This window comes from Phoenix dactylifera, chromosome 18, assembly GCF_051530095.1.
Source record: "Phoenix dactylifera cultivar Ajwa chromosome 18, Ajwa_hap1_PhDact_Kaust_v1.1, whole genome shotgun sequence".
Taxonomy (NCBI): Eukaryota; Viridiplantae; Streptophyta; class Magnoliopsida; order Arecales; family Arecaceae; genus Phoenix; species Phoenix dactylifera.
The window spans coordinates 12,310,528-12,373,778 of record NC_143207.1 but is presented as its reverse complement, the minus strand read 5'-3'; the positions used below and the strand labels follow the sequence as shown (position 1 = coordinate 12,373,778).

The following is a 63,251-nucleotide window of genomic DNA, read 5'->3' as shown; positions in this document are numbered from 1 at the left end:
CAATATCTCCCAGAGCACTCTCTTACTTGCGATTATCACCTCTCCTCCTCCTCCAATCTCCTCTGACTTGACCGTCGGAGGGCCATCACCACCCTGGTGGTGGTGCAAGGCTTGTTTGCAGGTTTCTTGGCGGAAGGTGGAGCGCAACCAACACCAACCAAGACAACTCAGACGGAACCCCGTTCACACCGCAGTGCCAATCGTTCTCGGTTTGGACCACCAGCAACAGTTGGCGCTAGAAGGAGGGCCCGAATCTTAGAACGATCGTAATGGCACGGCGAGGTGGTCGTGGAGCTTCCAATGCTTCCGGTCGCGGAGCCTCTCGCGCCTCCGGCCGAGAGGCTGCTGCGTCCCCAACGCACTCTCAGCAGCATTCCACCGCCCCTTCTCCCATTCAGACGGTCGAAGCTGCTCAGTTCGACCAGCTAGCCCAGCAGGTTCGCACCCTCGCGGAGGCAGTGCAGAATCTGCAGGGTGTGATCTCTCGGGTGCCGCAACGGGCTCAGGAGCCGCTGCCCCCCGAGCACTCGCCTCTTCCTCACAACCCGCGCTCCTTCCTCTCCCATGGAGAGGAGCGCCGGCGCGAGGAGGATTCTCGAGTGCGGTCCATTCTGCCAGGACCTTCTCATCGGAGCTGTGCGGGGTACGAGAGGCGGACCCGGGCGCGTTCTCAGACACCCCAGTCCTCGAGGGGCCCGCACTCCAGTCGGTCCCCCTCGCGCCGCTCCTTGTCCCCCACCCACCGGTCGCGCTCCCTGGACCGGCGGGTGGACGATCTCCACAGACAACTCCAGGTCCTGAAGGGCCACTCCAAAGATCCCTTCGCTGACTTGGAGATCTCCTCCCAGCCGGCGCTTGCCTCGAGGATCCTGCGGACCCCGAACCCGCCGGGGTTCAAAATGCCGGCGATCGAACCCTACGACGGGGCGGCGGACCCGCGGGACCACGTGGAGAGTTTCAGGACTCTTATGCTCCTCCATGGAGCATCGGATCCGCTCCTCTGCAAGGCCTTCCCGGCGACCCTCCGTGGCCCGGCAAGGGCATGGTTCGCCGGCCTGGAGTCTAACTCCATCCAGTCCTTCGACCAGTTCACCCGCTTCTTCATCAGCCATTTCGCCGTCAGTAGCAGGCGGCGACTGGTCTCCGACTCCCTCTTTGATGTCCGGCAAAACGAGGGAGAAAGCCTGCGGGATTATCTCACCCGCTTCAACAAGGCTACACTGGAGGTCCGGAACCTGAGCCAGGAAGTGGCTCTCTCAGCCCTGAAGCGTGGCTTCCGGAAGGGCAGACTCACCTTCTCCCTGGACAAACGCCTGCCGCGGAGCTTCCCGGAGCTGTTATCTCGGGCAAACCAGTATGCAGACGCCGAGGAGGCAGCCTCCCACCGGAACAAGGAGGCCGCCGAGGCCCCTCTAAAGCCCGGGAAGAAAAGGCGAAAAGAGGCACCCCAGAGGAGGAGCCCGACGCCTCAACGCCGGCGCAGAAGCCCGTCACCAGCAAGGAACCACGGCGCCACACGCCCTCGTTCTCCGCACCGACGCTTCAACCGGTACACCCCACTCCTGGCCCCCCGGGCCCAGATCCTCATGGAGGTCAAGGGGCGGGAGGACCTCCCGGTCCCGAGGCAGATGAAGAAGATCCCTGGGAGGAGGCCTTCTCGGGCGTACTGTGAGTACCACCGAGACCACGGCCACGATACCGAAGACTGCTTCCAGCTTCGGGACGAGATCGAGGCTCTCATTCGCCGAGGGCGTCTCGGTCGATATGTAAACGACCGACGTCCCCCGGCAGACCCGCGTCCGGCCGACCCGGCCCCTCAGGAGCCTCGGGAGCAGAATCGACCCGTTGCGGGAGTGATCCACACCATCACTGGGGGCTGCTCTCGGCCCGTGAGGAACGCAGGGGGCTCGGCGGAAGCATCAGGAGTGGCCGTCGCGAAGAGGCAGCGGGTCGGAAATGTAATCGCTTTTTGTGATGAAGATGTAAAGGGGGTTCAGACTCCCCACGATGACGCCATGGTGATCTCTCTCACTATGGCGAACTATGATGTAAGGCGTGTTCTTGTGGATAGTGGAAGCTCAGCTGATATTTTGTATTACGAGGCCTTCCAAAAGATGAGCTTGTCCCGACAATTGTTGCACAAAACATCCACCCCCCTCATAGGATTCACTGGAGACGCTATCTCGGCCGAAGGTGTCATTGAGCTGCCTGTGACTGCGGGCGTTGCACCCGCAGAAGCCACGGTGCGACTCGGGTTCTTGGTCGTCCGTGTCCCCTCGGCCTACAACGCTATCCTCGGACGACCCGGACTGAACGCCCTTCGCGCGGTGGTTTCTACCTACCATTTGCTCATGCGGTTCCCCACGGCGGCCGGGATTGGAGAGGTCCGAGGTGACCAACCAACCGCACGGCAGTGTTTCCTAGCAACTCTCAAAGGGAAGAAGCCCATGGAGGCCCTAAGCGTCGAGTCCCTTGACGCCAGAGACGAAGTGGCCTTGCGGCACGGGGAGCCGGCCGAGGGCGTAATCGAAGTTCCCCTCGAAGAAGGCCGCCCGGACCGCACGGTCCGGGTCGGTGCCAACCTCGACTTGGAAGCTCGGCTCCGGTTAGTGGAATTCCTCCGAGCCAATGCTGATGTGTTTGCCTGGTCGGCGGCCGATGTACCTGGGATCGACCCGGAGGTCATTTCTCACGCCCTCAACGTCGACCCGACCCACCGACCAGTAAAGCAAAAGAAGAGACACTGTGCCCCGGATCGGATCCGGGTGGTCGACCAGGAGGTAGACAAACTCTTGGAGGCAGGTTTCATAAGGGAAGTGAGCTACCCCGAGTGGCTGGCAAACGTCGTACTTGTCCGGAAGACGAGCGGGAAGTGGAGGATGTGCGTCGACTACACCGACCTGAACAAGGCGTGCCCCAAGGATAGCTTTCCGCTTCCGCGAATAGACCAATTGGTCGACGCGACTTCCGGATATCAGCTGCTGTCTTTCATGGACGCCTTCTCCGGCTACAACCAAATAATGATGGCTCCACAGGACGAGGAGAAAACGGCCTTCATAACAGACAGGGGGCTGTACTGTTACAAGGTAATGCCCTTCGGTCTGAAGAACGCTGGCGCTACTTACCAGCGCCTCGTCAATAAAATCTTCAAGGAGCAGATCGGCCGGAACATGGAGGTGTACGTGGACGATATGCTGGTAAAGAGCCGCCATGCGGATCAGCACATTGCGGATCTGGAGGAGACCTTCGCCACCTTGCGGAAGTTTCGTATGAAGCTAAACCCAGCGAAGTGCGCCTTTGGTGCTTCGGCCGGGAGGTTCCTCGGCTTCATTGTCAACCAGCGGGGGATCGAGGCCAACCCGGACAAAATCAAGGCCATCCAAGATATGTCCCCTCCGACCAAAGTGAAGGAGGTTCAGGAGCTCGCTGGAAGGGTCGCCGCGCTCGGACGATTTGTGGCAAAATCGGCCGAACGCTGCCAACCGTTCTTCAAGGTGTTGAAGCGCCCGAAAGACTTCCTCTGGACGGCTGAATGTCAAGTGGCGTTCGACCAGCTCAAGGAGTACATGGCGTCTCCTCCCCTGCTGTCCAAGCCGCAAGAGGGGGAGATGCTCTACCTTTACCTGGCGGTCTCCCCAACCGCAGTCAGCGCAGTACTGGTTCGGGAAGAGGCAAAACTTCAGAAGCCCGTGTACTACACCAGCCGAGTCCTCCGGGATGCCGAGACGCGGTACACGAAGGCTGAAAAGATCGCCTTCGCGCTGCTGACTGCGACCAGGAGGCTTCGCCCCTATTTTCAGGCTCATTCTGTCACCCTTTTGACCGATCAACCACTGCGGCAGATCCTCAGCAATCCTGAGAATGCGGGACGGCTGGTGAAGTGGGCAGTAGAACTGGGTGAGTTCGACATCCGCTACCAGCCCCGGCCCGCCATCAAGGCCCAGGTGCTCGCGGACTTTCTCGCTGAGTGCACTGTGCAGGAGGCGGAACCTAGGCCGCCGGAAACACCCAGCCTCGATCTCCCGATCTGGACGCTCCACATTGACGGGTCGTCGAACCCTGAAGGTGGAGGGGCTGGGCTGGTCCTTACCAATCCCGATGGAGTGATAGCCGAGTATGCCTTGAGGTTCGGATTTCCAGTGACCAACAATGAGGCGGAGTACGAGGCCCTAGTCACGGGACTCAAACTCGCCAAGGAGCTCGGCATCCGGCGTCTGAAGGTCTTCACCGACTCCCAGCTGGTGGTCGGGCAGGTTCGAGGGGAGTTCGAGGCACAGAGCCCGACCATGCAGAGCTACGTCCGGAAGGTGCAAGCACTCATTCCCGACCTCGGCAGTATTGACATTCAGCAGGTCCCAAGGAGCGAAAATGCTAGGGCCGACAGGTTGTCCCGCTTGGTGGGCGCTGAGGCACACAACTTGTCAAGGGCAATATACCTGGAGACCCTAGATGCCCCGAGCATCGGCGAGGCTGAAGCGGTAATGGCAATTGATCCGGAACCATCTTGGATGGACCCGCTTGTAGCTTACCTCGCCGAAGGGATCCTCCCCGAAGATGAAGATCAAGCTCGGCGACTTGTTATGAAGTCCGCCCACTACGTACTCTACGAAGGGAGGCTGTATCGGACCTCGTTCACCGCCCCCCTCTTAAGGTGCCTCCGCCCTTCGGAAGCGGCTTACGCCCTCAGCGAAGTCCACGAAGGCATCTGCGGATCGCACCTGGGGGCTAGGTCCCTGGCACATAAGATCATGAGGCAAGGCTACTATTGGCCGACCTTATTGGAAGACTCAAAGGATCACGTACGGAAATGCGACGCCTGCCAGCGCCACGCCAACATCCAGAGAGTCCCCTCTGTTCCCTTGGCGCCAATCACCGCCCCCTGGCCCTTTGCACAGTGGGGAATGGATATCCTCGGACCATTCCCCATCGCTTCGGCCCAGCGGAAATTTTTGATTGTCGCCATCGACTACTTCACCAAGTGGGTGGAGGCAGAGCCACTGGCCACCATCACGGAGGCGCAAGTCCGGAAGTTCGTAAAGAAGAACATCATTGTCCGATTTGGGGTACCTCGGGTCCTCATCTCGGATAACGGTCGACAGTTTGATAACAAGCATTTCCGAGACTTCTGCGAGGAGTTCGGGATCGAACATCGGTTCACGTCCGTGTCGCATCCCCAAACCAACGGCGAGGCCGAGGTCACAAATCGGACAATCCTCCAAGGTATCAAAGCGCGGATCGGACGGACGGGGCAAGCTTGGGTCGAGGAACTCGAGAATGTCCTTTGGGCGTATCGGACCACGCATCGGACTCCTACCGGGGAGACGCCTTTCAGCCTAACCTATGGCACGGAAGCCGTTGTCCCCGTAGAGCTCGGACTTCCCTCACCTCGGGTAGCCGCACACCGACCCGAGGCCAACTCGGAGCAACTCCGAGGGAACCTGGATCTCTTGGAAGAAGCAAGGGAAATGGCGCAGGTTCGGATGGCAATGTATCAGCGGAGGGTGGCCCGATATTACAACTCCAAAGTTCGACCGAAGCTTTTCAGAATTGGAGATCTGGTGCTGAGGCGAGCTAAGGCATCTCAACCTACGGAAGGTGGGAAGCTAGCGCCGAATTGGGAAGGCCCGTATAAAGTTCGTTGGGTAAACCGACCTGGCTCCTACCAGTTGGAAGCCCTAGATGGCCGAGAAATTCCAAGGGGCTGGAATTCCGCTAACCTGCGGATGTATTACCAGTAGAACAACAAGGCCAGAAAGACAATTTGAAAAGGTGCAACACTTTTCATTTCAATAATTTCTGGTTACAATGGCGTGCTCGTGTGATTACAAGGAATTTCCAGAGGGGAATTAGGGAGTAAAGAAAGCAAAGAAGAGGTGGAGAATCCGTGGAGCTGAGGACCGAGGATCCCAAACCCTCAACCCAAAGCAGCTGCAATCCCACCGGAAGTGGGTGCTTCTAACCGGAGGCGCCATCCAGCACCTCACCAAAAAGACGAGGAGCCGCCGCAGAAGAAGCTCCCGCTGCCCCCAGGGGAACGCCGCCTCCAAAGGATATTCCCATCCTCCCCAGTGGTAGGAAAGAGAAGGAATTCGAGGGGGAGGAGCATATGGAGGCGCGGTCCCGGACTGAGCGTCTGGTGCAGAGCTCAATCGGGAGGCTGAACTTCAAGGAGGGGAGATGTGATCCCGGATGAAACGCCTAGAGCGGAGTTCCGCCGGGAAGACCCTCCTTGTTGATCCCAGATGAAACGGCTAGTTGGCTGAAGTCGCAAGGGGAGCGCCTCCCCTTTCCTTCAACAGGAGTCTCTCAGTCATATGCCAAGGAGGAGGTCCGCGATCCATGGCAACCTGAACAGCTCCGGCTTGGCAAACTCCATCGTACCTGCACCTGTATTTATAGCCAAACTGCGGCCCCCTGGTCGTTCCGATGCGGGTGGCTCCAATAAATGCAGGCGCATTGAAACCGGAGCCGTTCCGGCTCCCGAGGCGTATCTCCCCGCGATTTCCTAAGCGTCATTCTCCTTAAACCGCATTCTTTGTGCAGGACAATCCGGGTGTCATGTACCCCTAGGTCCACATATCTCCGCTCGCGCCCAGGCCGTATCCTCCTCGAAGAACCCGCGTATCGCGGCCGCTCAACTAACACTCCTCGCAAGCAGCAGCTGGCGATCCGATTTCCCAGGTAACGCATTAATTAGCGTTTAATGCCCTTCTCGTGTTCCCCCAGGCAACGCTTAGAGAAAAGGAGAAACATGATCGCGGCTGGCCACGGAGAAACCCCGTCGGGCAGCGAGCGACAAGCGCACGACCAGCGAGCGGAATTTCCCGAGGCTCGGCCCTCGGATGCCTGGCTAGCCCGATGATCATCCCGGGAGCAGACTAGCCGGAAGCCCCGACCGGTCGCCTCGGCTTGCGCCAGCCTTGGCCGACCAACGAGCGGAATTTCCTGAGGCTTGACGGCCCTCGGATGCCTGGCTAGCCCGATGATCATCCCGGGAGCAGACTAGCCGGAAGCCCCGACCGGTCGCCTCGGCTTGCGCCAGCCTTGGCCGACCAACGAGCGGAATGTCCCGAGGCTCGGCCCTCGGATGCCAGGCTAACCCGATGATCATCCCGGGAGCAGACTAGCCTGAAGCCCCGACCGGTCGCCTCGGCTCGCGCCAGCCTTGGCCGACCAACGAGCGGAATTTCCTGAGGCTTGACGGCCCTCGGATGCCTGGCTAGCCCGATGATCATCCCGGGAGCAGACTAGCCGGAAGCCCCGACCGGTCGCCTCGGCTTGCGCCAGCCTTGGCCGACCAACGAGCGGAATTTCCTGAGGCTTGACGGCCCTCGGATGCCTGGCTAGCCCGATGATCATCCCGGGAGCAGACTAGCCGGAAGCCCCGACCGGTCGCCTCGGCTTGCGCCAGCCTTGGCCGACCAACGAGTGGAAGGTCCCGAGGCTCGGCCCTCGGATGCCAGGCTAACCCGATGACCATCCCGGGAGCAGACTAGCCTGAAGCCCCGACCAGTTGCCTCGGCATGCGCCAGCCTTGGTCGACCAACGAGTGGAATTTTCTGAGGCCTAACCCTCGGATGCCTGGCTTAGCGCCGGAAGAGTTTCCTGGGGCCTAACCCTCGGATGCCTGGCTTAGCGCCGGAAGAATTTCCTGAGGCCTAACCCTCGGATGCCTGGCTTAGCGCCGGAAGAATTTCCTGAGGCCTAACCCTCGGATGCCTGGCTTAGCGCCGGAAGAATTTCCTGGGGCCTAACCCCCGGATGCCTGGCTTAGCGCCGGAAGAATTTCCTGGGGCCTAACCCTCGGATGCCTGGCTTAGCGCCGGAAGAATTTCCTGAGGCCTAACCCTCGGATGCCTGGCTTAGCGCCGGAAGAATTTCCCGAGGCCTAACCCTCGGATGCCTGGCTTAGCGCCGGAAGAGTTTCCTGAGGCCTAACCCTCGGATGCCTGGCCTAGCGCCGGAAGAATTTCGGGAGCCAGGAGTCAGCAAGACGCTACCGAGAGTTAAAAGAAAAAGAAGGACGAAGGCGAGATGAAGAAACATTCAACTTGCATTAATTTTCATTGTTTCAGGGCCGAGGCCCATACAATTTGGCAAAACGCCGGTATGCAAAAAAAAAAAAGAAGACAACGAAAGGTACAAGAGGTCAGCTTGGAGGAACTCCCGGGTCGGGAACGTCGGGCTCGTCCGCAGGAGGTAGGGAAGCAGCAGGAGAACCAGCAGGCAATGGCGCCGGAGAGGAGTCGAGAAGGGAAATCTCGCTCAGGTCAACTTCGGGGTACTTAGCCGACACCCTTGCCAGGCCCTCCTCGAAGCCTAAGACAAAGGCTTCGGCCCCCGCGTCCGACGCGTCACGAACAAACTCGTCGGACTGACGATAGGTCTGTACTGCCTCCGACATATCATGAGCGAACTCGGCGGACTGGCGATAAGCCTCTACCGCCTGACGCCCGATTTCCGCACTCCTCTCGGCCAGCGCCGCCTCTGCCCGCTCCATAATCTGGGCTTTCGCCTCCAAGACCTTCGCCACAATCCGGCCTTCCGCCTCGGTGGAGACCCTCAGCAGCTCAGCCCGAGCCTCCTTGTGCTTCGCTTCGGCAGCAATGCGAGCAGCCTCAGCCTCCGTCAGGCGCGAATGAAGCTCCTGATCGCTCGCACGGGACTTCTCCAAGGCCGACTCCAATTCGCCCAGCTTAGCTTCAAGAGACCGGGTTCGGTTGCGGGCGTTGTCGGCTGACCGCTGGGCCTTCTCCCACCTCTCCCGGTAGTCGGCAGCCTTCCGGGACTGCTTCTCGGCCCGCTCATCCGCCTTCTTGACCTCGCCCTCGAGACCCGAGGCAACCTTGAGCTGCTCCTGAGCCTCCAACAGTTGCTTCTCGAGGGCAGCAAAGCCGAGTGCCCGCTCTTCGGCCTCCCGGAGCCTCGCCTCGAAGTCCCCGGTCGTCCTGCCTGCCACAGCCTGGCCTCCCTTTTCCACTGCTTTCAGCCGGTCCTCGGCCTTCGCCAGAAGCCCCGCCTGTTCCTTGTAGCACTCCTCCAGACGGATCATGTACTGGGCGAGCTAAGAAATAGGAAAAATAAGGGAGTCAGGCGGAGAACAACAGAGCCAATAAATGGTGAAAAGCGGCCAGAAGAACACTCACCGACATGAGACAGACACAGCTGGCAGCCCCAACGTCAGAGACCTCCAACTCCCGGACCCGCCGACGGTCCTTCTCCAGCAGCACTGTTTCGATGAGATTTCGGGCGCCATCGGTAGTGAAGGCAGACCCCGATTTCTCCCCAGAGCCGGACGGTGGTTCTGCAGCCTTACCCCTATCCATCGCCTGGGGAAGAGTCCGGCCGATCGCGCTCGGGGCGGGGGTCACCCCAGGAATTGATAGGGTCCCGCTCGGTCGGGGCCTCGGCGCGTCCCTCCTCGAGCCATCAGGAGCTGACCGAGTCGAAGGCCGGGTCGGGGACCGATCACGTCCGACCCGTCCGTCTCGGGTAGGCTCGGATGATACCTCCGGAGTAGCGGCAATCTTACCACCGGAGGGCTGATACAGCGTCAGCTGCCGGTCCGTGCCCACGACGTCTCCCTGATCGGTGGGCCCGGACTCGTCGGTCGGCGTCGGAGGCACCTCCTTACGGGACTTCTTCGCCGGTGGGGCCCCGCTCGGAAGAGCTCGTTTCCTCCTCTGGGCTGCTTCCAGCAGGGACGCCCTACCAACAGCCTTTGTCTTCACCGACCGCATGACGTCGTCGATCTCTGCAAAAAGGACGGGATAGTCGGAGACGGAGAAACCAAAGGAAAGAACGGGACGAAAAAAGGGAAAAAGTCAAGAAAGAATCGGTGGCGGACTCACGGTCGGTGGGGACCGAGCTCAGACCGACATTCACCAAAGTATCCTCGGAAATAAGGCGGGCCACCGGGGGGAGCTGGCCCTCGGCAACCAACCCCTTCAAGGCGGCCAAGCCATCGGACTCCTCCCTTGACAGTCTCGATAGGCCGATCGGAGACTTCATCGGGGTCTCCCAGGTCGCCCTGATTTCCCAAGAGGGATCTGCATCAACAAAAAAGAAGCGCTCCTTCCATTTGTGAATGGAGGTAGGAGCCTCCTTGACAAGGCCGCATCCTCGCCGCGCTGCGAAGCACCACCACCCTTTGTCCTGGGGGTGGCCGCTCAGGCTGTAGAACTCCCAAAAAATATTCAGGGTGGCGGGGATCTCGTGCATACGGCAGAGAACCTGGAAGACCGTCAGGGCCCGCCACGAGTTCGGCACCAGTTGCGTCGGTGCCACTCTTAAACCCCGTAGCACCTGCATGACCAAGTCCGAAGGGGGAAAGCGGAACCCGGCCTGGAGAATGCCCTCATTGATGGCGATCTTCCCTGGAGGAGGATGGGACATCCTCTCCTCAGGCCCCGGGAGCGTGGCGTTGCAGGCCTCGGGAAGGTGGTACCGAGCCACGAGTCTGTCTAAATCTGTGGCGACCAGCTCCGACTTAATTTGGTCTGCTCTCACTTCGCCCATTCCTAATGGCCAATAAACCTACGGTTAGGACGGGGACAGGAAGGGGGGAAAGACCGGAGCGACTGGAGTACACTAGTATAAGAGGGGAAAGTATGGAGAGCCCTAAGTAGAAGAATGGGAAAAACTCACTGGAAAAGAGGTAAGAACGGCTCCGAGAGCGCCAAAGGAGAAACAAGTGAACAGTCCGACGGCAGCAACAGCTGCGCAAAGGGGAAACTTGAAAATATCTGTAAAGAAGAAGACGGACGGGGAAAGGCCCCCGATTAAATAGGCGGAAAGGCAAGTGACGCCTCGATGACGCCAGAGGACGCCTGGCTGCCGAAGGGTCGCTCGCGCCCCAAAGGCGAATCGACACCATTAAGGAAGGATGTCCGCCGAAATCCTCAAACTGCCAGGTCGGCAATAACCGCCATACGCCATAAAAAGGGCGGGGAGCTCGAAGCGCGCGCGCCTCTCCGAGGAACGGCGGCAATCCCGAAACATCACTCCCTTCACCTGTTCCCCTTCTGGTTCCAGGCTCGGAAGTGGGGGGCTACTGTTACGGGGGAAATAAGCCGCCATGCCCCACGTGACCGGCACGCGCGCCCAGGAAGACTACGGCTGCCCTTTGATCCAGCAATCCGACCCCGAGTCGGACATCCTCGGCTCCGCAGCCCGACCCCGAGTCGGCTGCCCTTTGATCCAGCGCTCCGACCCCGAGTCGGACATCCTCGGCTCCGCAGCCCGACCCCGAGTCGGCTGCCCTTTGATCCAGCGCTCCGACCCCGAGTCGGACGTCCTCGGCTCCGCAGCCCGACCCCGAGTCGGCTGCCCTTTGATCCAGCAATCCGACCCCGAGTCGGATATCCTCGGCTCCGCAGCCCGACCCCGAGTCGGCTGCCCCTTGATCCAGCGCTCCGACCCCGAGTCGGAGATCTCTTGATAACGACAGGCTATTCCCCAGAGGCACGCCGCGGCCTCCTGCTCCACTACTCCCTGCAACGGCTGTATCCGATGCTGCTCCACGATCTCCTGCATCAGCCGTACAAAGCGGAGCCCCACTATGCCCTGACGTGGCCGTACCCGGTGCTGCTCCACGACGCCCTGTAACGGCCATGTCAGTGGCCACACCATCGTGCCCCACGATAACGAACCCCCCTGAGAGACCCCCCAGCCAGGTATATATGCGGCTGGGGGGAGAAAGGGGGGGGAGGTGAGCAATATCTCCCAGAGCACTCTCTTACTTGCGATTATCACCTCTCCTCCTCCTCCAATCTCCTCTGACTTGACCGTCGGAGGGCCATCACCACCCTGGTGGTGGTGCAAGGCTTGTTTGCAGGTTTCTTGGCGGAAGGTGGAGCGCAACCAACACCAACCAAGACAACTCAGACGGAACCCCGTTCACACCGCAGTGCCAATCGTTCTCGGTTTGGACCACCAGCAACAATACATATTCTCAAGAGTTGAGAATTTGAGCCATGTATCATTGGTGATTAATTTCTAAATGCTCCTGATCAATGGATTATCACGAGGACGGTGATCGATCCGATCAGTGCACAGATCACTTTCCTTCTGGATGGACGAGACTTGAGTCCACAGTGTAGGGACATTGAAGTGATAGTGCAGGTGCTTGTTAGAGAACAAGGGTACTGAGCGTGACCAAGACAAGAAGTCACTTGGATGTCTATCCACTCGTCAGTGACTTGCTTGATGTTGCAGTAGTGTGACTGGTCCTTTGACCTGCGGTGCTTCGGCTACTCACAGTGAGGTTATTGTAGTTTGACTGCACACATACATGGTCTCTAGCCATATGGGTCCATGCAGTGTAGATTGGCTGCAGTAGGTTCACTGTAGGAGTAGGGTATGCACCTACAAGGAATCTATCGACCTTGATAGAAGAGGAGTGATCCTATGTGATTTGTTAGACTGAGTTTTAAGACCTTGGCCAGGGCAGTAATATAAAGTGGAGAAAGAGTTTTCCACTATCGAACTCGAGTCGAATAAATTTTGACATATGACAGACGATGGGGTTTGACGAGTTGTCCATGACCTCCGTCCTGTAGGGATCCACGATAGTAGGACTGTATCACATGGTAACTGCACCTAGAGGTTCATCTTTCTATTCTACTGGGTAGCCACTACATGCTGCTAGGTGTCACTGGTGGATGGTGGGACTCACAGGAATTATCTCGATGATCGATAAACCCTAATGAGTTGAGTTGGAATCGTTCCAACCCATTGAAAGGAGTTTTCAATGATATAGTGATAGAGATCACAATATATCTCACTACCAGTCAGAGTAAAACCTATGGGGTCACACACATTAGAAGTATTGACCGATCCGATGGTTGAAAAGTGATTATGAATCACAAGTAATCAATTCGATTGATATTCAGTTGAAGAAGGAACAAAGGGAATTAATTAATTGGACTTGAAACAAGAGTCCTACTTCGAGTAGGATTCCTAGAGTCCTAATTGGATTAGGACTGGGAATCCTAGTTGGAGTAGGACTGGAATTCCTACTTGGAATAGGATTCCTGCAATCCTAATGAGATTAGGAGTTTTGAATCAAAATTGAATTCCTACTTGGAGTAGGATTCCTAGAGTCCTAATCGGATTAGGACTTCGGATTCAAATAGAGTCCTAATTGAATTAGGACTAAAATTATATATGTCCTAATTTGGATTAGGGTTTCTTAAGTCACAATTAATTATTAATCTAATGAATCAATAAGACTCCTAATTGGATTAGGATTGAAGAGTTCAATTGAGTCAAAATTGATTTAAGTTCTAATTAGATTAGGACTTACCTAGATTGGATCCAAATTGGTTCACCCTTGGGCTAAGCCTAATTGGATTAGGGCTTGACCACATTAGGGCATTCCAATCCCTACCTAATATGGATTAGGGTTTACCATGAGGAAGGGGATAAGCCCCTCCCCTTCCTCGTGGAGAAGGGAGAAGAGACGGTGTTGGGGTATGTGGAGACCTTTGGTGATGAAGAGAATTGAAGAAAAATCAATTCTGCATAGTTTTCTGTCTGGCGGACTGTCGGAGTCGACTCGAGCTTCAGTCGAGTCGACTCGGGAACAGTCGAGTCGACTCGAGGTCTGTCGAGTCGACCCGAGAGGAGAAAGCCGCAAAAACCATGTTTCTGTCTGGACTGTCAGAGTCGACTCGAACTACAGTCGAGTCGACTCGGAGCATCGTCGAGTCGACTCGAGATACAGTGGAGTCGACTCGAGATCGTGCCAGTTAAACTGGAAGTTGTTCAGACGTGCCAGAGTCGACTCGGACTTCAGCTGAGTCGACTCGGGCTCGCGAAAAATCGTACGGACGATTTTCTTTTGGTGTTTTTTGGTGGCGTTTCGACGGCTATGATCATCTGAAGGTCTTGAGACTATATATAGGACTCATGAGAGCCCTAGGGTAAGGTTATTGGCCGTATATTTGAGAGAGACTCTTGTTTGTGAGGCTAGGGTTCTAGAGAAGAAGAGGATTGGGATCCTACTTCTTGTGCAAAGGGAATTCTGTATGAATCTCTTGTAGATCGATCGCTTGTGATCGTTCGGGTGTGTGCTATCTCTGTAATCAGTTCATCCTTATTGAGATTTGGAGCGGTGGAGGACGTAGGCTATTTGTAGCCGAACCTCGTTACATTTTTTGTGTTTGCTTTGCTATTTTCTTCCTTCTTCTTCCTTTGATCTTTGATAATCCGTTGCGGTGCTCAAGTGTTTTATCCTACTGATACCACGGGGTAATCTTTTGCCCTTCGTAGGCGGAGCGAAGAGGTGATCCTTGAGTCCGGAGTCGAGGGAGCGAGAGAGTGCTTATCCGTTTGTATCTCTCTTGCTTGTCCGACGTCGGTGGCGGCGCTGGTGTGAGTGGGTTCCGGTGCGGGGCGCCGACAACAATTGGTATCAGAGCTATTGGTTATTCTGCAATGGCGGATGAAGGAAAGTTGCGAATTGAGAAGTTCAATGGCACGAACTTCGGGTTTTGGAAGATGCAAATAGAAGATTACCTTTACCAGAAGGATCTCTATTTACCTCTTGGAGGTAGAGCAAAGAAACCAGAGAAGATGTCCGATGAAGACTGGGAGGTCCTCGATCGGAAGACGCTCGGCACCATCAGATTGTCACTTGCATCCCAAGTGGCATTCAACATCAAAAACGAGAAGACGACGATGGAGTTGATGGCAACATTGTCGCGGATGTACGAGAAACCCTCAGCATCAAACAAGGTATTTCTCATGAAGAGGTTGTTTAATCTTCGTATGAAAAATGGCGGCAGCATAGCAGAATACCTCAACGAGTTCAATGGACTCACGGCCCAGTTGGAGTCAGTGGAGATTAGTTTTGACGATGAGATTCGGGCATTGCTAATCCTCTCCGGATTGCCTGATAGCTGGGAGGGCCTGGTGATGGCGGTGAGCAACTCTTCGGCAACGGGGAAGTTGATTTTTGATGACGTTGTGGGAGTGCTTCTGAGTGAAGAAGCAAGAAGGAAATCTTCTGGAGCTACGGAGTCGTCTGGAAGTGCACTAAACACCTCTGATCGGGGAAGACAAAAGAAGGACGGTCGATTTCGAAGCGACTCGAAGTCGAGATCCAGCAGGTCTCGAGCACCTCAGAACAAGGGAGCGAAGTGCTGGAACTGCGGGAAAACGGGGCACTTTAGGAGGGATTGCAAATCTCCTAAAGGGAAGCAAGGCGACCACACCGAAGGAGTCAGCAAGGATCTGGCAAATCTTGCTGAAGACGGTGATATGGATGCCCTCGTTCTATCTTTGTCTACCTGTGACGAGTCTTGGGTGATAGACTCGGGCGCGTCTTTCCATGCTACATCCCAACGGAAGCTTCTTGAAGGATATGAGAAGGGAGACTTTGGCAAAGTCTACCTAGGGGATGGAGAGCCTTGCACCATACAAGGAAGGGGAAGCGCGGAAGTGAAGTTGGTTTCTGGATCTTCACTTGAGCTTGAGGATGTACGGCACGTACCTCAACTGCAGAGGAATCTGATTTCTGTTGGACAGTTGGCGAGCCAGGGGTACAAGGCTACTTTCACAGCTGATCAGTGGAAGATATCCAGAGGTTCGTTGACGGTGGCTAGTGGCAAGAAGGTTGGGACACTTTATGTCACCAACGGCACGGAGAACTCTATTGGAGTTGTTGCAGCAGATGTGGACACCAAGTTATGGCATTGTAGACTTGGGCACATGAGTTATCAGGGACTGGAGGTGATGCACCAGTTGGGAAAGCTGCAGGGTCTCAGGAGTGTTGAGATGGACTTCTGTGAGGATTGTGTTCTCGGAAAGCAGAAGCGTGTTTCATTCAACAAAGAAGGTAAACCTCGGAAGCAAGAAAAGCTAGATCTCGTGCACACGGACGTGTGGGGGCCTGCACCAGTTTCTTCCATTGGTGGATCTCAGTACTATGTTACTTTTATTGATGATGCTACCAGGAAGCTTTGGGTGTTCTTCTTGAAGCACAAGTCAGAGGTATTTGGGGTCTTCAGGAGATGGCAGGTGATGGTAGAACTCGAGACAGGAAAGAGGTTGAAATGCCTGAGATCGGATAACGGTGGTGAGTATTGTAGCTGGGAGTTTGAGGACTACTGTGCAGATGCTGGGATCGTCAGGCAAAGGACAGTTCCAGGAACACCACAACAAAATGGAGTTGCTGAAAGGATGAACAGAACAATTAATGAGCGTGCCAGGAGTATGAGGATACATGCTGGATTGCCACAGCAGTTTTGGGCAGAAGCAGTTAACACTGCTGCCTACTTGATCAACAGAGGGCCATCAAAGAAACTTGAATTTGGGATTCCTGAGGAAGCATGGACAGCGAAGAAGATTGATTTGGCGCACTTACGAGTATTCGGTTGTACCAGTTATGTCCATGTTGATTCCAGTCAAAGAAGCAAACTAGACGCCAAATCAAAGAAGTGTATTTTCGTTGGATACGGAGGTCAACAGTTTGGGTACCGGCTTTGGGATCCCGAACACAAGAAGATCATTCGTAGTAATGATGTGGTATTCAATGAGAAAATGCAGCAGAGCACTGAATCAGAAACAAAACCTGTTGAGCCGTGTTTTGTGGATCCTGAAGAGGAGTCTACAAATTCTGGTCAGAAGACTCAGTCAGAGCAAGAACCTGAAGCATTGGCACCCCCTCCACAACTAAGAAGGTCCACTCGTAGTACTCATGGGAAGCCTCCTCAAAGGTATGATGGGACTCTTAGTTATTTGCTGCTCACAGATAATGGCGAACCTGAATGCTTCACGGAGGCATTGGAGGTTGATACCAGGAAGGAGTGGGAGTTGGCCATGGATGATGAGATGAAGTCATTGGAGCAGAATCAAACGTGGGATTTGGTGGATCTGCCCAAGGGGAAGAAAGCACTGTCAAACAAATGGGTTTACAGGCTGAAGGAAGAGCAAGGCGGGAAGAAGCGATACAAGGCCAGGCTGGTTGTAAAAGGATTTCAGCAGAGAGCAGGTATCGACTTCACAGAGATCTTTTCTCCTGTAGTCAAGATGAGTACTATTCGAGCGGTGCTGAGCATGGTGGCAGTAGAGGATCTTCACTTAGAGCAGCTTGATGTGAAGACGGCCTTTCTCCACGGAGATCTCGATGAGGAGATATATATGCAGCAGCCGGAGGGATACATTGCAGCTGGCACGGGTGACTTAGTCTGCAAACTAAAGAAAAGCCTCTATGGTTTGAAACAGGCACCCAGACAATGGTATCTCAAGTTCGATAGTTACATGCTTGAGATAGGATACAGGAGATGTCAGGAGGATCACTGTTGCTACTTCCGGGACTTCGGTACATCTTACATTATCTTGCTATTGTATGTTGATGACATGTTAGTTGCAGGAGCTAGCATGCATGAGATTGCAAAATTGAAGCTGAAGCTGTCAAGAAAATTTGCAATGAAGGATCTAGGAGCAGCAAAACAGATCCTTGGGATGCGGATCAGTAGAGATAGGTCTAAACATATCCTCAGACTATCTCAGGCGGAGTACATCAGCCGAGTACTCAGGAGATTCTGCATGGAGGGTGCCAAACCTGTTGGCACACCGCTGGGTGCCCATTTTAAGCTCTCAAAAGGGCAAAGTCCGAAGACGCGGGTGGAGGAGCTCAATATGTCAAAAATCCCGTATGCATCGGCAGTGGGGAGCTTGATGTACGCTATGGTGTGTACGAGACCAGACATTGCTCAAGCAGTGGGAGTTGTGAGTCGCTTCATGAGCTGCCCAGGCTTGGAGCATTGGCGCGCAGTCAAATGGATACCGAGGTATCTGAAAGGCACTGAGCACATGTCATTGTGCTATGGAGGTTCTGAGATCCGGTTACAGGGCTATGTGGACTCAGACATGGCAGGGGACTTGGACGGCAGGAGAAGCACGACAGGGTACTTGTTCATCTTGGGCAGTGGAGCCGTCAGTTGGATTTCCAGGTTGCAACCAGTTGTTGCATTGTCGACTACGGAGGCGGAGTATGTGGCAGCCACAGAGGCGTGCAAGGAACTAATATGGCTTCAAGTCTTGATGAAGGAGCTTGGGAAGGAACAGAAGGATTGCATGTTATATTCAGATAGTCAAAGTGCAATTCATCTGGCAAAGAATTCAGCTTTCCATTCAAGGACGAAGCATATTGACATACGGTACCACTTCGTGAGGTCATTGCTCGAGCAGGGACTCGTTAAGTTGGAAAAGATTCATACAAGTCAGAATCCTGCAGATATGTTGACGAAGGTCGTCACGGTGGAGAAGCTGAGGAGTTGTTCAGCTTTTGCTGGTCTTCATGCTTGAAGACGTTGAGGAGGCATCGTACCTATTTCACTAGGATGATTCAGTTTCAGTGGGAGCACAGAGGAGAGCCAAGTAACAAGAGGATATACCCAAGGTCTCCAAGTGGGAGATTGTTGGGGTATGTGGAGACCTTTGGTGATGAAGAGAATTGAAGGAAAATCAATTCTGCATAGTTTTTTGTCTGGCGGACTGTCGGAGTCGACTCGAGCTTCAGTCGAGTCGACTCGGGAACAGTCGAGTCGACTCGAGGTCTGTCGAGTCGACCCGAGAGGAGAAAGCCGCAAAAACCATGTTTCTGTCTGGACTGTCAGAGTCGACTCGAACTACAGTTGAGTCGACTCGGAGCATCGTCGAGTCGACTCGAGATACAGTGGAGTCGACTCGAGATCGTGCCAGTTAAACTGGAAGTTGTTCAGACGTGCCAGAGTCGACTCGGACTTCAGCCGAGTCGACTCGGGCTCGCGAAAAATCGTACGGACGATTTTCTTTTGGTATTTTTTGGTGGCGTTTCGACGGCTATGATCATCTGAAGGTCTTGAGACTATATATAGGACTCATGAGAGCCCTAGGGTAAGGTTATTGGCCGTATATTTGAGAGAGACTCTTGTTTGTGAGGCTAGGGTTCTAGAGAAGAAGAGGATTGGGATCCTACTTCTTGTGCACAGGGAATTCTGTATGAATCTCTTGTAGATCGATCGCTTGTGATCGTTCGGGTGTGTGCTATCTCTGTAATCAGTTCATCCTTATTGAGATTTGGAGCGGTGGAGGACGTAGGCTATTTGTAGCCGAACCTCGTTACATTTTTTGTGTTTGCTTTGCTATTTTCTTCCTTCTTCTTCCTTTGATCTTTGATAATCCGTTGCGGTGCTCAAGTGTTTTATCCTACTGATACCACGGGGTAATCTTTTGCCCTTCGTAGGCGGAGCGAAGAGGTGATCCTTGAGTCCGGAGTCGAGGGAGCGAGAGAGTGCTTATCCGTTTGTATCTCTCTTGCTTGTCCGACGTCGGTGGCGGCGCTGGTGTGAGTGGGTTCCGGTGCGGGGCGCCGACAACAGACGGCGCCCCCTCTTAGGAAAGACATCAAGAACTCCTAAATGTTAGGAGCTCCACATGTCTATAAAAAGGGACTTGTGGGCAGCACCTAGGGCATTGATGAAGTCCTCTTCCTCCTTGCCGTACGCCTCCCTCTCCTCTCCTCTTGGTTCAGCCGCAAGTAAGGAAGATAAAAGCCAAAGGTGTTGGCGGCATCCTCTTCCTCCCTTCTTCCTTCCAACGCAGGGAAAAGAAAGAAGGCTGCGTGGGGATTCTTCTTCTTCCTCTTCTTCATCCTTCTTCTTCCTCCTCTCAAGCACAATCAAGGGTTGATTGAAAGAGAGGAAATCAGCCATCAAAAGAAGTCTTTGCAAGGGAGCTAGCACCCCGGGAAGACAAGAGAGCTTTGATCGGATCACTGCTTCGTGTGGATACCCGTAGAGGCCGGACACTTGAACGGCTTCAAGCAAACCTTCATCCTAGACCACGAACTTCAGTTTGCGGTGATCATCTACCCGCACAAGGTGAAGATCTGATCTTCCTAAAGGTTTAAAAAGTTTTAATTCTTATCTAACTACGAACGATTCATGAAACAACGTTCATGCGATGAACGTCGATCCTGCTTATGCCGATTCCGCTGCCATCTGAATTTTTTTGAAATATCAGCGGCATGGGCGGATTCCCAACAGTGGTATCAGAGCCTAGGCTTCGTAGATTAAGGTAAGAATTAATTATCTAAAGGCTTATTAGATCTAAAAATTGAATGATCATGCATGCTGAAAATTTCTGCATGCAGATTTTTCAGGGGTGCTGATTTTTGCATGCTGATTTTTATGTGACAAAATGATGATTCTAATTGCGTTGTTAATGAGATTACAAAATTTAGAATCATGATTAGCATGATCAGCAACCTATGTCATGAGATATTCAGTTAGTTTTCAGATCTGAAAATTATAATTGCTGCATGTGGTGATGATCATAGGATTCGAACCCTTTTGGTATCAAATGTAATGACCTGCGATGTGATCTGTGATGTCATGTAATTTTTCAGATGCTTGCATGCATCTTGTTTGATGTTTTGAGAGGCCTGCGTGCCTCCTAAAAGGAGATGTAATTTATTTTTATTTTTATTTTACATCTGGTTGTATTTCTGTGATGTGATGTACGTCAACGATCAAGTCGAAGATGATGCATGAGATGAGCAGGGGTCTAAGCGGTTGATGGCGATTGGATCAAGAGTTGGTCAAGGATCGAATCAAGGAGGCTTGGAACCAATTCAAGAGTTGAAGACCAGTTGATCGATTGACGTGCATGTGCTTGTAATACGACCTAACTAGAATCCATGATCATCACCTATTTAAAGTTTAGCTTTAATTATTGCTGCGATTATAACTGCCTGCAATGTGCCGTTTGCATGTGATGTGAATGAGAGTCGAGTAGATAGGTTTACATGTGATGTAGCAAATCCAATTGAGACCTAAATTAAAACCTCCTCAATCAAGTCGAGAGTGAACCGACATGAGCAAGTCATATTAGATTAATTGATCTAATTGGTGTCTAGGAAAGCATGAAAGGTGGTTACTTAATTAAGACCTTACTCTCTGAGTAAGGGGAGCCTCCCACCTGCTTACCTGGCCAATTGTTCGATTACCTCTTATGAAGAGCTCAAGTTGCAAACACTAAGACCTGATTAACCAATATTAAGCCAATAGGTCTTTCACTGTAGTAGAGCTGCTAAGGCCTTTCTGATGTTGATTTGTCTCGGCTGGATACAGTGGTCAAGTTGCATCGGGGGGCTGGACCTCTCTATAGACATGAGATGTTGTAGGGTAAAGGTGGGGTTGGGCACCAATAACTGTTAGGTGAGGACCCAATGACGACTTTATTCCTACGGTTATATGGTGGGTCTGACTTAACTAAGAAATGAGACCAATAACTGTTAGGTGAGGTTTTCATGGCTTAGAGACCAAGTTACACTGCAACATGCTTAAGAAGCATTGTACAAGAGTTGTACATTCATCAATCTATGTGTCACCAATAACTGTTAGGTGAGGTGGCATGTAAATCGGTGGGACCGCAGTACCCACTAGAAATCCTAGTCGTGTGGAATTTCCGTTTTCCTACCAGGGGAGTGTGAGGAATTCGAGAAAATAGTGGGAGTTACATTTGTTCTAAAAGACCTTAGAACAGATTAGGATCAAGTACAAAAGTCTAACTAGAATCTTTACTCTCTGAGGATTATAAAGTCAGCTTCTAGACTCTTAACTCATATCCTATAGAACAACCGTTTGACCAAACCCAATTATAAAGATTGGCTCAGCAAATTTCAAAATAGTTTTGAATTGTGAGAAATACGGGTATATGCTAGACCATGGAATCCCCATGTTACCAATCCGTCCGATCACTGATCAGCATAAGACGCTTGTTAAGTGGACGAACAATGACAATAAAGTTAGGTGCTGCACAATGGCATCCATGTCCAATGCATTACAATGCCAGCATGAGAACATGAAGACTGCCAGGGACATATTAAATCACCTGCAAGAGTTGTATGGTGATCAAAGTCACGCAGCTCGATTTGAAGTGTCCAAGAGGCTCTTCAAAGCTAAGATGCATGATGGGCAGTATGTCCATGATCATGGTTTGACCATGATAAAGGACTTAGAGAAGCTTGAGAAGCTTGGCATAACCATGCACAAGGAATTGCAAACGGATTTGATCCCGCAATCCCTTCCAGCTTTATATGAACAGTTTATAGTAAACTACCATATGAACAAGGTTGTATGCACTAAAATAGAATTGTTAAATAAATTGGTAACAAACTTAGGGACCTTGAAGAAGTTCAAGAGGCATCGTTTTCGCTGTCAAGTTGGTTTCTACTTTCAAGAGAGAGTCTATTTGAAAGAAGAAGAAGCCTGCGAAGAAGCAGAAGACTAAGAAAACACCAAGTAAGGAAGTTCCAAGAAAAAGGCCAATTGCAAGAAAAAGTGTTTCCATTGCATCATGGACGGCCATTGGAAGAGGAACTGTCCTACATACATGGGAAGCATAAAGAACATGAAGGGTGACAGACCTTCAGAAGGTATGTCAGATATGCTCAGGATACTTAGGGACTGTTACTTATTGCTAGCAGAAATTTGATTTCTATATTTTATTTAGCACAAAAAGATTTTTTTATTTAAAAATAAATTGATTCAACATGGTTTTATGATTGACAGTCTCTATCACATACATATGGATGTATCTGTGAATATATCTTAGCAAACAGTGAATACCATATGATCTAATAGATCCAAAAATGAGATAAACCTAAAGTATTTATGGCACCTCAGGCTTGGCCATATAGGAGAAGACAGAATAAACAAATTGGAGAAACATGAGCTTTTGGGCTCATTGACTTTCGAGTCATATTTGATTTGTGAATTCTGCCTTCAAGGAAAGATGGCCAAATTATCCTTTATAGGACACAGGGAAGTCCACTGAAATACTTACCCTAGTACACACTGATGTGTGTGGCCCATTCGATGTGCAGGCTAGGGGTTGTAATTTTTTACTTCATTTTACCGATGATTACTCATGGTATGGATATGTGTATGAGACACAAATATGAAACTTTTGAAAGGTTCAAAAAGCTTAGATATGAAGTAGAAAAATAAGCACAAAAACTCATTAAGGTTCTTCGATCAGATCGAGGAAGTGAATACCTTAATGGAGAGTTCCGTGATTATCTCAAGGAGAATAGTATAGTTTCATAATGGACTCCTCCTGGTACACCTCAGCTCAATGGAGTGTTAGAGAGGAGGAATCGGACTCTATTGATATGGTCCAGTCCATGATGAGCTTCACTGATTTACCCTTGTTTCTTTAGATAGATGCCCTATTTTCAGCTATTTACTTGTTGAATAGAGTTCCCTCTAAATCCCTTCCTACCACACCGTATGAGATATAGCATGGTAAGAAACCAAGTCTTGGTCATCTCAAGATTTGGAGATGTCCGGCCCACGTCAAGAGACTACAGGCGGACAAACTAGAGGCTAGGACCATAAGTACTCGTTTTATATGATATCCTAAAGAGTCATTAGGATACAATTTTCCGGTCTCAGAGGATCACAATGTGTTTGTGAGCCGTCATGCCATCTTCTTGGAAAAACAGTTTATCCTTGATAGAGGCAGTGGGAGGAAAATTGAGTTTGAAGAGAAAGTCTCTGAAAAGCAATGAGTCATGGATCCTATCAAACCCATTCATACAGAGCCAGTACACGATGTCCCTCGACCACCTCGTAGATCTAGTAGGGTCTCCCATCCTCCCGATAGATACTTAGGTATACTAGAAGAGGATACCGAGGAAATGTTCCTAGTGGGAGATAGGGATCACATACAGGATCCCAAAACCTACAACGAGGCGATATCTGATGTCGATTCCAAGAAATGGTTGGAAGCTATGAAGTCAGAGTTAGACTCTATGCATTCCAACCAAGTCTGGACCTTAGTAGATCCACCAGAAGGTATTGTACCTATTGGATGCAAATGGATCTACAAAAGGAAGAAAGGTTCGGATGGAGAGGTAGAGACCTATAAGGCAAAGCTTGTGGCGAAAGGGTATAGTCAGCGCGAGGGCATTGACTATCAGGAGACCTTTTCACCTATAGCCATGCTGAAATCCATCCGAACATTGCTTGCCATTGCAGCATTTCATGATTATGAAATCTGGCAGATGAATGTGAAAACAGCTTTCCTGAATGGATATCTTGATGAAGACATCTATATGGAACAGCCTTTGGGTTTCACTTCCAGTGATGGAGATCACAAGGTCTGCAAGCTGCAAAGGTCCATCTATGGACTAAAGCAAGTATCTCGGAGTTGGAACACTCGTTTCGATGATGCAATCAAAACGTTTGATTTCATCAAAAACGAAGAGGAACCATGTGTTTACAAAAGGGTTAGTGGGAGCGCTGTCGTATTTCTCGTATCAAACATAATTGTAGAAGGTTCTTTTGTGAAATAATACACTGTCAAGGGCTTAACTGCAAAATTCCATTTATTGGCCAAATGGGTTCGGATTTCGGGTTCCGGGTTTCGGGTCTGAACTGGATTTCGGGTTTCGAGTCTAAACTGGGTTCCGGATTCCGGGTTTCCGGTTTCGATTCCAGATTTTGGGTTCGGGTTTCAACTGGGCCCAAGTTGGGCCTACAGTGAATCGGGCCCAAGCTTGGCCCCGTTCGGCCCACATGGGCCTTCTTCCTCACCGAGCTCCCCATGGACAGGGGAGATGGGAGAACGGGAGAGGAAAAGGATAGCGATGTGGCCTTCCACTATCTCCCCTTGGGCAGGGAATGGGCTTAGGAGAGGGAAACGACCTCCTCCTTTGGGGAGGAGGAGAGAAGAATAGCGATGTCGCCATGGTCCGGGAGGGAGGTGAAGGTGGTGAGAGCGTTGGCCCGCTCGGTCTCGGCTGCTTGGGGACTGGGGAGAGGATCGCTGTGCTGGTCTTGGTCTCGCTCCAGGGGAGAGGGATTGAGGGAAGTGGTGGTCCGCTGCTTGAATATTGTACCCCATGAAGTGGAGCGACATATGGGGAGAGCGTGGGCAAGTCCGGGATTTGGCTGGCTCTACAGGGGAGAACTTGACTGGGTCGGCCTTCAATCCTCCCTTCTCGAAAATAAAGTCAAAAAAAAAAAAAAATTCTCCCCAGAAGGGGGGAGCAGCACCCTTCTCCCCATGGAGCTGGGCTACGCTTCAGTGCTCCAGAGGAGTTTGAGAGGGAAACCGAAATGTGATCACCTCTGTGAGTGGGCCACCTCCCCTTCCATCACCATGGGGAGAACGGAAGCCAGTATTTCTCACTCCACGGCCACAAGGAATGGGGAGGTCCTTGCGCTCACAGCAGCTATAAATCCCCAACCAACTTCTCCAATCGATCGCATCTCAGAGCTTTTCCGATCCAGCCTCGTTCCCAACAAGAGCTTTGGGAGTTTCGGAAGAATCTACCATGGCGGCCCCTGGTCAGCGCGTGGTGCTCGGTGATCAAGAACTGGTGGAGATCCTGCAGGACCACGTCCATGGACGCACACATCCCTCTTCTGGATTCATCCATTGGACAATTGACCCATACAGTCGCCGGCCTGACCAACTCCCAAGTTTGTTCCCTCATGCACTACCTTTCTGTCCATTCTTTCATTCATTCAATCAATTTATTCATGCATCAATCATCACAAAGTATAGATTGGTTTTAGAATAACTCTTTATGTATGTCTGTTAACCAGCTTGATATGACAATGGCTTGCAGACGTCAATAGGGATGGCTCGTGCTACTACGCAAACCTGTATCCTCAAAATCGGCGTACTCACGATGGCAGCGGCTATTGGATAAATAAGGAAAGAAGGCCCATTCTCGAGTATGGCGGGACCGTCATTGGGGATAAGCAAATTTTCATATTCCATTCTGGACCAAATCGCTCGAACTTGACCTCGACGAAATGGATTATGACAGAATACACTCTTTCTTCTGATACTCTTGTAAGTATGTTACCCCATGAACCAAACATACACAGCTAAATGTCTTTATTAGTTACATGAACAGAACCTATAAAGCTCTATCTATAGATAATTATAATCGATGATTGATCATATTTTCTCTTTGATTTTTGTCCCATTCTTTTCTGTTCACGACTGCAGAAAGCCCTCTGTGTAATTTGTATGACAGCACGGAACCAAAGGAACGAGATATGTGTGGCCATCCCTAACCCACTGCCTCCAGCCGACGATAGAAGCTATGGTGTACGTTACCCCATTAACCAAACTTACAAAGCTAAATGCCTTTATTAGTTACATGAAATGAACCTATAAAGCTCTATCTATAGATAATTATAATCTACGATTAATCATATTTTCTCTTTGATTTTTGTCCCATTCTTTTCTGTTCATGAGTGCAGAAAGCCCCCTGTATAATCGGTATGACAGCAGGGAACCAAGAGAACGAGATAGATCAGGCTAGCACTTCGGATGCAACAAACCAATGGCCTCTAAATTATCCAAATTCTCCTGACATCGACATCCTGAAGGACGTAGCCGCTTATTTGGGTGTGGAGTACGAAGCGTCTCCTCTGGAATTCAACGACATGGATATGCCTACTTTTTGATAGAAAGGGTCTTTAAATTTCTGCACTATTAGTCTGGTTTGTTCAGAGTTACTTTATCTGTAAGAACGTGAGTTTTCTAAGAATAAGTTTGCTTTCTATTCCATGTTGGGTGTTATATGTACCTCTTCCCTCCAGTCTGCCCAATCCTCTGCCACTAATGAAAATATTGGTCATTCGCTTTAAGTAAAACTCAAGATTTTGACAGCATTGATGGTGGACAATTAGCTGCACTTCAACTTGCTATCAAGCTCAAATCATCTCGCAGAGGGAAATGGATATGAAATAGGAAAAGCATGGAGCTTCAATTTGCCATCATAAATTCATTGTCATTTTTGTCATCAAGGGGCCTAGGGACGGGAATCATCTTTTTGCTCTGATGGTAACTAATTTTTTATGCATATTATTCAATTGATTACACCATGTTAAAGTTACAAACTGGGTAATAACATGAAACTCTACCTTTTTCAACCAGAATTCATGGCTTTGTGCCGTAGTGGGTGATCATTATTCACTAGAACCACAATTATGCTACAATTATAACAACTACGATACAGCCATTCAGAATCACCCATTCATGGCTTTGTGGTGTAGTGGGTGAATGCCCTTGTTTCTTTGGTAGAGTTCCTATGCACTTGTTTAGGGGCTTCGTTTTGCAAGATGTTTGCAGGTCGAGAGGATTTTTGGAAAAAGTGTCAGGCCATTCAGAATCAATGGATCTCTGAGAGATCATAAGCAATACAGAATATGTTGTGACAAAAAGCTAGTCTGGATCTACCTTTGGGACAAACAGTCAATTCATTGTTTGGTTAAGTACAACAGGGGAAATAGCTATGGAGAGAATCGGGGGAGGTGAGAAAAAGCAGGTTCCAAGAATGGACCCAACGGCTAGTTAGAGCGAGAAGCTCCGGCGTAGAGTGAGAGCCCAACGGCTAGTCGGCGACGATCTCTCGGCATCCGGCGTGGTGGTTTGGTGGTGTGGAATCCAGTCGGCGACGATCTCGTGGCATCCGGCGTGGTGGTCTGGTGGTGTGGAACCCGCGACGACTCTGCCCTGCAAGTGCTCCTGACACCCGGCAACCGGATCGGGCAGCTAGGTGACAGTGGGGGGGGGGGGGGGGGGGGGGGAGTCTTGAAGCGGGGGTGCTCCAACCGGCGAGGGCATCGGGGCTCCCGTCAGCAGGCGGGACCTTGTCGGTCGGTCGGACCGGCGGGGCAACCCTGACCCAGGTTCTTCTCTGTTAGGCTAACCCTTCTTCTTTCAGGTGCCATGGACCGCAAAGGGAAGGCTCCGATGGGCAAAGCTCCGATGGGGAAGACGACGGAGGGAACGGCGAGAGGACCGGGTAAGCATTCTGAAACGGGGCGCGATGCTTGGTCGCGGCCGGGGCCGTGGGTCACTCAGTGGCCTACGGCCGCGGAAGTCGAACGGCTGAGCCGTCGCTTTCTGGATGTCCTCCGGCTACCGGAGGAGCCGATCGCGGTGGCCCGACAGAAGTGGGAAGGGCGAGCTTTGGTGGCTCGCAGCTTTGGCCGCCGCATCCCGGCGGAGTGGGTGGCCAAAGATGTGGCCGCCCGAGCAAAGCTTAAGGACGTGGTGGCCGTCCCGCTCGCGGGCGACTACCTTGCCCTCCGTTTCCAGTCGACGGAGGACCGGGACCGGGCCCTGAGTGAGGGCCCGTGGGTGGTGGCAGGGCAGCTCCTCGCCATGAGCCCTTGGGTCCCGGATTTCGAACCCGAGGATGCGGCGGTGAAGACGGCGTTGGTGTGGCTCCGTCTGCCCCGACTACCGCCGGAGTATTGGTCGCCTTCGACCATACTCCATATTGCTGCCAGGGCGGGACAACCGATCGCGGTGGACGGCGTCACCGAGCAGCAGGGGGCGATGGGATTTGCCCGGGTGAAAGTCGCGGTTGACACCACGGCGCCCCTGTTACCGGGGGTACTGATCCAAGGTTTAACGAAAGTGCGCTGGCAGCCTTTCGTATTCGAGAACCTGCCGGCGGTCTGCCACCGCTGTGGGCGATTGGGTCATGGCGACGCCGCCTGTCGCTTTCCGGCGAATGGCCAAGCTGCGGGGGGACCTCCCTCGGGGGCGGCGGACCCGGTGGGCGAATCGGGGCATGCTCAGCCTCCTCCAGCAACTGAGGAGGAGAACCAAGGGCCGGTCTATGGCCCTTGGATGGTGGCCACTCGGAGGCGAGCCCCACGAGAGGACCGTCCGCCGGGGTTGGGGGAGACAATCGACTCCGACAAGGGACCCGGGTCTTCCTCGACTGGTGCAAAAATAAAATTGTTCTCCCAAGTGCAGGAGAATCGCACAAGTAGTAAAATCTCGGGAGTCCGAGGTCGAATCCTCAGGGAACGAAATTTATAGATTATTAGCGTAATTTTCAGATTAATTAATTAAATAAATTTGTGGATTAAAATGATGTTTTGATTTTTAGAAATTAAATGCAGAGAATAATAAACACAATTCAATGAAAAAAAATGGTAGGGATCTGGATTCCCCCTTGATGATATTGCATCCAAGGAATAAACTCTATGATTCTTGATTAAAGATTAAATGTAGGATAGATCTAATCATGGTATATGTTTCATGAACATATGAACTCAATTTCTAAGCATTCATCGTGCTTTCTACGTCTACGACGAATCAAATACTAAAACAATCCATATATCAATAATCATAATCCATTAAAGATCTATCTATGAAATAACTACGCATGGATCAAGAACATATCAATAAATATAAATCATTGAAAGCAAAGGTTTAGAGTTTACTTCAAAGAGCAAATACATCAAAGGTTCCTCCATCACCCTTCCTAGGACTTTAGCCTTCCATTAAAATAAAAGAAATCTCCCCTGTTCCTCTTCCTTCACTCTTTTTTTTTTCTTTTTATTTTCGGAAACAGGACATGCCCTGTTTCCTCTCTTTTTTTTTTCAATAGGGGCTCTGTTTTTGAATGAATGCCAGCCCCCCTGTTTCCGAAAAGAGCTTCCTTTATACCTCTCGATGGACTCCCTGATCACACGGGATGCTCCTCTCGTGCTGGCTGCCGAGTATCTCGGACGCGGAGAGGCTGTAATTGCGGGATATGGGGCTCGGGTGATTGCGAATCCGGGAGAGGCGGAAGCATGGAACAATCCCAGTGCCTTGGATGGGAGCTGATCAGTCGGACGCGTGGGAAGCTGGTAGAAGGGCTCGCGGAAGAAGCGGACGGGACGGACGTGGCCTGCGATGAAGACGGAAGCTGGAATCACGGACCGGAAGCTGCGCTGGTGGGTTGCGGACGTTGGCTCACGGACGCCTGCGGATGACGCGGAAGCTGGGAGAAGCTTCGCGGGAGGTTGCGGACGGGGTCTAAGAAGCTGATGTGGCTGGAACTCGGGTGCAAGATGGCTTCACAAGCGGAGAAGACGGACTGCTGGCGCTGTCGTGATGCTGCGAGGAAGACGGAAGAGATCTGAGGGGGTTGAGGCACGGACGGTCGGGAGCTGATCACACGCGCTGGATGCAGGAAGCTCGGACAGTGGGAGCTGATAACAGAAGCTTGGGATCTCAGGACTGAGATTCGGACGGAGCTGGGAGCTTGGAAGGAATGATCGCACGAACACGGGATGGGAGCTGGAGCTGGGACGCGAATGGATGATGCTTCACGGACGGCCAAGAGGATTGGAACCGAGATGCTGGAGATTCACGTGGGAGGATGAGATGGATGCGCTGGAAAGTGAACGATGAAGATGATGAGTTGCACGTGGGCTCCATCGGGCTGAGATGCATGGGCTTCTGGGAATTGGTTGCAGTGGATTGGCTGGCTGAACTTAGGCTCCTTCTAGTGTATAACTAGGGTTGAACCATGCAGTTGACTGCATGGTTTTTGGACCCAATGTGCATTCTAACTTTGATTTACGATCACCTGCACCCAACAAAAATAAAATATTAATGCAGCACTGTTATCATTATTTGTTAGCAATAATGCTAATTTAAGTGATGTGTAGATCGCACTTTTGTGCTCTCATCACACCCCCCAACTAGCTTATTGCTAGTCTCTAGCAATTAACGAGTAAATAATAAAATGAGAGTACAAAAGATGTGGTTTAACCTTTGATATTTTATTAGAACTAATTGCATAAAATTAAAATAAGTACTCACTTTCGTAGGAATCACGATTGCACTTAGCACGTGCAACAAGCCGTTAAACCCCTAGGTTACCCTAGTGGACGAGTGTTGTCTCGTGAGGGTTTTCAGGGATGTTACCCACAAACATCATGAATTATATGACATGAGATTCTAATAAAAATAAACCCTAAACTAATACACATGTAATTAATTGACATATATTTTCAAGTATGGCAACCGTCAAAGCAAGGAATATAAAAGTGTAGTGTGCATCAAATCATATGACTTTCTCAGAGTACTAATACCTCCACCACAACAGAGCACCGCCTGAGTTTTAGGTGCACTACTCAAATCCACAAATGTTTTCTACACTTTATTAGAACCTGATCCATCAAATTTTCAGAATATCACATGTTGTCTAAATTTGTCAAGAATGGTTCGCATGTAAAGAAAGAGCTATCAATCTCAACTAAACAACCCGGGTACACAGAGGTCCAATACAATGGAGTCAAACCAGCCATTACCACATGCCACTAGGTTCAGCCTAACCAACTCATTCATGCTTATTTTTATTTCATTTTTTTTTTCCAATACACATGACAACTACAGCTATCCAACCCCATTAGGCTCTAGTAAGGTCCATGTAGCGAGCTTTCAGTCAATGACCCCCGATCCAGTTGGCTCAAGACATTAGGTGAAACACCCCTCGGACTTAATTACTCGAACCAGACTACGCCACGAGGCCAGACTTGTCATCATAAGTATTATTATTATTATTTTTTTTGAATAATAATTATGCAAGAAAAGAAATGATAGACTGAACCATATAAATATTTTTATTATATATGTGACTGCATCGTGACTATAGGTCAACCAAAGTCGGATCATAAGGCACCTAAGTAATCTAGTCGGGATATTCAACCTCTATCTTTATGTGAAAACCAAATCCTGAACCTTATGGTACGAACAAGGATACTCATACTTCTTTTATGGATAAGGCTAACAAAAATGCAGTTAACAAATATGAACTCCTGAGGCCTTCCTATTGTCATTAAGTACACGTGTGGGGATCTAATAATAGGTCTCTGATCAGTCATAGTATGCATGTGTTCCTTGCCTTAATAGTTGTACACACTTAATATGAAAATACATGTGCATTTGCTCAGAAAACAAAGTAATAGAATAAATCAAATGCAAAAACAAGTTTTTTTTTTTTTTTTATCAAAATATTTTCCTCCCCCCAACTTAAACATTACATTGTCCTCAATGTAAAAGATGCAAGAAAGCTATATGTGAGAAACAATAGAGAAAAGAATATTAGAGAGAAGAAGAATACCTTGAGCTGTTGATTTCCAGAAAAGAAGACCTACAAAATAAAAAAAATAAAAGAAAAAAAATATAATTCTAACTAATATACACATACCTTGGCCGTCATGCTTAGTCATAAGAAGGCTCCTCCAAGGGAAAGGAGTCCTCTTCATCTGCAAAATTCTCAAGAAAAGGTTTTAATCTGTGTCCATTTACCTTAAAAATTTGACCATCCTGTGGATTCTCAATTTCAACTGCCCCGTGTGGAAAAACAGTTTTTACAATGAAAGGACCTGTCCATCTTGATCGTAACTTTCCAGGAAACAGATGTAAGCGAGAGTCATACAAAAGAACTTTTTGTGCAGGTTCAAAAGATTTTCTTAGAATTGATTTATCATGCCTAATTTTCATTCGTTCTTTACAAAGTCTAGCATTGTCATACGCATCCCGACGAATTTCATTCAACTCACTTAATTGTAATTTTCGAATTAAACCAGCATCTGACAATTCAAAGTTCAATTTTCTAATGGCCCAATATGATTTATGCTCTAATTCAACAGGTAGATGACATGCTTTTCCATAGACTAGCCGATACGGGGACATACCAAGAATAGTTTTATAAGTAGTACGGTAAGCCCACAATGCGTCAGAAAGTTTTAAAGGCCAGTCTTTGCGTGATGGATTCACCGTTTTCTCTAAAATTCGTTTAATTTTCTGATTGGCTAACTCTACTTGGCCACTAGTCTGCGGGTGATAAGGAGTTGTAATTCTATGAGTGATACTGTACTTTTGCAATAGGATCTCAAAAGGCTTATTACAGAAATGTTTTCCCCCATCACTAATTATAACCTTGGGCATCCCAAATCGTGAAAAAATATTTTCTTTTAGGAATTTCAAAACAGGTTTGTGATCATTAGTTCTACAAGCAACAGCTTCTACCCATTTTGACACATACTCAACACCAACTAAAATATACTCATGGCCAAAAGATGGTGGAAATGGACCCATGAAATCAATACCCCACATGTCAAAAATTTCAATAGCAGTAATGGGCTGAAGAGGCATCATTTGCCTACGAGTTAGACTTCCAACACGCTGACATGGGTCACATGTCCTACAGAACTCGTGGGCATCTTTAAATAGTGTAGGCCAATAAAAACCACATTGTAACACCTTAGCTACTGTTTTCTTAGATGCAAAGTGTCCTCCGCAAGCACTGGCATGACAAAAAGAGAGTACACTTTGTATCTCATGATCTGGAATGCATCTTCTAAAGATTTGATTATTGCAATACTTGAACAAATAGGGGGCATCATAATAATAACTTCTTACTTCACGTAAGAAATTATTCTTATCATTCCATCCCCAATGCTCCGGCATCCGGTTCGTGACAAGAAAGTTTACAATATCAGCAAACCATGGCATAGTAGAAAGTGTAAACAATTGCTCTTCAGGGAACGAGTCCTTGATGGGCAACTGTGGCACCAAATCATGAACAACTAGCCATGATAAATGGTCAGCAACCACATTCTCTACTCCCTTTTTATCTTTGATAGTGATGTCAAATTCTTGGAGTAGAAGTATCCATCGTATTAAGCGTGGTTTGGCCTCTTTCTTATCCAATAAATATTTTAGCGCTGCATGATCTGTAAAGATAACAATAGGAGCACCAAGGATATAAGAGCGAAATTTGTCTAATGCAAATACTACTGCAAGCAATTCCTTCTCGGTGGTGGTGTAATTCATTTGAGCATCATTTAAGGTTTTGCTTGCATAGTAGATGACATATGGCTTATTATCCTTGCGTTGTCCTAGGACAGCTCCTATCGCATAGTCACTAGCATCGCACATGATCTCAAAAGGTAATGACCAATCAGGTGGTCGCACGATGGGTGCAGTGCTAAGCATAGACTTCAACTTTTCGAATGCCTCTTGGCAGGTTTCGGTCCAATTGAACGGTGTATCAAGGGATAGGAGGTTACATAATGGTCGAGCTATGACACTAAAGTTCTTGATGAACCTCCTATAAAATCCGGCATGACCCAAAAATGATCTAACATCTCTAACCATTTTGGGTGCAGGTAGCTTGGCGATTAAGTCAATCTTAGCTCTATCAACTTCCATGCCCTTCGATAAAACAATATGTACTAGGACAATTCCCTTTGGCACCATGAAGTGGCATTTCTCCCAATTCAGTATCAGGTTCTTTTCTATACACCGAGCTAAGACAGCTTGTAAATGTAGTAAACAATCATCAAAAGAATCGCCAAAAACAGAAAAATCATCCATGAACACTTCCAAAAACTTCTCGTTCATGTCTTCAAAAATACTGAGCATGCATCTTTGAAATGTTGCAGGTGCATTACATAACCCGAACGGCATCCGACGGAAAGCGAATGTACCAAAAGGACAAGTGAAAGTAGTCTTCTCTTGATCTTCTGGTGAAATCTCGATTTGGTAGTATCCGGAATAGCCATCGAGAAAATAATAAAAATTATGTCCTGCAACTCTTTCCAAAACTTGGTCTAGGAAGGGTAAGGGAAAGTGATCTTTCCTAGTGACCAAATTCAATTTTCGATAGTCAACACACATGCGCCAACTCGTGGGGACACGAGTCGGGACTAACTCACCCTGCTCATTTTTGACTACCGTCAGACCTGCTTTTTTGGGCACGACTTGAGTAGGACTTACCCACTTGCTATCGAAAATTGGGTAAATAATATCCACGTCAAGCAACTTGAGGACTTCCGCTTTAACCACATCTCTCATCGTAGGATTCAACCTGCGTTGCATTTGCCTTGTGGTTTTGGCATTATCCTCCAAATATATCCGGTGCATGCAAATTAAAGGGCTAATCCCCTTCAAATCGGCAATAGACCATCCTAAAGCTCCTTTATGATTCTTTAGAACACCAAGTAATTTTCTTTCTTGGGCATGATCCAGATCAGATGAGATGATTATAGGAAATGTGTCCTCGGATCCAAGAAAGGCATACTTGAGTTCCTTCGGTAAAGGTTTCAACTCGAGCTTAGGTGTTTGTTCATGGGATGGTACTATCTTTGCTTTTAGAGGTGGCAACTGTTCAAATTCCTCTATTCTCGGTCTCCACCCATCGACCATCATAACATCCGAATTATCTAACCCAGGTGGGACCACATCATTAGCAGTACCTTCAGAACACCAATCTATCAAACCATTGTCGGCCGATTCAGTAAATGTTTCTTTTAACAAATATTCTTCCACAATGGTTTCAACCCATTCAACTTCTTTACTTTCTTCATGATCACTGGGTTGTTTACCTATACTAAAGACGTTCAGTTCCAAGGTCATATTGCCAAAAGAAAGCTTCATGACACCATTCCTACAATTGATCAATGCATTAGAAGTTGCAAGGAATGGACGTCCTAAGATGACCGGAATCTGAGATGGTGAATTGGAAGCCGGATGTGTGTCCAGTACGATAAAATCAACAGGAAAATAGAACTTGTCTACTTGGACCAACACATCTTCAATAATCCCTCTAGGAACCTTCACTGACCTGTCAGCTAATTGTAAGGTCACAGTTGTTGGCTTCAACTCACCCAAACCGAGTTGCTCATATACCGTATATGGCAACAAGTTCACACTCGCTCCTAAATCTAGCAATGCTCGCTCAATCCTAAAATTGCCAATGATGCACGAGATAGTTGGGCAACCTGGATCCTTATATTTAGGAAGAATGTTATGCTGTAAAATTGCACTCACATTTTCAGCCAGAAATGCCTTCTTCTTGACATTTAAACGACGCTTGACAGTGCACAAATCTTTTAAAAATTTTGCATAGGAAGGCACTTGTTTTATTGCATCAAGAAGAGGTACATTGATTTTTACTTGTTTAAAAAGCTCAAGAATTTCAGAGTTTGGTTCAAGCTTTTGCAAGGGCTTTAATCTTTGTGGAAATGGTGCAGGAAAAGGACATTCAATTTTTTCAGTAGATATTGGTGTTTCAGTTTCTTCATTATCCTTTTCTTTTGTCTTGGGAGGGTCAGAATCAGGTATGACTTGTGTTTGTTCTGGGATTGGTCGGTCAATAACCTTTCCACTTCGCAAAGTTATTATACTCTTTGCTTGTTCTTTATGCAAAGTTGAAGATGATGCATTGCTACCGCCATAGACTTGAGGATTAGGTTGTGGTTGAGCTGGTAGCTTGCCTTTCTCTTGAGCACTTAAAGCAGTGGTCAGCGTTGTCAGTTGATTTCTTAATTCATCATTGATTTTGGCTTGACCTTGCATGAAAGATTGCAAAGTTTCTTTGAGACTGGATTTTTGAGGGGGTGCATGTGCATAATGAGGGTGCGGAGGTGGAGGAGTTGGGTTATATACTTGTTGAGGTTGGTCATTTCTCCACCTGAAATTTGGATGGTTCTTCCATCCAGGGTTGTAAGTACCCGAAAAAGGATTATTGAAAGATTTTTGATAGGTATTCATAACATTGGCCTGATCGTGCAAGACTTCCTTGAATGCGGGTATTGTGGGGCAATCAGTGATGAGATGGCCAGGCATCTCGCAAATCCTACAACACTCGCTGTTATGTTCTACGGTCTTGACGGGTTCAATCCTTCTAAGTTCAATTTCCTCTACCTTCCTAGTAAGGGCTGCCATTTTAGCTTGAATATCATCCTGAGTATTAAGGTTGTAAAGGCCCCCGTGTGGAATGCTAGTAGTCTTAGGCAAAGGTTTATTCACTCTATCCCCTGTATCCCATAATTGTGCAGTCTCTGCGAGAGAGTCTAAATAGTCCCATGCCTCATCGGGTTGCTTTTCCAGAAATAGACAATTGCACATAGTCTCTATAAATTGTTTCAACTGTGGAGACAATCCCTCGTAAAAGAAACTAATGGTTCTCCATGTTTCAAACCCATGATGAGGACAAGAGAGTAGCAAATCTTTAAATCTCTCCCAGCATTCATAAAATGTTTCATGGTCTTTTTGTTGGAAATTACTAATGTGCCTTTTCAAAAAATTAGTCCTTTGTGCGGGAAAGAACTTTTTTAAGAATTCTCTTTGCATATCATGCCATGTTCCTAACGATTTTGGTCTCAAGGAGTTCAGCCATGTTTTGGCTTTATCCTTCAAAGAAAAAGGAAACAAGGTTAATTTAAGGACATCTTCCGATACATTTGGCACTCTAAATGTGATGCTAATTTCCTCAAAATCCTTAAGGTGAAGATAAGGGTTCTCGGATTCCATTCCATGATACTTGGGCAGCAATTGAATTACTCCTGGTTTGATTTCAAAGTGTCCTACGTTTTCAGAAATAATCATACATGAAGGTTGACTAGTCCTAGTGGGATGTAAATATTGTCGAAGTGTCATAACTGGGGGTCTACCTTCATCACCATGGTGACTTCCTACATCATCAGAAAAATTTGCCATCTCACAAGGTGTGAGATACTGCGAAGGAATTTCAAGGATGTGTCCTAAGGGATGATCTAAAGTTGTACGACTTAATCGACCGGTGTCGTCCCTATTCCAACTTAGCATACAAAATTTGATTAAATTTTTTTTTATATTTTTTTTTGTAAATTTAATAATTTTTTTTATATTTTTTTTATGTTTTTTTTAAAAAAAAATAAATATAAATGTAAGTACCAACTAAAGATACCCTAAAACTACACCCTAAAATAAAAATCTATTCACAATCAAACATGCAACTAAACATTACACCTCAATTTCTAATGTTTTTCCTAAATTTCTAGACAGCTCCTAACTGGTTTGAAGAGGGCACCTAAGCCTCCAATCCGGTCTAATGAACTGAGTTGACCAGGTAAGCTCCCAGATAAGTGGAGGGGTCACGATGCGTTCGCAAAGGTCCCACTTAAAACCCACTTGCCTCGAACAGATGAACTGTCTCCCTTATAGGGACAAAGCTTGCCTAGACATCAACTAAGCCACAGAGCGAAATTGGTGCAACTTTCGGTGGTCTTCATCCTATTGAGCTCGAATGTCCTTAGGGGCCAATGTCTAGTTGATTTTACTTAAGCTTAGGATATTTATGCAATGGGGTGATTTTTGGGCTAAGGACGAGTGATGAAATCCCGACCTTATCTTTTTAAATGGGTTCAGCCCTTAGAATATTTTATGCTGATGCCTTATACTATATGCAACAATCAAGAGATTTTTTTTTTAATGTTTTATGACATGACATTAAATTTCATTGAATAAGTGATCAAGCAAATTATTTTTATTTTTTTTTAAAATTTTATGAGTTGAAGTTTGAAACTTGAATTCTGAAATTTGAATTTAAAATTTTAGGTTTTCTATTTTTTTTAATTTAATTTTTAATTAGCAACAAGGGTTAATGAGATATGATAACAATAAAATTCTGATTCTAAAATAATTAAGTGCAGAAAATTCAAAACAGAAAGCAGTAAAGTTTCGTATTAATATAATGGTCGTAAAAGTATCAGAATATCAATTAGACCGTTCAGATGAAAGAAACATGTGTCCTACAGCAGTCGACGAAATTTGAGTGCAATCAGACGGTGGATTACTCAGATATCAGAGTTTGATGCAGACTGTGCAGGGAATAAAAAAACAGCAATAAAGATTTTTTTTTTTTCGAAACAAAAAGACTAACTACTAAAGTACTAATTAAATCTAAAAATTATACTAATAAATCAGTCGTTCCCCGGCAACAGCGCCAAAAACTTGGTGCAAAAATAAAATTGTTCTCCCAAGTGCAGGAGAATCGCACAAGTAGTAAAATCTCGGAAGTCCGAGGTCGAATCCTCAGGGAACGAAATTTATAGATTATTAGCGTAATTTTTAGATTAATTAATTAAATAAATTTGTGGATTAAAATGATGTTTTGATTTTTAGAAATTAAATGCAGAGAATAATAAACACAATTCAATGAAAAAAAATGGTAGGGATCTGGATTCCCCCTTGATGATATTGCATCCAAGGAATAAACTCTATGATTCTTGATTAAAGATTAAATGTAGGATAGATCTAATCATGGTATATGTTTCATGAACATATGAACTCAATTTCTAAGCATTCATCGTGCTTTCTACGTCTACGACGAATCAAATACTAAAGCAATCCATATATCAATAATCATAATCCATTAAAGATCTATCTATGAAATAACTACGCATGGATCAAGAACATATCAATAAATATAAATCATTGAAAGCAAAGGTTTAGAGTTTACTTCAAAGAGCAAATACATCAAAGGTTCCTCCATCACCCTTCCTAGGACTTTAGCCTTCCATTAAAATAAAAGAAATCTCCCCTGTTCCTCTTCCTTCACTCTTTTTTTTTTCTTTTTATTTTCGGAAACAGGACATGCCCTGTTTCCTCTCTTTTTTTTTTTCAATAGGGGCTCTGTTTTTGAATGAATGCCAGCCCCCCTGTTTCCGAAAAGAGCTTCCTTTATACTTCTCGATGGACTCCCTGATCACACGGGATGCTCCTCTCGTGCTGGCTGCCGAGTATCTCGGACGCGGAGAGGCTGTAATTGCGGGATATGGGGCTCGGGTGATTGCGAATTCGGGAGAGGCGGAAGCATGGAACGATCCCAGTGCCTTGGATGGGAGCTGATCAGTCGGACGCATGGGAAGCTGGTAGAAGGGCTCGCGGAAGAAGCGGACGGGACGGACGTGGCCTGCGATGAAGACGGAAGCTGGAATCACGGACCGGAAGCTGCGCTGGTGGGTTGCGGATGTTGGCTCACGGACGCCTGCGGATGACGCGGAATCTGGGAGAAGCTTCGCGGGAGGTTGCGGACGGGGTCTAAGAAGCTGATGTGGCTGGAACTCGGGTGCAAGATGGCTTCACAAGCGGAGAAGACGGACTGCTGGCGCTGTCGTGATGCTGCGAGGAAGACGGAAGAGATCTGAGGGGATTGAGGCACGGACGGTCGGGAGCTGATCACACGCGCTGGATGCAGGAAGCTCGGACAGTGGGAGCTGATAACAGAAGCTTGGGATCTCAGGACTGAGATTCGGACGGAGCTGGGAGCTTGGAAGGAATGATCGCACGAACACGGGATGGGAGCTGGAGCTGGGACGCGAATGGATGATGCTTCACGGACGGCCAAGAGGATTGGAACCGAGATGCTGGAGATTCACGTGGGAGGATGAGATGGATGCGCTGGAAAGTGAACGATGAAGATGATGAGTTGCCGGGCTGAGATGCATGGGCTTCTGGGAATTGGTTGCAGTGGATTGGCTGACTGAACTTAGGCTCCTTCTAGTGTGTAACTAGGGTTGAACCATGCAGTTGACTGCATGGTTTTTGGACCCAATGCGCATTCTAACTTTGATTTACGATCACCTGCACCCAACAAAAATAAAATATTAATGCAGCACTGTTATCATTATTTGTTAGCAATAATGCTAATTTAAGTGATGTGTAGATCGCACTTTTGTGCTCTCATCATCGACCCGGCCGCCACCTCCGGTGGTTGTCCAGACGTCGCCGGCATCCCCGGCGGACACCGACGGTTGGCAAAAGCCAACTAAGGTCGCACGCCGCCGGTCGCCTTTGGCCGGTGGTGGTGCCCTCTTGGCGCGCCCAGTGGGGGGCCTGTGCCGCTCGCGCCACCGGCTGCGAGTGGGCCCGCCTACCCTGTTGCGAGCGGGCCAGTACCCCCGTCCCCGCTTCTTGTCGCGAGTGACCGTGCGCCCCCCGTCGCGCGCGGGCCCGCGACCCATCTGAGCGGGCCAGCCCCTGCTGCGCCCCCGTTTGCGCGCGGGGTTGTCGACCGGGCCGTAGGCCGGGAAGGGGGCGCGAAGGCCCCAGTTATGCAGGGCCCACGGGCCCAGCTCGCATTAGGGCCGCAGGCCCCGGTGCATTCGGGCCGAGAGGAAGGCCCGCGGGCCCATGCCCTGCAGGCCCAGGCTGGTGGGGGGTCACGGGACATGCCTACGTGCAGTCCGTGTACTCAGCTAGCCTCCGGCCTAGGGGATAGATCTGAGCCGGTTCCTTTGGCCCAGGATGAGCCGATTGGGGAGGGTGGCCCTATGACTGGCCCTTTCCGGTATAGCCCACCCTCTCGGGAGTCGGCGGCTGGTCTGGGACTCCCCCAGGTCGGTGGTCAGGACCCACCCATGCTGGGTACGCCGAGCGTGACTCGGACTTGGGATGCTCATGCGGGCCCCGGATGTGGACCGAAGGGGGTCTTTCGCTTTGGCCCGCCTATCCTCACTGCAGGGGTGCGGGAGGATGCTAAGGGGAGCATGGCCGATGCTCTACCACTAGGAGCGGTTATGGACCACTCTACCGCCGCCCTGCGGGTCAGGGCAGTTGTTATGGGGCTTGTAGCCGCACCTGGTGGAGTGGAGGAGGAGCGAGGCCACCTGGGTTCTGAGCCTGAGGATGGCCCTGCGACTTTAGGAGAGGATGAGTCTGAGGCCGACTATGTGGACTGTGATCCATGATGATTCTCTCTTGGAACTGTAGGGGGGCGGCCAAGCCGTCCTTCATGTCTTCATTTAAACGTTTGGTGCAGATCCATTGTCCGGAGATCTGTCTCCTTTATGAGACCCGATTATCTGGTGAGGGGCTCAGCCGGTTGAGGCGGCGTATGGAGAGGGATTGGGAGACCTATGCAGTTGATTCCCAGGGGTTGTCGGGTGGGATTTTGGTTCTGTGGAGGCGGGGTGTGGCGACGATTGATGTCTTCCACAACTCCTCTCAACAAGTAATCATGGTCATATCAAGACCCGACGCTGCTCCATGGGTACTGTGTGGTGTATACGCTAGCACGGACCACTGGGTTAGGAGGATCCTTTGGCAGGAGATTACCAACCTGACCGCCCAGGGTATTCCGGCGGTAGTGATTGGTGACTTTAACTGTATTCTGAGTGAGGACGAGAAGCGGGGGGGCGCTGCCTTTACGAATCGAGTGGACAAGAGGGAGTTCCGTGACTTTGTGTCGCGGAACGGCCTGGTAGACTTAGGTTTCTCCGGACCACAGTTCACTTGGTGCAATAATCAGCAGGGCAATGCTCGAGTTTGGGAACGGTTAGACAGGGCTTTTGCATCCCCTGATTGGATCCTCCGATTCCCCTCTGGCCGAGTCAGCCACCTGTCTCGGATAGCCTCGGATCATTGCCCATTGCTACTCTCCACCTCACCGGGCATTACGCATCACAGCCCCTTCCGCTTCGAGAAGGTTTGGCTGTCGTATCCTCAGTCCTGGGATATTGTTCGCGATGCGTGGCGGATTCCTGTGCATGGCGATCCCATGCAACAGGTCTCACGCAAACTCGAGTTGACTAAAATACGCCTTCGTCGATGGAATCGTGAGGTTGTGGGTGATATTTTCCGGCGACTGGAGGGCGTAGAGTCCTCGATCGCCGAGTTGCAGAGGAAGGAAGATCTAGGGGGTATGCTCCCAGAGGACGATATGGCTGATCTCCGGGGACTGCTCGTGGCTCACCACTCTTTGTTACGTCAACATGAGATTTTCTGGCATCAGAAATCCCGTGTGCAGTGGGTAAGCGAGGGGGATCGAAATACTAGGTTCTTCCATCGGACTGCTGTTATACGGAGACGGAGGAGCATGATTCACTCTCTTCGAGATGGGTCCGGACTCCGTGTAGAGAGCGAGCCCGCCATCCGCCAGTCCTTACTTGACTTTTTCCGCACTAGATGGACAGTGGATGAGGAGGCCAGTGATGGGGACCGCCCTTTGAGGGTGGATGTGGGCATTTGTGACGCCGAGAGTGTAGCCTTGATCAGGCCGGTGTCGGCGCTGGAGGTACAGGAGGCAGTCTGGGCCTTGACTCCGGACAAGGCTCCTGGACCTGATGGTTTTTCCCCTTTCTTCTTTCGGCAGTATTGGAGTATTATCCGATTTGCGGTGGTGGAGGCTATTCAGTGCTTCTTTACCCAGGCAGCCATGCTTGTGGGCTGGAAGGCCACATTCATTACGCTTATTCCTAAGCGTCAGAATGCGACTGAACCTTGTCACTTTCGTCCTATTAGCTTGTGCACAACCTTATACAAGGTTGTGGCTAGAATCATGGTGGGTAGAATGAAGCCCTTCTTACCGGGCATCATTAGCCAGGAGCAAGGGGCCTTTGTGGCCGGCAGAAATATTTCTCACAATGTTATGTTGGCTCAGAAAATGTTTCGGGATCTTCGGCGAGCTTCGAAGCAGCATAGCCTAATGGCAGTCAAGTTGGATATGGAGCGGGCTTATGACAGGATCAGGTGGAGTTTTCTTCAGCGGGCTTTGGAGGCTTTCGGCTTCCCGAGGCAGTGGATTGATTGGGTGATGGGGTGCGTCCGTGGGCCAAAATTTTCTATCTTGGTCAACGGCACACCATCATCCTTCTTTGAGTCGACCTTAGGATTACGACAGGGATGCCCCTTATCCCCTTATCTGTTTATTATCTGTGCTGATATTTTGTCTCGATCCTTGGAGAGGGTGTGCGCCAGCCGGGAGCTGGAGGCTTATACCCCAGCCCCGGGGGCTCGACCTATCTCCCATTTACTTTTTGCTGATGATTGTCTTCTTTTGACCAGGGCACGGACTTCGGACGCTCGGGTTCTCCGCAGGGTGGTGGCAGACTATTGCGCGGCGTCCGGCCAGAGAGTGAACTTGCTGAAGTCCACCATCTCCTTCAGCCCCAGCACGGAGAGCAGAGCCAGACAGGAGATCAGAGGGATTCTACAGATACCAGAGCAGGTGGGGGCGCTCACCTATCTAGGTGTTCCCATTACTGGCCGCAGGCTACGGGTGGCGGAGTGCTCCGGTTTGGCGCAGCGAGTCTAGAGCAGGTTTGTAATAACCCCAAATTTTTTTTTATATATATAAAAAGGGATAGAATAGTCCTTTAAAATTGATATAAGGGGTAAAATTGGAAGGAATCAAAAGATAATGGCATAGTTGTAGATGCATTGAAGTGGTAAGGGTAAAATTGGAAGGAATCAAAAGTTAATGGCATAACGGTAGATATGTTGAAGTGTTAGGGGCAAAATGGGAATTTAATAATATTAAACAAAGGGTGAATAGTGTTTTGATGTGATTTAATTGGAGGGTTTGAGCTGGTGAAACCGAGAGAAAGAGGGAGGGGGTTCTCAGACGACACAGAGAGAAAGAAAAAGAGAAGAAGAAGAAGGAAAGGAAGAAAGGAAGAGGAAAGGAAAGGAAGAAAGAAAGAGGAAGGAGATCCCGGTTGCACTTCTAGCTGAAGGGAAAAACGTAGATCTCCTTCCCCTCTACGCAAGGACCTCGATTTCCAAAAAGAAAAAGGTAAATATCCGTCCCTATCTAGTCTTTTGGTGACATTAGGCTATACAAAGGGTGGATATAGTCTAGAGGGGTCGGATAAGGGTTGTAGAGGTGGTTAAAAGAGGAAGAATCGGATTTCGACAAATTTTTCCGGTATTACGGAAAAACTGTGTCGAAGTCTCAACTTCGGCGAATTATTTCGGGGGTCAAACGGCCTCCGATAGTGATGCATATTACTATTCTGGAATCCTCTATGAGTGTAGAATGTTAGGTAAAAATTTCATCAAATTTGAAGTCTGAAAAGTGGATCAAACCCGGGATGAAGTAACCGGCTGTCGGTCCGGGTTACTGTTTATCCGGGTGGAAAATAAGGGATTTCATGCTATAATAGAGTATTAAGCCTAGATCAAGCAAAAAGGGACCTTGTACTCGTGCAAGGGAGTCCCTAATACACATAAATGATGAGTTAATTAATAGAAAAAGAAAAAGAGAAAGAAAAGAAAAGATTTAGGGAACGGGGGAGTTGAATCAATTAAAGTTCCCTATATTATAATTGGCACGTAGATTATGACCTTGATACAAGACTAAATGTATTGTAAATGCATGTCACAGTTGGGCAAGAAGCTAGGGAACAAGAGGAAGAAGTTCCCCACTGCCTGCTGTAGATTTTTGGAGGCATATCAGGGCTGTGCCAGATTGACAGGTGAGTGGGAGTCATGTACTTTGCACCATGAGCATCCTTAATTCATTTTCATGAATGTCGCCAAGTGTGAATTGATTCCACTTGAGCATATTGATTGATATTGTAGTAGATTCCTCTATAATTTTGTTTCTCCATACTTGATTATCTTGTGCACGCATTTGAGGGAACATTGAGAGAAATTACGAGGGGTTGATGAGTAATCAAATTGATTCCGAATTGTGAAATGATTTCTTTTGTAAATTGATTTCATTTCCTCTATTTTAAAGACTTGTGAGTCGTAGCTTGATTATACTCCTTTATGAGTAATGAAATTGGATCTGAATTGTGAAATGATTTCTTTTGTAAATTGATTTCATTTCCTCTATTTCAAAGACTTGTACAGCCCTTCTCATGGTATATTGAGTTGCATTGTACTCCCGTGATTCCTCACTCCCAACCCTGATGTTAGTTTATGATTGGGTCATGATCGAGTGAGTGGTAATCTTGATTATACTCCTTTTTAGTAGAGTATTGGGAGGGTGCATTATGGCATTTATGCATGGCTTGGCAGTATCTGCAGGACACCTATAGTCGATGGGGGTTGAACATCGGCCTTTGTGCACATAGTAGCCTTCTGGGTGGGCGGAGCCCAGTCCCTTCCTAGGGGGGGACACGGCCCTAGGCGTAGGATCGGCCGGTCCTACGACTTATATTCTGCTTGCCGCCGGGCATAGTAAGACCCCGCGAGGTGCAGTATGGCTTTCCGCGGATGTAGAATTCCCGCTTGGTGCCGTTTAGTATGTAGATGTGAGATGGATTTCTGTTCTGGATACTGGCCAGCATTTACATGATCAGTGTGGTATCTTATCCTGCATATGCATGTGACAGTGGGGAGTTGTTGCTGGTTCGCCTGGGGCGTAAAACCCACCTCCCGATAGCTGTTTAGCATTTACATTATCGATATGGTGTCTTATCCTGCATATGCATGTGACAGTGGGGAGTTGTTGCTGGTTCGCCTAGGGCGTAAAACCCACCTCCCGACAGTTGTCTAGTGATGATTTACATATTGGTGTGGTGTCATATTCGATATATGCATATGGCAGTAGGGAGTTGTTGCTGGTTCGCCTGGGGCGTAAAACCCACCTCCCGATAGCTGTCTAGTGATGATTTCAGCATATTGACACCTGATTTGTATGTTCCAGCATTATGATCTGTTGAGCATATTCATGAGTAGCATATATGTTTACTTGATTATTCCATATATGCTTCAGATGAGTTGATATTGATTGTGGTGATATTGATGATTTACTCCATATTCTCTATGTTGAGATCATGTTCATCTTGTTATTGATCTTGAGATTTCATCTCGAGCCATGATTATATTCTGTCTCATGTGCATAGTACTCTCTACTCCACTCACTGAGTATTTATATACTCACTCCTCAGTTTGGTGTTTTTGATTGCAGGGCAGGTATTGTATAGAGAGGAGCAGGATTAGTGGTTGCCTGCTAGCTGTGCCGCTCCATAGTATAGTATAATGTAGATAGAGGTTTATACCTTTTGGTGTATTATAAACCTTCTATTGTATATAGTGCATAGTTACAGTCATAGATCCTGTTGTGGATATGGGTTTGACCATGGATAGAATGGGAACCAGATTTTTATACAGTTGAGTTATATGCCTGTGATGATGTATTGATATATATTGTCCAGGTTCGTTATGTGACAGGTTATGTGATTGCTGCTCTGACAGGTAGCGTTTTGTATGTAATGAGATAATCCTGACAGGTCACCATAGGAAAGGTGATCATTTTGTGCATGCATCATGCCAAAATTTTCAGAATTTATTGATGATTAATAGGTAGTAGGGTTCTACGTGGTGGCTGGTGGCCTTATGCCTACCCGCACCCTAGGACCGTCGCGGCGGCCCGCCGGGAACGGGGCGGGGGTCGTGACAGAGGTGGTATCAGAGCAAAGGTTAAACAAGAGTCCTGTCAGAGCAATAGGATGAGTCAGGATTAAGTATAGGATTATACTATGGAGCATAGGATTTTTCTGTATGTTATTTTATGAGTCATTTACAACTCAGTAAAATATATCATGACTCAGTGTGTAACGACCATCCTCTCTTTTTGACTTTTTTAGAGAGATATAAAGAATACCTCCAAGGAGAGGACCTGCTCGTCCTGGAAAGAGGATGGAGCCAGATATAGCATTGGATGCGGGTTCCGCACATGTCGAGCCCTAAAGAGAAAAACCTCCTCCTGCTGATAGACGGAGGGTTGATGATCAAGGAGATGTAGGAAGTAGAGATGCATTGATGGAACAGTTACTGGCGGAGAATCAGGCTCTGAGGGAGCAGATTGCTCGGGGGAAATCTTCTGCCCCGTCAGTAGTATCCATTCCACCTCCTGTACCTGTGCCAGGAAGTTTGGCCAGGCGAGCTCTAGATGATGAGGGAATTACTGTACAGAAATTTCTGAGGCTCAGAACCCCAGAGTTTAAGGGGGAAGAAGGTGAAGATCCTCAGAGATTCCTGGAGGAGACTGAAAAGATGATACGGAGACTGCCCTGTTCTGATACAAGGGCAATAGAACTTGTAGGGCTCACAATGAAAGAAGATGCCTGGGGCTGGTACCAGAGACAAGTGGAGGACAAATTGTACAGTAGGAATCCTCCAACCTGGGAAGAGTTCAGGCAAGCAGTGATGGATGAGTTTTTGTCTCCGGTTGAGAGGCAGAATCGGGCTCTTCAGTTTGAGAGGCTGAAGCAGATGCCCGGAATGAGCGTATCTGAGTACGCTCGTGAGTTCACTAGATTGGGGAAGTATGCTCCTTACATCATCCCCACTGAAGCTGCCAGGATAGAAAGATTCAGGCGGGGTCTGATTTCCCCGCTTTATAATGCAGTACTGGCAGTAGAGGTCCCCACCTTATCTAGGCTGATTGATAAAGCAAAACAGTGGGAGACCAGAAACAAAGAGGAAAGAGCTGAAAGAGAACAGAGGAAAATGAGTGTGGGGAAGGAGCAAAACAGTAGAGGTAGATCTGAGGGAGTAGATCTCTCGGAGGGCCCGACGGAGCAGTCTGTACGCTCAGCTCCACCTGCCCCACGTAAGAGGAAATGGAGGGAAAGAGGTCAATCACAAGATACTTTTCTACCATCAGTACCTCGTCCTCCAGTCACTATGGCCAGAACTGAATCTAGGTTCCAATCATGGCCAGTATGTGGCATATGTGGGAAGCAGCACCCTGGCAGATGTAGAATGGGTCAGGGAGTGTGCTACAGATGTGGACAGCCGGGTCATTTTGTCAGAGAATGCCCGCAGGGTGCCACCCAGCAGTTTGTGCCTTTGGCATCCTATCCTTCTGTGCAGATGGACAGGCCTAGTAGTAGGGAGCCTGTAGGCAGAGGTAGAGGTCAAGCACAAACATCACAGCAGAGTGCTGGACCATCTCAACTGTCAGCTCCAGTAGGCAGAGGGCAAGGAAGGGTGTTCACGGTAAATCCACAGGAGGCACAGACATCGAATGCAGCTATGACAGGTAATTTACTCTTTTAAATTCGAGGACGAATTTTATATAAGGGGGGGAGGATGTAATAACCCCAAATTTTTTTTTTATATATAAAAAGGGATAGAATAGTCCTTTAAAATTGATATAAGGGGTAAAATTGGAAGGAATCAAAAGATAATGGCATAGTTGTAGATGCATTGAAGTGGTAAGGGTAAAATTGGAAGGAATCAAAAGTTAATGGCATAACGGTAGATATGTTGAAGTGTTAGGGGCAAAATGGGAATTTAATAATATTAAACAAAGGGTGAATAGTGTTTTGATGTGATTTAATTGGAGGGTTTGAGCTGGTGAAACCGAGAGAAAGAGGGAGGGGGTTCTCAGACGACACAGAGAGAAAGAAAAAGAGAAGAAGAAGAAGGAAAGGAAGAAAGGAAGAGGAAAGGAAAGGAAGAAAGAAAGAGGAAGGAGATCCCGGTTGCACTTCTAGCTGAAGGGAAAAACGTAGATCTCCTTCCCCTCTACGCAAGGACCTCGATTTCCAAAAAGAAAAAGGTAAATATCCGTCCCTATCTAGTCTTTTGGTGACATTAGGCTATACAAAGGGTGGATATAGTCTAGAGGGGTCGGATAAGGGTTGTAGAGGTGGTTAAAAGAGGAAGAATCGGATTTCGACAAATTTTTCCGGTATTACGGAAAAACTGTGTCGAAGTCTCAACTTCGGCGAATTATTTCGGGGGTCAAACGGCCTCCGATAGTGATGCATATTACTATTCTGGAATCCTCTATGAGTGTAGAATGTTAGGTAAAAATTTCATCAAATTTGAAGTCTGAAAAGTGGATCAAACCCGGGATGAAGTAACCGGCTGTCGGTCCGGGTTACTGTTTATCCGGGTGGAAAATAAGGGATTTCATGCTATAATAGAGTATTAAGCCTAGATCAAGCAAAAAGGGACCTTGTACTCGTGCAAGGGAGTCCCTAATACACATAAATGATGAGTTAATTAATAGAAAAAGAAAAAGAGAAAGAAAAGAAAAGATTTAGGGAACGGGGGAGTTGAATCAATTAAAGTTCCCTATATTATAATTGGCACGTAGATTATGACCTTGATACAAGACTAAATGTATTGTAAATGCATGTCACAGTTGGGCAAGAAGCTAGGGAACAAGAGGAAGAAGTTCCCCACTGCCTGCTGTAGATTTTTGGAGGCATATCAGGGCTGTGCCAGATTGACAGGTGAGTGGGAGTCATGTACTTTGCACCATGAGCATCCTTAATTCATTTTCATGAATGTCGCCAAGTGTGAATTGATTCCACTTGAGCATATTGATTGATATTGTAGTAGATTCCTCTATAATTTTGTTTCTCCATACTTGATTATCTTGTGCACGCATTTGAGGGAACATTGAGAGAAATTACGAGGGGTTGATGAGTAATCAAATTGATTCCGAATTGTGAAATGATTTCTTTTGTAAATTGATTTCATTTCCTCTATTTTAAAGACTTGTGAGTCGTAGCTTGATTATACTCCTTTATGAGTAATGAAATTGGATCTGAATTGTGAAATGATTTCTTTTGTAAATTGATTTCATTTCCTCTATTTCAAAGACTTGTACAGCCCTTCTCATGGTATATTGAGTTGCATTGTACTCCCGTGATTCCTCACTCCCAACCCTGATGTTAGTTTATGATTGGGTCATGATCGAGTGAGTGGTAATCTTGATTATACTCCTTTTTAGTAGAGTATTGGGAGGGTGCATTATGGCATTTATGCATGGCTTGGCAGTATCTGCAGGACACCTATAGTCGATGGGGGTTGAACATCGGCCTTTGTGCACATAGTAGCCTTCTGGGTGGGCGGAGCCCAGTCCCTTCCTAGGGGGGGACACGGCCCTAGGCGTAGGATCGGCCGGTCCTACGACTTATATTCTGCTTGCCGCCGGGCATAGTAAGACCCCGCGAGGTGCAGTATGGCTTTCCGCGGATGTAGAATTCCCGCGAGGTGCCGTTTAGTATGTAGATGTGAGATGGATTTCTGTTCTGGATACTGGCCAGCATTTACATGATCAGTGTGGTATCTTATCCTGCATATGCATGTGACAGTGGGGAGTTGTTGCTGGTTCGCCTGGGGCGTAAAACCCACCTCCCGATAGCTGTTTAGCATTTACATTATCGATATGGTGTCTTATCCTGCATATGCATGTGACAGTGGGGAGTTGTTGCTGGTTCGCCTAGGGCGTAAAACCCACCTCCCGACAGTTGTCTAGTGATGATTTACATATTGGTGTGGTGTCATATTCGATATATGCATATGGCAGTAGGGAGTTGTTGCTGGTTCGCCTGGGGCGTAAAACCCACCTCCCGATAGCTGTCTAGTGATGATTTCAGCATATTGACACCTGATTTGTATGTTCCAGCATTATGATCTGTTGAGCATATTCATGAGTAGCATATATGTTTACTTGATTATTCCATATATGCTTCAGATGAGTTGATATTGATTGTGGTGATATTGATGATTTACTCCATATTCTCTATGTTGAGATCATGTTCATCTTGTTATTGATCTTGAGATTTCATCTCGAGCCATGATTATATTCTGTCTCATGTGCATAGTACTCTCTACTCCACTCACTGAGTATTTATATACTCACTCCTCAGTTTGGTGTTTTTGATTGCAGGGCAGGTATTGTATAGAGAGGAGCAGGATTAGTGGTTGCCTGCTAGCTGTGCCGCTCCATAGTATAGTATAATGTAGATAGAGGTTTATACCTTTTGGTGTATTATAAACCTTCTATTGTATATAGTGCATAGTTACAGTCATAGATCCTGTTGTGGATATGGGTTTGACCATGGATAGAATGGGAACCAGATTTTTATACAGTTGAGTTATATGCCTGTGATGATGTATTGATATATATTGTCCAGGTTCGTTATGTGACAGGTTATGTGATTGCTGCTCTGACAGGTAGCGTTTTGTATGTAATGAGATAATCCTGACAGGTCACCATAGGAAAGGTGATCATTTTGTGCATGCATCATGCCAAAATTTTCAGAATTTATTGATGATTAATAGGTAGTAGGGTTCTACGTGGTGGCTGGTGGCCTTATGCCTACCCGCACCCTAGGACCGTCGCGGCGGCCCGCCGGGAACGGGGCGGGGGTCGTGACAAGGTTGGAGGGATGGAGGGCGTCCTCTTTATCTATGATGGGGAGAGTGACACTGGTTAGAGCGGTGCTGGGATCCATACCGGTGTACCTTATGGCCAACACAGTGGTTCCGAAGACGATTCTGTTGAGGATCGAGCGCCTCCTTCGGAGCTTCCTGTGGGGGTCATACGGTGGAGGTCACGGAGTGCACCTGGTGGCATGGGAGCAGGTGTGCCTTCCTATCGGCGAGGGTGATTTGGGGGTGCAGTCCCTTGTAGTGAGGCGCGAGGCGCTCCTTGCTCGGCACGCGGCTCGGTTCTGGCTAGAGCCTCATGGCCTCTGGAGCCAGGTGATGGCAGCCAGATATGGCCGGAGGGTTTCAGTGGCAGCGGGGGGAGGGGGGCGCCGAGTCTCCTTCATATGGCGTGAGATCAGGAGGTACATGCCATCTGTTTTGGCGCATACCAGATTTTTGATGGGAGACAGCCGGAGTATCGATGTGACCGGCGACTCATGGGTGGACTCCCTTCCCCTGAGTTGCTGGCCGACTATGGTTCACACTGAGGCAGTGGAGGGGCTACGGGTGTGTGACCTACTAGTCCCTGGAGGGGCAGAGTGGGATGAGGCCAGACTCAGGTTGTTGTTTGGGGTCCACCTAGCTACGAGGATTCGGTCCCTCCCGTTACCCGGATGTGGGGGCCGGACATCAGGGTCTGGGGCACCTCGAGCCGGGCCAGTGTTAGATTAGGTGATCTTTCCCGCATTATTTCGGCGGGGCACGAGCCGGGGCCGGATTGTACCTGGACTTGGAGGTCGGGTCTTCACCCGAGGGTAGCCCTCTTCCTATGGAAGATATGTTGGGACCGCCTTCCGACGAGAGCCGAGTTGAGCAGGCGTGGCGGGGGGGTCTCGGCAGAGTGTGAGACGTGTGGAGCTGAGGAGTCAGTGGACCATGTGCTCTTCCAATGTACATGGGCGAGGGCGACATGGCAGTGGACTGGGCTCCAGCAGGGGGCGCGGAGTGCGCGACTATAGTTTCTCGGAGTGATACGACAGTGGTTAGCCAGTTCACAGACTCGCGATGAGGGTATCAGAGCGAGCTGCACAGCATACCAGATTTGGTTGGCTAGGAACGCTCGCATCTTTGGCGAGCGTAGGTTGTCACCGAGGTTTGTGACAGAGCTTGCTCGGGCACAGGCCACAGAGATCAGAGCCACCCTGGACAGACCTTTGACTGCTTGGGACACCTGGGGCTCCTCTTTTGCTTCGGCAGCTCCTCGGATGGTATTTTTCACCTGGGAGCCCCCACCCCCGAGCTTCCTCAAGGTCAACTTCGATGGGTCGGTTTTGGATGACGGCACTCGTGGCGGTGCAGGCTTTGTCATACGGGACCCGGACGCGAGGGCAGTAGCTGCTGGTGGCTGCCACTTGTTTGATACATCGGTCCCCGGAGCAGAGCTGCGTGCAGCCTGGGCAGGTCTTCGTCATGCACGGATTGTTTTGCGGGTCAGCTCGATTATGCTAGAGGGTGACTCGGCCACCGTCATCCAGTGGATTCAGAGGGGGCTGAGGGGTGGGGTCACAGACCACCCCTTGATCCGCGATATTGTGGCGATGATGAGAGATGGGATGGCCATCCAGGCCAAGCATGTATTTAGGGAGGCCAACGGGGCAGCCGATTGGGTAGCTGCCTTCGTGGCCCACCATTCAGGGTATGCCCTTTGGTCAGGAGAGGGAGAGTTGCCATTGGCACTCCGTGAGTTACTGTATTTTGACCTTATTGGGTGTATTCACACACGTACTGTATGAAGCACCCGTTCTAAGCAAAAAAAAAAAAAAAAAAAAAAAAAAAAAAAAAAAAAAGCTATGGATTCTACTTACTACAATGTTTGAATTTCGCATGGTTTGTTAGTTCACTCTAAAAAGGTTACATGCCAACATACATCATATAAGCTCCAAGTCTAATGCTAAAAGCAGGAGCAGGCCGAAGTGATGCTCAAAAGCTAGATTGGTCAGCCTTCTAGGCTAGTCCGTGGACCAAGCCCATTGCTAGATTAGGCTGGCCAATGGGCTAGACTTTACAACCCTAGTTGAAGATGTGTTAACCACAGATTATGTCTACAAGTCTTACATTATTAGAATAGGAGATAGATAACTGGTGGCAGATCTGGTAGTATTAGAATTGGGGGATTTAAATATTATACTAGGAATGGATTGATTAGCTGCTTACCATGCCTCATTTGATTGCCACAAGAAGATGATGAATTTTCATATTTCTAATTAGCCTGAGTATAGTTTTGTAGAAAGTGCAGGAACTGCCCCTCCACAAGTTGTATCAACCTTGCAGCCTCGACAAATGTTAAGAAAGGGTTGTACAGGGTATCTGGGTAATGTGAGGGATATGCAACAAGATGAACAAAAATTAGAAGATATCCATGTTATACGAGAGTTTCCTGACATTTTGTAGAGGACTTGTGAGAACCGCCACAAGATAGGGAGTTTGAATTTCCTATTAATACCAGGTACTTGGCCAAGCTCTAAAGCTCCATGCGGAATGGCTCCAATTGAGTTGAAGAAGTAGAAAGAGCAGCTCCAAGAATTACTAGACAAGAATTTCATTAGACCCAATGTATCACCTTGGGGAGCTCTAGTCCTATTTGTCAAGAAGAAAGATGGCAGCTTATGGTTGAATTGATTACATGGGGTTAAATAAGGTAAATATCAAAAATAAATATCCATTATATAATGATTTGTTTGATCAGTTATAGAGAGCACAAGTCATTTCCAAGATTGATCTCAGATCAGGTTACTACCAATTAAAAATCAAGATAGACTATGTGCCCAAAACTATATTTTGAACATGGTACGAACATTATTAATTTCTAGTTAATACCATTTGGATTAACCAATACACCAGTTACATTTATAGACTTGATGAATAGGGTGTTTAAACGTTTCTTAGATCAATTTGTGGTAGTGTTTATTGATGATATTTTAGTTTATTCCAGGAATAACGAGGAACATGAAGAGCATCTAAGTATATGTTTCAAATTCTAAGAGAGAAGAAATTTGCTAAATTAAGTAAATAAGAGTTTTGTTTAGACAGTACCTTTTCTTGATCATATGATATCTAAAAATGGATTTCCTGTGGATCCGACAAAAGTAGAAGCCATGGTGGGTTGGAGTAGACCGACCAGTGTGTCAAGATTTCCAGATTTGGCTAGATATTATAGAAGATTCATAGAAGGATTTGGCCATTGGTTCTTTCGTCTCTTCCTTATCTTTTACTCAAGTGGGGAAGTACAAGAAAAGGTCGAGTCTTCCTGCACTCATACATCCTGGTCATCCCCATTCCCTTTCCCCCGGGAGATCGGACGGCCTACTCCGCCTCACTACCCTGAAATAAGGAGTGGGGAGGCCATCTTTTTCTAAAGTTTTGAATGTCAAGATGGATCCCTTGTCTTAAAGGATCGAGAGCGTTTTTGGCATTTTGTGGGTGATTTTAGCCGCAGGCTGCCTGTTGCCATCGGCCACTGCTCGCGGTCCCCCGACCCAGACCCCGCCCGCAGATCATCTCTCTCCTTCTCTTACTTAGAGAAAGATTCTTTGTTCTCTCTCTCTCTCTTCTCTCTTTCCCACTGGTATCGCGTCAAAGCCTTACCTTCCTCCTCCTCCCCTTCTGTCCATCAAGAGCTCCAGAATTTGCAGAAAAGAAGGCAAAGATGGAGAGCCGCCTTCACCTCGGCTTTTACTTCAAGCCTACTGATCAAGAGGATACTGGTCTGCCTCTTTTGTCATGCTAATAGTCTGCCTTCTCCCGGGGAATTCCTCATAGAAGAAGACCTCAGGTGTTCTCGGATTGATCAACCTCCAGGTAATCCACTCAAATCTCGCGTTCACCCATATTCATTTGATTCACAATCACCTAATCCTTGTTTGATGTGCCTCATTTGAAGCTTCATAAAGACTGTGTGCTCTTTATTGTTGTTCTTCTAAGAAGATGGCCGGCATCCATGAAGCTTCATAAAGTCTGTGTGCGTGTATGCATGTGTATGTGTGTGTATATATATATATATATATATATATATATATATATATATATATATATATATATATATATATATATATATATATATATATATATATACGCGCGCACACATACAGATGCAAACATATGTACACACATACATACACATGTATGTATGTGTATGTGTATGTGTGCGTGTATGCCTGTGTGTATCAAACTTTCCATGAAAGACCACATGACCCATAATTAAAGCATTATCTTTTTTATGCTCAATTTTTTCTCATATTTTTAAATCTCTGGCTTATATACAAATCTCATAGATTGTATTTTCTTGTACGCAAAAGGTTATTATGTTCACAACTCCCACAGTTTGACAATATGCACAATATATCAGATTTTGATGATTTTAAATAATTTTCAAGATTCAACATCAGAGGCGAAGCTATTGTGCCTTGTTATAGCACGGCGGGCTTAGAAAATATGCAGTTTTGGTATCAAAAACAACTGAGGCACACAATATGTCAGAATTTCAACAATAACATTTTTCTTATCATTGTTTGCATTTTAAAATATCACCAGCACCCGACTGAAGCATTCCAACAGGTAACCCCTCTAGACCCAGTAAACTCGAACAGAGTCAAACAACCCTAACACTGTTGCTTGCTATTTTAGTTTCGTCTTTGTGATTGACTTCATCAAGGAAACCCAGAAAGCTTGCTCGGTGACAGAAGAAGAAACAAAGTACAGAAATCCCTCAGATGTAACTGAGTACCTTAATATTAAAACTGAAGCAATTTAACTTTTTTTTTCTACAGAAATAGTAGCAAGACCACTAATTCGAAGCAGGATTGCCAGAACTAAACAAACACAAAAGGATTATGCAGAATAAAATAATAAGCAGATAAAACTTCTCGAGAGAGTCGGACACACGTACATGTGATGAGCGCTGAAAGGAAGCTCGGCATCCCTCTCGCCGCCTCCTTAACATCTTCCAAACCAGCCCCAACTTTTCTACTCCCCATCCACCACCTTCATCACCTCACCACCACCGCCACCACACAATCAGACCAACAAAACCTCGATACCTCTCGGAAATACAAACCCAGATCCCAAACCAACCACACGAAACCCAGAACAAAACCTGAATCTAATCCGATCCGATCCGAGTTGAAGTCTTTCAAGAACGAACAAAGCACCCAAGAATCCGACCACCCGAAACAATCCAAACCACCAACCCCCTCCAATCCTTGGGATCGAAGCAAAACTGTAACGACCCCAACCGCTGCAACCCAGCCGACGGAGAACCGAGGAGGAAGCCGAGTTCCTAAACCTAATTCCGGCGCTGATCGATCCCCCGAGGCCGCGACCCGGCCCGTAAATTAATCCCCTGGAAGCTCGTTCTCTTGGAGCTCCGAGCGATCGATGGGGTCCGGATACCGCCGCTCCCACCCCTTCCCCATCTCTCTGTCTCTCTCTAATAAATTTCTTTCAATTGTTCATTCTGTAGAAAAAGAATTCCAACTTTCCACCAGCCTCGAATTCCGAATAATTTTTTAATCTGGGGAAGCGTGTGACCTTTCAACTATTCCAATCTCCACACGTCGTTTTCCCCTCCGGATAATTTTTTTTTATTATTTTCCACAGCTAGCAGATTCAACGCCGAAGGGTATGAGATGGAGTCGGCGCCTTGGAGATAGACGTCCCAGAGCCTGAGAAATTTGGAGTAGGTCACCTGATCATTTACCCCACTTGGCAGAATCGGCATAAAACTTAATTCATCGGCTCATAGTCTCCATACGGAGTCTTGGTACCGTTGAGGCGGAGATCTTATGGGCATATTTGGCTTATTATATATGATTAAAAAGAAATGCCTAACTGTTTGAGGGCAGAAAGTTACCTTCAAAGAGGGTGGTGGACAAAGCTATGCTTCATGCGAGGGAGATTACCACAGCTGCCGCTATGTTCTCTTTGGGATGGCCAGACATTTGGGATACTCTTTCTGCTGTCACAGCGCCCAAATTCATCCTTGTTTCTTGGATACCCCCATCCTTTCGTCAACTCAAAGTGAACTTGGACGGTATTATATCGGTGGAAGGGACATTTAAAGGTGTTGGGTTTGTGATCAGAGACCATTTCGGCAGGATGATTGCAGCTGGTGGCCGCCGCACGCCGGAACATACTGCAGTTAGGGCTGAGCTACGGGCAGCTTGAGAGGGTATCTCCTACACGAGGAGGGTACTTGGTGCTGAGTGTATATATCTAGAGGGGGCTCCTCTGTAGTGATCAACTGGGTTCGGAAAATGAACATATATGGTGATGGTCATCCTCTTATCCGAAATATTCGTAGATTGGCTCAGGAGTTGAGCTATTTTCGGGCATTACATGCATATTTACCGAGAGGCGAACAGCGCAGCAGACTGGGTCACCTCATTTATTGCTCGGCATTCCGGAGAGATCATCTGGACATCTGTAGAAGACATACTTTCTATCTTATACTTTTTATCTTTTTTGGTCTGGCTGGATGTACTCACGTTGGAGCTGTATGAAATGCCATTTTTAAAAATAAAATAAAATAAAATAAAATTGTGATAGAAAGAAGCGGGTCACAATCGCTACCATCTTTGTGGATAATTAAGGTTCTGCGACTACCGAGCCGACTTGTCCCAGCGCGCGTGGTAAGAAGAGGGTTGCATTCGCCACCGGGTTTGTGGATAATTTAGGTTCCGCCACCACCGAACCGGCTTGTCCCGGTTCTTCGGGAGCCCGGCGGATGTCGTCTAAAGTGGATTGATTACATCTTTCACGAGAACTGGACTGTTGAAAATGGAATACTGACCGTGGACGATGCATGATCCTATTGTGATGACAGATAATGTTTAGCTTTATCTAAAGACTTGCAGCTTAGTTCTGTGCTGCATTAGCAATTGTTTTATTCGTGGATGTTCTTTTTTTCTTTTTGACCGTGGATTTCTGCATTAGCAATTATTTATATCCATCCTTCATTAGTAGCAGAGGATTGGGCAGACGGAGGGAAGGGTTACATATAATACCCAACATGGGATAAAAAACAAACTTATTCTTAGAAAACTCACATTCTTATTGATAAAGTAATCTTGTACATACCAGACTACCACGGCACAAATTTAAAATGTAAAACAGAACATAAATGCATTTGAACAACTATAGAAATCCAATATGGGACATCTAGGTCATCTGTAAAGATCCTTTGTATCAAAAAGGAGGCCTATCCATGCCGTTGAATTCAAGAGGAGGCAATTCGTAGTCCACACCCAAATCAGCGGCTAATCTCATCAGGATGTCAGGAAAATTTGGATAATTTGGAAGCGGTTGGTTTGTGGCATCCGAAGTACTGGCCTGATCTATCTCGTTCTCTTGGTTCCCTGCTGTCACACGGATTACACAGAGGGCTTTCTGCACTCGTGAACAGAAAAGAATGTGACAAAAAGCCAAAAGAAAATATTATCAATCGTAAATTATAATTTTTCTATAGATAGAGCTTTATAGGTTTGGTTCCTGTAACTAATAAAGGCATTTAGCTTTGTAAGTTTGGTTCATGGGGTAACCTACTTACACCATGGCTTGTATCAGGAGGAAGAGTGTACTCTGTCATAACCCATTTCGTCGAGTTCGAGTTGGAGTGACTTGGTCCTAAATAAAATCTAAAATTTTGCTTATACCCAATGACGATCTGGCCATCCTTTAAAATGGGCTTTTTATCCTTAGCTTTCCAATAGCCACTGCCATCGAGTGTACGCCGACTTCGAGCATTCCGGTCTGCGTAGTAGTATGAGCCATTCCTACTGACATCTGCAAGCCATAGTCTTATCAAGTTGGTTAACAGAAATACGTGAAGAGTTGTTCTAAATCCAATCTATACTTTATGATGATAGATGCATGAATAAATTGATTGAATGAATGAAAGAATGGACAGAAAGGTAGTGCATGAGAGAACAAACTTGGGAGTTGGTCAGGTCGGGAACTGTAGGCATCAATTTCTTCATTGATGGCTCCAAAAGAGGGCAGTGTGCGGCCAGCGACGTGGTGGTGCAGGCGCTCCACCAGTTCTTGATCAAGGGCCGCCATGTTAGATTCTTTCGAAACTCCCTAAGCTCTTGCTGGAAATGGGATGGAAAAGCTCTAACATGATGGTAGATTTATAGATGAGGATGAAAACTTTTCTAATCTCCTCCGTTCAGCCAAAATTTTGTCATATATAGTTAGTGCCGATGACTTTCCTAATCTTATCGAGAACAACTTATATCGATCGTCGCGCCGATGACTTTCATAATCTCATATCCAAGACAACTTAATTATATTAACCGTCGCGCCGATGACTTTCATAATCTCATATCCTAGAACAACTTATATCAATCGTCACGCTGATGACTTTGCTAATCTCATATCCCAGAACAACTTATGTTTTGATGTTAAGAGCGCCTCATATCCAAGAACATGCTATTTTAATCTTATATTTTAATGCTGATGGTAACATGATATGTTGTTAGCATTGGTGCCGATCAAAGGCTGATGGTGACATGTCATGATGTTACCATTGGTGACATGTTGGTTGGTGACTTACCTAATCACATAGAGAAGAACTTATATTTTGATATCAATTTCATGTCAAACCTAGCATTGGTGCCGATCTTATATTCTACAAATTATCAATCCACGGCCTCTTCCATTGCCATTCAAACGTTCCTCCCCGAAAAAACTCGTGCGGGCCAGCCTACTAAATCAAGCAAGACCTCTTTTATTACTCGATGTGGGACTGTGAACTAGCCTTCATTTATTTTTGTTTTAAAAAAAAATCCAATACGCTGGTCTCGCTCTCGGTCGAGGGGAGAGGGATAGAGGGAAGCGGTGATCGGCTGCTTATACCCCACGGAGGGGAGCTTACATGCGGGGAGAGTGGGGGTAAGTCCTGGATTTGGCTGGCCCTACACGATAGAAGCTGACTGGGTCGGCCTTCAAAACTCCCTTCTCAAAAATAAAATCAAAATAATAATAATAATAATTTCTCACCAAAAGGGTGGGCTATACTTCGCTCCAGAGGAGTTCGAGAAGGATACGGGAATGTGATCAACTCTGTTAGTTGACCACATCGCCTTCCTTGACCATTTTGACCACCTCGCCTTCCTTGACCATTTTGACCACCTCGCCTTCCCTCACCATGGGGAGAGCGGGAACCACTAATTTCTCACTCTATGCCTCCCTTTATTCACCATGGGGAGAGCCGAAGTCACTAATTCTCACTCCATGCCTCCCTTCATTCACCATGGGGAGAGCGAAAGCCACTAATTCCCACTCCACGAGCACAAAGAACAGGGAGGTCCTTGCTCTCGGGAGTCAGATCTCTTTCTTATCTATAAATCCACCACCAACTTCTCCAATCGATCGCATCTCAAAGCTTTTCCATCCTCGTTTCCAAATAATTTATTTTATATGAAATGAATAGTAACTAATTTATTTTATATAGTTTTGATAGGTGCACTTGAGTTGCCCAATTGAACCTAAGAATTTTTGGACGAATAAAGGTAAGTGACCCTTGCACAAACCTTATTAGTTTTAAAAATTATTGAATAATTTTTAGTATAGAAAAATTATAAATCATATTTGACATGAAGAATCTTGTTTTTCTTAAAATGTAGGATCAAGCATGCGATTGATAAAGTTCCTTATTTTGGCCAAATAGCATCTTTACTGAATTCTTGTTGTAAATTATTTACATATGATTTATGAAAAATTGCATAAAATGATATATGTGACATGATTAGAATACTTCAGTAAAATTGCATATTTCGCATAATTATGCATGTTAAACTTTTAATATGCCATTTAGCATTTTTAACCTACTTATTAAGGTATGATTTATGAAAAGTTATGAAATATTTTAAGAGCTCTCATATGGCTATGATCGACTCTAGAAATAGAGGCCAATCGACACCCTCGAGCTAGCATCCAACGAAAATGGCTTTCTACCAATGGGTTAAAGTTGGTAACGAATATGAATTATGAATCTTGTCGATTATGAAGATGACCCTATCACGGGATTATAGTGACCATAGCAGCATGTAAATCTGTGAGCAATGTTTTAAACTGTGATATGGCTAAATGCCAGAAAAAAAAAAGAGTTATGCATTTATTTGCAAAATGAACTTAAAAAAATGTTTGGAGAAATTAAATGACTTATAAATGCATGATTTGCTTCATGACATGTTTTTAATATATATGTTATGAAATGCTTATTTTAGAATATCTGTTATTTTTCTTAAATGATGCTTTAACATGAAAAAACTCATGCCTGATCCGGTAAGGTGGTGCATGGTTACTTACTGAGCCGCAAAGCTTATATGTCTTTTCTTGTTTTTATTTCAGATAAGTAATATTGCTAGGAGCGGGGAAGAGTAAAAGAAAATGGAGTTTGAAGCGTAGTTATAAGAATTCATAGATGTAGCTATACCACTACAGCAAAAAAAGGTTTTGCCGACCTTTTTTTGTTGATGCAAGGAAGAAATGTCGGCAATTTGGTCACTGCGCCAAAATTTGCCGACGCTTCTCAGTAGTATCGGAAGGTTTTAGATTAGACGACGCTGATAAGCATCGTGAGAAAATTTTGGATTAGATGACGCTTATAAGCATTGGAAGCCAGGTGAAACAATACGACGCTTTCTAAAAGTGTCGTCGAGCTGAAGTGGGACGATGCTTTAGAAAGCTCATCGGAGTGTTTCCTCCCACCCCTTCCACAGCCTTTCCCACCCCCCAAATAAATCTCATACCCCTCTCCCCCCGCTGCCCAAATAAATCCCTAACCCCTCTCACCCCCCCGAGCGGCGGTAGTGCATGGAGTCTCTCCTCCGGCAGTCAGGCCCCAACATCGTTGCCTCCATCATTAGCGAGCTGTTCTAGTTCAAGGAACCGGTGGAGACCCGGGCTTCGATCCCACGATGGGTGATCCCCATGGCTTCCCGCCTCACCGTGAAGGGCGTCAAGGGTTTCAACTCCATCAGCCGCTCCATCGTCCAGCACTCCCGCCGAGGGTTACAATTTCATCGCCGACTCCGAGAAGGAGAAGGAGGAGTGGATCAACTCCATCAGCCGCTCCATCGTCCAGCACTCCCGCTCCGTCACCAACTCCGAGGGTTTCTTCTCCTTTCTTTCTTTTCTTGGGTGTGCTTCTCTTGATTGTGTTGGCAGGAAGCCATGGGGAATCGATGTATAGGACCTATAGTCACTAGATTTCTCCGGCGTTATTTACTACGACGCTGATGGGAGAAAGCTGTCAGAGGTGCCCACACCGTGGTCGCTGCTCCGGAGCCCGCTGCCTTCCTTCCTGCATCCGGTCACCATCGGTTATGATACGAAGAAGGAAGTTGTCTGAGCACTTCGTTAATCCTCCCCTCTCTCTCTCTCTCTCTCTCTCTCTCTCTCTATTTTGTTAAACAATCTCTCCCTCTTTATGTCACGAGCCAGATCTAGGGTGCGACAAATCATGTCCGGATTCAGGTCATGATAGACATAGTATCGGAGCAATAGGTTTGATCATAGGTAAAACTTAAAATTTAACAATGGGTAGTTAGGTCTTGTTTAGTTAGGTTCCATGTAGTTCAATAAGGAAAGGTAGATTTTTTTGATTTTACTGTTGGTCAACCATAGAAATTGATTGATATCAGTATTTTGGTAGGTGACAATGGGCAATAGAGAGAAAGAAG

General features: G+C 47.6%; 3 protein-coding genes and 1 pseudogene across 3 annotated transcripts; 3 read left to right on the top strand and 1 right to left on the bottom strand.

The window, feature by feature from the left end:
* The first annotated feature begins 24,875 nt into the window (after nucleotides 1–24,875).
* On the top strand, nucleotides 24,876–26,584 carry LOC113463624 (uncharacterized). Its single transcript, XM_088714093.2, has 4 exons — nucleotides 24,876–25,484; nucleotides 25,634–25,863; nucleotides 26,023–26,124; nucleotides 26,280–26,584. Exons 1-4 carry the CDS (start codon nucleotides 25,337–25,339, stop codon nucleotides 26,484–26,486), a joined length of 687 nt encoding a protein of 228 aa, XP_088570219.1. The 5' UTR covers nucleotides 24,876–25,336; the 3' UTR covers nucleotides 26,487–26,584.
* Nucleotides 26,585–29,225: 2,641 nt separating this feature from the next.
* Nucleotides 29,226–57,269, bottom strand: LOC148699506 (uncharacterized). The gene is made up of 2 exons (XM_088714092.2): nucleotides 56,453–57,269; nucleotides 29,226–40,236 (listed from the first exon to the last, which is right to left on the bottom strand). Exon 2 carries the CDS (start codon nucleotides 37,435–37,437, stop codon nucleotides 32,044–32,046), a length of 5,394 nt encoding a protein of 1,797 aa, XP_088570218.2. The 5' UTR covers nucleotides 37,438–40,236; nucleotides 56,453–57,269; the 3' UTR covers nucleotides 29,226–32,043.
* On the top strand, nucleotides 36,809–36,906 carry LOC148699507 (small nucleolar RNA R71; annotated as a pseudogene).
* LOC149750934 (uncharacterized) lies at nucleotides 45,610–51,166 on the top strand. Its single transcript, XM_089928366.1, has 2 exons — nucleotides 45,610–48,895; nucleotides 49,487–51,166. Exon 1 carries the CDS (start codon nucleotides 47,149–47,151, stop codon nucleotides 48,388–48,390), a length of 1,242 nt encoding a protein of 413 aa, XP_089784492.1. The 5' UTR covers nucleotides 45,610–47,148; the 3' UTR covers nucleotides 48,391–48,895; nucleotides 49,487–51,166.
* Nucleotides 57,270–63,251: the final 5,982 nt, after the last annotated feature.

Bases quoted from the DNA above. Each gene is read 5' to 3' on its own strand.
- LOC113463624 (XM_088714093.2), top strand. From the start codon at position 25,337: ATGGCGGCCCCTGGTCAGCGCGTGGTGCTCGGTGATCAAGAACTGGTG. The intron at 25,485-25,633 runs GTTTGTTCCCTC...AATGGCTTGCAG, and splicing joins CCGGCCTGACCAACTCCCAA to ACGTCAATAGGGATGGCTCG. The intron at 25,864-26,022 runs GTAAGTATGTTA...TCACGACTGCAG, and splicing joins CTCTTTCTTCTGATACTCTT to AAAGCCCTCTGTGTAATTTG.
- LOC148699506 (XM_088714092.2), bottom strand. From the start codon at position 37,437: ATGCTAAGTTGGAATAGGGACGACACCGGTCGATTAAGTCGTACAACT.
- LOC149750934 (XM_089928366.1), top strand. From the start codon at position 47,149: ATGGAACAGTTACTGGCGGAGAATCAGGCTCTGAGGGAGCAGATTGCT.